Source organism: Pleurodeles waltl, chromosome 11 (genome assembly GCF_031143425.1).
Source record: "Pleurodeles waltl isolate 20211129_DDA chromosome 11, aPleWal1.hap1.20221129, whole genome shotgun sequence".
Lineage (NCBI taxonomy): Eukaryota > Metazoa > Chordata > Amphibia > Caudata > Salamandridae > Pleurodeles > Pleurodeles waltl.
In genome coordinates, this window is record NC_090450.1 from 230,207,373 (window position 1) to 230,279,461 (window position 72,089).

The 72,089-nt window shown below is 45.2% G+C and overlaps 1 long non-coding RNA gene across 1 annotated transcript; it reads right to left on the bottom strand.

Moving 5' to 3' along the window:
* Positions 1-18,209: 18,209 nt before the first annotated feature.
* On the bottom strand, positions 18,210-40,868 carry LOC138265602 (uncharacterized). Its single transcript, XR_011199388.1, has 2 exons — positions 40,420-40,868; positions 18,210-20,607 (listed from the first exon to the last, which is right to left on the bottom strand). It is a non-coding gene; the product is annotated as an uncharacterized lncRNA (long non-coding RNA).
* Between the last annotated feature and the right edge of the window lie 31,221 nt (positions 40,869-72,089).

A 72,089-nucleotide genomic window follows, 5' to 3' on the forward strand; every position in this document is an offset into this window, starting at 1 on the left:
CATGGACACTGCACATACCCATACACCCCCCTAAACCATTATCACACAAGGACCTACACAGGAATGCAAGCACTGGGGTACAGGGTCACCCACCCATTGCACACTGTGGCACACACAGATGCAATAATTATGCCTTTACACCCCTGCAGGACCCCTACCCAATGTCACCGGACAGGAGGGTCCAGACATGTCCACTCCACCCAGAGAAGAGGCCCACAGTGATGACAGCAGCTCTGTCCAACTGGATCTAGATGACCAGCCCGGCCCATCTTAGGGGCCTGTGGTCTGTCTGAACCCAGAAGTGAGTTCCAAACAAGGATGTGTTAGCTTCTTCAGCACCCAGACTACAGCAAAAGCTTCATTTTCTATTGCACTCCCCCCCGTTCCCTGGAAAGTAACCTCCTACTAATGAAGGCTTCAGGTTGATCTAAGCCTTCTTCATTTAGCTGTGAAAGCAAGGCTCCCACACCAAGCTCTGAGGCATCTGCTGCACCACAAATTTCTTGAAGACGTTAGGAGCCTTGAGCACAGGTTCTGTGCACATGGCCTCCTTTGGTATGTCAAAAGCAGCCTGGCATGGCTTTGTCCAAATCACCTGATGGGGCTGCTTCCTGGTGGCAACAATGGTGCATATCCCTTCACAAATCTCCTGTAGTACCTGGTGAGACCTAGAAAGGTTGTCACCTCTGGTTCTTGGGGGTGCCCAAGTCAGAATGGTGCCAATCCTGGCTTATAGGGGTGCCACCTACTGTTGCTCCCTCCCTGTGCCCCAACTACACCACAAACCCTTGCCCCATCTGGCACTGACTGGCCTTGATAGTGAGGTCTGTACTCAGCAAGGCCCTCAACACTTCCTAGAGGTGGGGCAAGTGGACCTCCCAGCTAGAGCTGAGGACAGCAATGTCTTCTAGGTAGGCAGCACTGAAGTTCTACAACCCAGCCATGTCCTGGTGGACCAGCCTCTGGAAGGTGGCAGGGGCATTCTTCAACTCAAGGGGCATAACATGGAACTGGTAAATCCCCTCTGGCATTGAGAACACCGACCTTTCTTTGCCCCCCTTGGTTAAGGCAATCTGCCAGTATCCAGACGTTAGATCAAAAAGGCTGAGAAACTTGGCTGCTCCAAACTGGTCAATGAGCTCCTCAGCTCGGGAGATGCGGTGAGCGTCAGTCTTGGTGATGGTATTGAGCCACAGGTAGTCAACACAGAACCTCAGTTCAGGTGTGGCACCAGGCGGAGCAGCCTTTGGGACCAGAACCACTGGGCTGGACCAACGACTTTTGGAGTACTAAATCACTCCTAACCTCAGCATCTTAGAGACTTCCTCCTTGATGGTGTTCCTCAATCTATCGGTCATCCTGTAAGACTTGTGCTTAACAGGTAGGCTGTCCCCAGTGTCAATGTCATGGGTACACCATTGGGTGACTCCAGGGATGAGCAAGAACATGGAGGAGAACTGTCCCAGTAGCTGGCGACAGTCCCTCTGCTGCTCTGAGGTCAGAGTAGAGGAGAGGTTCACACCCTCCAATGACCATCTTTGGAAGGCAGAAGGCCGGGGAGAGGTTCACTCTCCACTTCCACCCCATGATCCGTGACCAAGAGCATGGTCAACTCAGAACTCTCAAAGTGTTTCTTGAGGCGGTTCATGTGCAGGACCCTCAAAGGGTTCCTAGGAGTTTGCATGTCAACCAGTAAGGTGACATTGCTCGTGCGCTCCTACACCCCAAAAGGCCCAGACCAATGGTCTTGGAGAGCACAGGGATCTACCGGGCCATCATCCACACTTTGGTATTCTGGTCATACCATAATTTCATGTCCTCCTAGCTAGATTCCATATTCTCCTGGGTGAGCTTCCAGACGCAAACTGTCTGATTCCTGAAGGCCTGCTTTTAATGGAATACATCATGGGGGTTGGTTTCTTAGGAGCTTGCTCTTAGCCCTCCTTTACCAACTGAGAGGCCCTCTCACAGGGTACCCTTACAGAAGTTCAAAAGGGCTGAAGCCGACTCCCTTTTGCAGTACCTCCCTGTAGGCAAACAATAGGGATGGTAGCAGGACGTCCCACTTATGCCTCATGGGTTCTGAGAGACCCATAATCATGCCTTTCAGGGTACTGTTGAACTTTTCAACCAACCCATTGCTTTGGGGGTGGTTAGGTGTGGTGAACCTGTAGGTAATGCCACACGCCTTCTACATGGCTTTCATGTACAATTACATGAAATTGGTTCCCTGCCCAGATACCACCTCCTTGGGGAAATCGTCGTGGGTAAAAATCCCCATAAGTGCCCTGGCCAAGGTGGGCACAGTCACTGTCCTCAGATGGATACCTTCCGGGTGGCATGGTCGACCAAAACCAGGATGAACTTTTTGCCCATGGGTTGTCTTGGGATCCAGAGGCCCCACAATGTCAATGCCCACCTGCTCAAAAAGGGTGTTCATGACAGGAAATGGTTGAAGAGGAGTCTTGAGCCTCTTCCCAGATTTGCCACTCACCAGGCAGGTCTGACAGGTCCTGCACAATGCATCTGAGTTTTCCTTATGTGGGATCAATAAAAGTGGGTGACAAGCCTGTCAAAGGTCTTGTTCTGCCCCAAATGGTCTGCCAGTGGCACATTATGAGCCAGACCCACTGGGAAGGGTCTGAAACACTGGGATACCACCAGCACATGGGCTGCCTCAGGCTCAGCAACCTTAATCTTAAAGATAAAGGAGATCATTCTCCCAGTAAATCAGGTGACATCGAGATGTGTCATCAGCTGCCTGGGCTTCGGCCTGTTTCTAAAGTCCGTCCAGAGTGGGGCACTATTTCTGCGCTGTGCAGAACTCCTCCCTGGTGGGGCCTCCTTCCCGTTGCCAATAGGTCAGCTCGGGGAGGTCCCCTAATTTGGCCACTTCTTCCCCTGTACCTTCAGCCTCTTCCTGGACTGTGGGAATCTCAGGAGCAGGTTTCCCATGCCTCTTCCCCCTCCTCTTCCTGACCGGCACTTGGGTCTCTGTTTCAGGCTCCAGGACCTTCTGATCACCCTATCTGGGAGCCATGGACCCTGTGGTCATGCACCCCCACACTGGGAATCCTAACATCTCCATGTGTGACCTGAGCTCCACCTACTTCCAGGCGGTATGCTCCAGGTCATTCCCTAGCATACAGTCAACAGGTATGGATAGGTTTACAGCTACCCTCAAGGACCCTGAGACCCCCCACACTCAAAGGGAACCTGAGCTACCAAACATTGGCGCGCACTGTTGTCTACTGCCACTACCTGGTGGACCACATTAGGGATTACCTGCTCCTCAGACACCAGATTACAGCAGACAGTTGTCATACGTTCCTATGTGTCTCCGAGCCTCCACCTGCTTCCCATTGATGTTCACCCACTGCTTGTAATTTTTTGTGTTGTCAGGCATGGGGGTTCACTGGATCACCTCACCCAGAGAGACTAGGGAGAACTCAGCTGGCTACCCACCACTAACTGATGGCAACTCCTCCCTGAGCACTAAACTCATCAACCCTAGTGTCTGCCCATTGGTGGGGGTGTGCCCACTTGGGACACTTGGAACTCCCCCTAAAAGGCCCTTCCTGGTTACAGGTGAAACACTTGAGGGGTCCCTTCCCTGCAAGCTTTCCTGGAGGGAACCATTTTTTCTGTCCAATAGGGGGTTGTGAATCTTTACCCTGGGGAACTGGTCTGGGGCCCCCTAGAGAACTCCTTACTTTTATCCCTGTCCCCTGCTCTTCATCTGTTGGGGACCCTGCCCATCCTTTGCTGAGTTTCAAACACACAACTTCTTTTGGACCCTGGTGCTGAGCCAGCGGTCTGCCTCCTTGGTAACCTTCCTGGGGTAGGTATGCTTGCTGTCAATCGAGTGCTGGCGCAGCTCTGGAAAACAATGACTAGACAAGTGCTCCCATGCAGCCAAATTGTACAGCCTCTAGAAGTCTGTTCCATCTCTGCCCTTCACCCAACCATCCAGTGCTCTGCAAAAAGAATCAACAAACTCCACCCAAGTTTGAGACCCAAGTTTAGTACTCTCCCTAAACTTTACCCTGTAACTCTTTGGGATGGGACCATACCTCCTGGTCAGGGCGTCCTTCATGGCAGGGTATCTCATCTGATCCTCTGGATCTAATGCCAACAAGGTGTTGATCCCGTACACTGGGAAGTGCTTCCACAGGCCTGCCCCAAATCTCTCTTAGGGAGCCTGTGCATCCTCACCGCCACCCCATAACCCGTGAATAACTGCTCTATGTCATCCCTCACAGCAAAATCTTTCACCATATCCTTGGGTATATGCACCTTCCCCTCAGAACGCATGGTAGAACTACTGCCACCATTTGTGCTGGACCTGCCCTTTAGATCGAACTGTTTCAAGCTCATCTCTTGAGCTAAAAGCATTTTCTTCTCCTCTATGGTGATTTTCTCTTTCTCTATGGTGGTTTTCTCTTTCTCTGCCTCTCTTTTAAACCTGGCTAGTTCCGACTGACGCTTCATCTCATGCTTCACCTTGAGCTTCTCCAGCTACATTTATAGCCTCCTAGCCTAACACCTGTCCTCTAGCTCCTCTGGGTCAGTCCTCTTGAGGAAACACTGCTGCTTGCCCCGGAAGGTGCTTTTCTCCCAGGTAGATCCTGATTCTCCATCAAATCATCATGCAGGTTTTGTTCCTCTCCCTTCACAATAGATTTCTCCTCCCCTGTGTGCTCATTAGCCTCCTTTGCTGCCAATCAGGCCCTCAGCACCTTTTGCAGCTGTTCCTTTTTAGTGAACCCTTTAATAGGTCTTCTATGTTCCTTGCAGAACATTTTGAGCTGAGGCACCAAATATACCCCCAACCTCTCCTTTTCAAACACCAACTCCCCAGCTCAAACTGATGGCTCACCAGACTTAGACATTATTGCGAATCAAACTCAAAAGTTCCAAAAAGAGAAAAATCAAACTAGTATGTTGGAGTGTAATGGTCGGCGATATGGAAGTGATGTACACCAATCACTGTTTGTAAAGTACAAATAAAAGTCCTATCCTCACTACTGATCATCAGTGTTAGAGATTAGGTTTCTAAATGGCACTGGTTTGCACCCTGTCCAAGTAGGGACCCTCACTCTAGTCAAGGTAAGGGAGCCAGACAGCTAAGATAACTCCTGCCCACGCCCTTGATAGCATGACACGAGCAGTCTGACTTATCTCAGAGGCAATGTGTAAAGTATTTGTACACACACAGTAACACAGTGAAAAACCACAAAAGCAAAAAAATAATTTTCAAAGATAAAATCTTAGTAAAGCACTGAGAAACACAATAGCTCCAACTGAGCTATCACAACATCTTGATGGAGTGGTTCCTAACAGTTTGACGCCACTCGCAAGGGAGTGCAGGCTGGTAATAGAGTCACATGGACCCCAGATACAGTATATTGGAAAACGAGGAAACAAAGACGTTGCATGAAGTCTGTGAAGTGAGGCGTCGCTGGAGCCGGTGTAGCATTGGTTCCCTATTGCTACCAGGGAGGTGAGGCATTGGTTCCTTACAGTTGCAGAGGAGGGAATGCGGTGTCATGGCGAGGCATTGGTTCCTTATGATCCAGCGGAGTTGATGAATCCAGGAGATCAAGACACAAGGTGTCGACTTCGTGGTGTCATGATTACACCACAGGGCCACAGTGCTACATGGAGTCGGAAACTGGTGTCGCAGACATCTGTGACATGGTGCTCTGGACTCAAGCTGTGGCTTGACTTTGGCGGCACTGGGGCAGCGACAGGCCTGCTGCATCAGTCAAGGTCGTTGAACTCAGTGGGGACCACAGCTCCGGGAACAGGTAGCTGCGCAGAGTCCCACAGCAGCGCCAGTTCCAAAGTTGCTCTGGAGTCAATGTGCTTCGTTTCTTCTCAGTTGCACCAGAATCACTCCCACGGGTCCACGAACAGTGTTTGGCACCACTTGGCAATTCATGACTCTCAGCAAGAGAGCCAATGGGCTGGCAGATGAAGCCTTTAATGTCCCTGAGACTTCTTAACAGCCGGCAAGCTCAGTACAAGCCCTTGAAGGACCTTTGGAAGTAGTTTGTAGATGGCAAAGTCAAGTCCTTTCACTCCCAGGACAGAAGCAGCAACCAGCAGGCCAGCACAGCAAAGCAACAGGCATATTGGCAGTCCCTCCTACAGCATTGAGCTCTTCTTCCTGGCAGAATGTCCTCAGTATGGAAGGATTCTAACTTTGTGGAGTCAGAGGTCCAGTACTTATACCTATTTCTGACTTTAAAGAAGACAAACTTCAAAGAAAAGTCTTTATACTGCAAAAAACCTTCCTTTCCTGCCCTGACCCCAGACACAGTATAGGGTGGTTGGAGACTGCTTTGTGTAAGGAAAGGCACAGCCCTTTTCAGGTGCAAGTGTCTGCTCCTTCCACCACTCTAGTTCAGAACAACTCATCAGGATATGCAGGTCACACCTCAGCTCCCCTTGTGTGACTGTCTAGGGTGAATTCACAAACATCCCAACTGTCATCCTGACCCAGACGTGCATTCCACAGCCAAACAGAGGCACAGAATGGTTAAGAAAGAAAATGCTCACTTTCTAAGTGGCATTTTGAAACTTAAAATTTAAAAAACAACTTCACCAAAAGATCTCTTTTAATATTGTGAGTCCAGAAATCCCAAATTCCACATCTCTATCTGCTCCCAAAGGGAAATTACACTTAAAAGGTATTTCAAGGCAATACCCTATGGGGTAGATAGTCCTTGCAAAACTGCAATCCAAATTTAACAGTATTTCACTATTAGGACATTAAAACAACCAGTGCATGTCTTACATTATAAATACACTGCACCCTGTCTTTTGGGCTGCCTTAGCCCTACCTTAGGGTTGACTTATATATAGTAAAAGGGAAGGTTTGGGTCTGGAAAGTGGGTGCACTTGCCTGGTCGAAATGGCAGTTTACAACTGTACACACAGGCACTGCAATGGCAAGCCTGAGACATTTTTGCTGGGCTACTTATGTGGGTGGCACAATCAGTGCTGCAGACCTACTAGTAGTATTTGATTTACAGGCCCACGCACACTTGGTGCACTATACTAGGTACTTACTGGTAAATAAAATATGCCAATCATGGATGAATCAGTCCCCAATACCATTTATACAGAGCACTTGTCAGCAGTGGTAAAGTGCCCGGAGTCCTAAACCTAGCAACAACAAAATTCATCACAGGATCAAAAACAAGAGGTCAGAAGCCAAAAGACAGTGGAAAACATGCCAAGGGCTGACAGATCTAACAAACATCTACATTATGTCATTACCAGCAATGATCAACAAATTTCAACCCACATGCACACAACTATGCAGATGACACAAATACTCCTTAAACTGGAATGCCCTGAAGACATTTGAGACTCACAAATCTTCAGTTGCCTCAAAGCCGTTGATCAGTGGATGACATGGAGCAGATTCAAAAACAGAAATACTCACATTTGGTGACTGGCAAAATTATGACCTACTCTGCACCTGTCCTGACGATCTGGGAACACCTCCTAAAGTATCTAAGGAAGTTAGAAAACTTGGAAAACTTGGAATTACCATGGACTCCAAGTTAACAATGAAGGCTCAAGTGGACAAATTACCAAGATCAAGTTTCATCGCCATGAAAACTCAGTGACACATCTTCCCCTACCTCAGATTTCCACACAAGGAGTATCTCTATTGTACTCTCTAAACTGGATTACACCAATGGCCTCTACCATGGATCCTCTCTATCTACTATGAAAAAACTACAACACATTCTCAAGTTGGCTGCCAGACTACTCCTACATGTAAAGGCACAAGCCACATCTCCCTTGCCTTGAATGACCTACATTGCTTACCAGTTGCCAAACGATCCACCTTCAAGCTGCTTTGTATCTGCTCACAATTGGCACCCTGCCTCAAAACACCACCATACAAGAAAAAGACTATAAGTGGTAAATCTTTCTCTGTTCAAGTGGCCAAACTATGGAATTCATTACCCCCAAATATAAAATCCCCGGATTACTGTCTTATCTTCAGAAGACTATTCAAAAGTTGTCCCTTTCCTACATAACCACCATACTCAAACAGCAATGGCCTGAATATCCCTGTATATATAAATGTTTAAAATGTCTTTAAAAAATGTATATTTTACTTACAGTTAAATGTATGTATGTATTTATGGGTATCAATAGATTTATGTATGAGTATATATAGTATGTATAGTGTATTTATGTATGAATATATAAGTGTGTATATTATTCTACACTTAACATGTGCATAGGTCATTGCATAGTTTCTATATAAGTTGTATGATTAGATGCTTAAGAGTCTCTGTTTTTATTTTATCTATGGCAATAGGGAAATATTATCTTAACTATTTATCTACAAGCATTTCACTGTTGAAATATTGAGGAAAGATAAAATAATGTTATAAAAGTGCACAAATAAATTAGCTTCAAATACTGCAACTCTTAAACGTCTGTGTTATACGATACAACTCAAATCACAATGTATTATATTCCTTACACATATATTTCCTTACTATGTAATCATGTATGTATGTATCTTTTACTTTAGCCCTACTGTTAAAGAGGAAGAAAAATTACTCTCTCAAAAGCTTTACTCTGTCCCACCATCACCTTATACCTCTATCAATCTGTCCCTTATCTGCACTCTCTGACTCATCCCAAACCCATTCTACTACTATGATTTCCAAATTAATCCTTCCTAGACTCTTCCCCCCTCCACTCTTCCTGGCTCAACCCAAACCTTAGTTTACTACTATGATCTCCCAAACAACCCTACTAAATTCTCCCACATTTATTTCTCCTTTAACTCATCCAAACCCTGTTTTACTACTATGAGCTCCCCAATCCCTTTTTACAGACTTTTCCCTCCTCCATCTCTCCTTTACTCACCCCAAAACCCATCTTGCAACTATGATCTCCTAATTGACACTTCTGGTTTCTTCCCTCCTCCAAACCTCCACTATTCGATTCAATCCAACTAATAGACCCTCGTCCTCTGCTCAAATTAAATCATACCTCCCTATACTAATACTAATACTGCAGTCATATTGCCCTATACTAATCCACCACAAATCATTTTGGATTCTGGGGTAGCATGCTACTCACCGCTTTGATGCCTCAAAAGGGGCAGTTAACGCTATTTAAATACAATTACAATTACAGGGGTCTGCATTGAACAGTGTGAAAGCATTGTTATGGGCCATCCTCTGAATGTTTTTCCCCACTAAGTAGAGGTTATTTTGACTAGGACCAAGGCACAACACCTGTACAACGGTTGAGTGAGCCCATATGAGCAGGTGAAACTGGCTGCTCCTAATGTGAACTTAAGGCATTGTACAAATTTGAATGCTGCTAACTGTTGCCTTTGCCATTAAACGAAGTAAATGAAGATGATGAAATTGAGTGTGACTTTCTAGATGTCACTGAACTATGCACCAAGCTGAGACCTGATATACAAGATACCCCACTTGCTGAATAAGATTATATAATGTTAGTTGATGGCTCCTGCTTGAGAGTCCATGAAGGAAACCTGAGAGCTGCCTATGCAGTCTGTATTGTCTCAGGTGTGGTCAAAGCCTCCTATCTTCAAGGAGTATTTTCCACACAAATGGCTGAACTGATTGCCCTTACAAGAAAACAAGCATCTTGGGACAGGTTTCGATGTATCCCCCCTTCATCAGCCAGGCTAGCTTGAATCCAGTGGCATAGTGAGAAAGGGACCCATGTCTGAGCATACCCTGGTCACTTACGGCCGCTTTTGCAACACAAAAGGATGATGGACTGAATGCTGAACCTTTTCAATTACTCACCCTCAGTCACAGATCTGGGTTAAATCCATTGTTCTTTTGCTCACCATGCCACCCCAGTTTAGACACCACCATTTGCAAATAAGTCTTAACCCTACACTCCATGGGATCAGTCCAGCCTGAACTGCAAAGCCAGGTCCTCCTCGGACTGGAAACAAGCATCCTCAAATGGGTTTTCAAGTGTCACCCCTTATCAGCTAGGCTAGCTCGAATCTGGTGGCATAGCGAGCATGGGACCCATGCCAGGGTCCAGAATGATTTGCACATGACTGGGTCCAAACTGGAATGACTGGGGGTAAATGTTTAATTTGTTCTGCAGTCCGTCCATCATCTGACGTTTTTGCATGTATGCAATTACCTGCATCAGTTGCTGAGGAAATTACTTTCCATCACCTACCTTTAATATATAGAGTTACCTGTAGCGTGTTGCTGAGTTTACTCTATGGAAAGGGTAATTTTCAATACTATTATTTAAATCACGATTTGTTTTTTTTCAGAAATTCCTGTGATGAAGTTTGAATTGACAGCCTAATGCAAGGAACTTTAAATAGTAAAAAAAAATTAAGACCCACCATGACATTAGACACAGTTTATGCACACCGACATAACTTGACTTGTTCCGTGACAGGTGTAGAAAATAAATTCACAGATTTGGTAGAAGGTAGGAGGAGATCTATTAGCTAAGGTTACAAATCATTCAAAAGTACCACAGTGGTCTAGAGAAGAAAGTGAATATAAATTATAGGGAAACATGGCAGCCCTATCTCTAGATTGGCAACATAAACGGCAATTATGCATTCCATTTTCATTAGGCAATCCACAACTGAGACAAATTTTGTAGGGACATCACTATACATTTGAGGATAAAAGAAATTGGAGATTGTACTTACATGGAATGTATCCTGTTTTTACATATGTGGAAAACATACATCTTACAGGTTACCCAAGAGATGGTATGGAACATGTTACACAGGAATAGATTTTCCAAAAATGTATCATGTAGGACAGATTGAAGACTCAATTACAGACCAGCATGGGAGAACAAAAATATGAGCAAGTACTAATGAAATTGTAGGAGTCATTTTTGTTGCATTGATATTATCTATAGGAGTGATACTTAACTCATTCAAGATTAGAAAGCTTTCCACCATAGTTGATAAGTTGTTTACCAGTACAGCTGGAGGATTTACAGATATACAAATGGTTATTATTATATCAATGGTTTACAAAATAGACTTTCTTTAGATGTCCTTCTCGCAAAAGAGGGCAGAGTCTGTCGGATTTTAGGAGCTCAACAATGGTGTACCTACATCCCTGATAACAGTAAAGAGCTGAAGAAATACATTAAGAACATCACACACTTGAAAGAAGATCTGAGGGATTTAGAAGCAACGGTTGCATGAGAAGAAATAGGAAATGGACTTACAGCTATTGGAAAGTGCTTTGGAAATCTAGGAAGTGGCATAATTGGTAATATTTTGAGACCATTGCTAATAATTGCTCTATGTGAATTAGTTGTATTTGGATATTTCAAGCTATACGAGAGAGTGCAGAGAAAGAGAGGAGAAAAGCAGAGAAACAAGAAAGAATTAGAACTTGAGAATCGAAAGAACATCTATTACAGTGATGTTAAGCAGCTAGAGGAATCAAGAAGGTCTTTCCTGGATCAACCTATGAGATTTTGATTTGTCTCTCTGATAGGAGAATATCAGATTGATGTGATGGCTTGATTCGCCATCAGAGGGAGGACTGGTGCAGTGGAGAATTTGCTGTTACTCCTGATGTCACAATTATGACAAATACGTACTTATCAGGCAAAACAAACTGTGTGGTCTAATCTTTAATTAAAGTAAAGTGAAGCATTCAGATTCAGTAATAGAGTGCATTCACTGTAGTGGTAGGAGAAATACAAATATTGTGTGATTTATCCTCACTATAAGAAATTTAATCATGGAGTATTATATCTAATTATCCTCACTTAATTTGAATGCAATTGCATTTGAAACAATAACAGTTTATGTAATGGGTGCTCAAGTGCTTACAAATGTAGTTGTCAATCGTAGTTGAATACATGTATTAACAAATGTATTTCATTTATTAAATGTAACATGAAGTTTAAAATGAGATAGGGTAGCCAACATTTATATTAATGTAGGAATAAGCATGTGCACAGTATAACGTGGAATGAAATGTGCCTTTACCTCATATTAGTTTCACTAGGTCTGAAATTCCTATAAAGTGAGAAACTGTTTTCCATTTTCTGCTAATGTGTCATTTCATTGCAGGTATTTTTCCATAAAATGTTAGTTTGGAGATAGATATACTATTGTCTTACATATATAGAACCTGAGAAGATGATCTTGGAAAAGGTACATGGAGAGATCGAGAGAGAAATGATTGTTCCTATTCATACATGTTTCAAATGATTTTCAGGAGACCAAGGGCAGCAATGCTCTCAAGCTTGTTGTGGAACCTAAACTTGCTGTAACAAGAAGTTCACCGTAAAATGGGATAAAAAATGGATCATGTGATGTCCGGATTGTCGGGTGTTGCCCAGTGGATTAATCACAGTATTAACTAGGAATTTCACTGATTGATTGTAAGGCAGATTCCCTTGGACTTTGAGAGGTACAGACCTCTGACTTTCCCCTTTGCCTCATGCCTTGCTGAGTGTAGCTTAGACTTACATTTTACCCTCTAAGAAAACCCTTGATCGAGTTTCTGAAATTCTAAAACCTTCCCTTTCCCATATGCATTTCTTTCAAATTCCTTTTCCATTTTTCCTAAGTCTTTGTGTCCTATTTTTGCTCTTCACTTTCACCTACATGTTCTTTAGTTGGATTCCATTTTTCATAAGCTTAGGTTCTAGAGAACTTGCCCTAATTGTCCTTAGTTAACTTAACTAGATTCTTTGACTTGCACTAATGTATAAGAGAAATGTCCAGCATTTATTTTCAGAACACCAGATTCTGCTGTATTGTGGTTACAGAGTGTTTTGTTTGTCTTATGCTAACTCGACTAAAGTCCTTCAGAACATCTGATTACTCTATGGTAATATTGTATCTTCACAGTATTTTCTTGGGATTTGTTTACATTAACCTGTGTTCATTTGTAATAAAACCCTTTAATTTTATTTTGATCTGGTTTTTCATTGTGTGGCCATATTGTTTACATCTTAACGAATTAGAGCAAACAAAATGCGCTGTCACGTTTGATGCCTTGCGTCTACATTGTCATGAATCTGTTTCATTACAAAGAATCTCAAGGTTCAAGGAAGCAGGTAAAATGTATTTTGTTTCTGAGATTCAAAAAATTGTATTGTGAAGGCATGTGTCTCCTGCTAGGCAAGCTTTTAGGTGAGGTGGATCCCTTTACAAAGGTTTTAGAACTCACGGAATAAACCAAGAAGTCTTGGGATTCAGTATTGTGCCTTGTCTATTTATGCTCAATGAGCTTTGTGGTTTGATGTTAATGGCATTGTCCTATTTTCTTGATAAAAACAAATGTTCTAAAATTCCTCAACTTTTAAAATATAAAGATAGGACTGGATCACCAAGATTGTATGCGATGAAGAACTAATTGAGCATTAATTTCTTTTAATGATGGTTCATAATGTCTTTCCGTGCTTAGCACACAATTAACTGCTTTTAACTGTGTATTTAAAACAATGATTTTAAAGAACCAAAGCAGATTTCCAAGGTCGCCACATTTAAGTGATGCTTTTTTAGCCCACAACACTACACATTCTATTTATGGCCGATTTGCAGCATTTGAGAGGGCTCAAATTCACTGGTAGTTTTTTTAAAGAGTTTCATTCTCTATCAGCATTACATTTCCTCCTCTGTGGTAGACATGCTTGTTCTTGGACACCTGTGGATTTAAAGGTGCATATTAGGATTAAATAGCATCCTAAAAAGGTTTCAAGACCTTCAGTGCATTAGACAAGCACCAGGATGTGTGTTTTACATTAAGAATCATTCTGCATCTACAGCAAAGGGGTATCTGTCTGTCTTCTAATTAAGCATGCTAATAGTAACATTATCCCAATCCAATTGTGTATGTATTTAGGTAGGACAATCACAATGGGCTCGATTCACAAAGATAAACTTAGACCTTTAGTCTAAACTTGCACCAAACATCTCAGTTTTCGACTTTGGGAATCCACAGAGGGCACTTATGAGTATTATCTTTAGGTCCGCTCTTGGGGCAGAGATCCTTCCCCGAGTGTGGACCTAAAGTCGTAAACCTAAATGTTTGGTCCAAATTTAGACCAAATGTCTAAGTTTACATTTGAACATCGGGCCCAATGTGTGTATGAGGACATCATATTCCCATAGAAATGTCCAAAGACATTTTAGATGAAGTAATACACATCTGTACAAATCTCCTTAGCTTTGCAGCCACTTTTGTGGCGATTGGGTATTTAGTTTTGTTTTATAGGTGAAATAAATGTGTTGCTTGCCAATTAAATCCAATTTCACCAGCTATGAGAAAACAAGTCAAAATTTAAGTTTGCCTTCTGGGAAAGGCATAAGCAAACATTCATCTCTGCTGCTCCCATTTTGTGCCCAGCTGCACTGAAAATAACGAATAGAGCATTGCCATGCATGGCTGAAGGCTCCAACAAAGAGTTAAGGACAGAACTGCCTTACAAGCCGAGATGGAAATTAGACTTTTTAAACCTCAAGGAACACTGAGAGCTGTGCAGCAAAAAGCCAGAGAAGTAACTCATGCTTACTTAATTTATGTGGGATGTGGCAATGGTTGTTACCATGAAATTTTCCACGAATGAGTAATTACCACAACAATGCCTGCACAGCTTACAGATGCCGCCCCATTCCAGCCAAAAGAAGATCTGAGGTTCTGTCGAGTCAATTAGTTTTGTGATGTCACGAAAGCCACAAAGACGTGTTTACAACTCTGCATGGTAGGCGACTTCTCCTTTCAAATTAACGGCGTCTTACTCACCTTACTCGAGATGTTATTTGATTGATTTCTTAACATCTCATTCGAGTCCTCTGTGTTTATCGATTGTTTAAATGCGTTTATTGAACTATACAAAATTCTAAAAAGAAAGTCAGTGATGCGCAGGATAGAACATTCTCTTGAGGAGTGAGTTTTTCCTTTGAGATCTGCGTTTTTGAGTATTTCTGTGCCACATTTGTTGATTTAATCTTCCTTTTGAAGTCATGTTTGTTTTCTTCCTTTGGGAAAACAATACTGAAGTGTTATTTGCATGTGCATATTAAAAGTTGATTTGAGTGGAAAAATCACTGAAAATATACAAGACAATCATTTTATCCATTCATGGTTAAATAGTAGACTCCCCCCCTGAAAAACAGTGGAAAAGACTTTCTATTCAATTTTCCCCGCACAATGACTGAATAAATCCTTTACATTGCCAACAAATAAACGGCCTTTCTTTATGCTAATGTAGGAAAGGAAACGCTGAGTATGCCGCAGGTCTTGTTCATAAAATAATACGACCCATGCATTTATTTATAGAATCTAAACTAGCCATAATGTAGTTCTATCTGTACCTCATAGATGCAGGGAAATATAATTCAGGTTTTTTGTAATAATTTATAATTGTGTGCGTTCACCTACGAAAAAGCTGCAAAACCGCAAACTGAACAGCACCGATTTTCGTTTGAGATGACACAGGAGTTATAAAAACACAAAAACAGATAACATAGATAAGTGAGAAGAATTTACAGTACAGGTACATGCTTATGAAGAAAGTTACCCTGCTGCCTACAACACCCTCTCTGACCAATTAATGTACTATTTTTTCAATTATCTTTGGTACTTACGTTACTATTAGTATGTATATGTGCCCATGACCCAGGCTTTTGAACAGCATCACACACTTTTCCCATTGTGTACCATTAAGAACCAGATCCATCTTCTGCTTGAAGGACAGACATGAGAACCAAAACGTGTGGAGAAATTACAGGCTACCTAAGCAGTACCTAATTTGTGCTTGTGGTTGGGGTCATCCTCACCCATTTTTGCGAACAGGACCTTAATTTTCATCATCAGACTTTGACCAGGAGCAAGAGAGAGAAATGAAGAAAAGGGAGCAGAAACGACGAAGACAGACAATCAATGCATAGGGAGAAAGCAGGAATGAAAAAGATCCAGCAAGAGTGAAATAAAGAGACAGGGAGTGTTAAGAAGGTGAAGAAAGAGGCATAAGGTGGAATCAAGGAAAGCAGCCTTCATATTGAACAACCATGAAATTGAGCAACACCACCAGGAGACTCCCCAAAAATAATTTGGGCCCCTGTACTTGTTTATGCATCAATTAATTTATTTATTTACAAAGTAAGCAATGCCCGAGACCCAAAACAACTGAGGAAAAAGTGCTGGACGAAATCTATCTAAACTGTTCTAAGAGTGATACCCAACTATACCTCAGTGCTTGTTGCAATGGGTTGGCGTCTCACTAAAATTCAATTACTCAAGTAATGTTGAGGATAAGTTCCATTACAATCAATGTACACATTTTTCTAGTGCTGTAAAGAATTTGAAAATCAGCGTCTTGTAATAAAAACATGAAAGAATATTTACTGCTGATGGCTCAAAATCACAATGTCGGATTGTTGTGGTGGATACGAAAAAAAGGATATGATGGGAGGAACACTGGAAATATTGACTGATCTCTGAACAGTTTATATATTGACTGCATGTTTGAATCGTGCTCGGCCATTACTTGCTGATTGTTATCTGTGAATCCAGATGAGAATATTGTTGTGGCCCTTTCAGAGAACACAGGCAAAGAGAGGCAAGGGGAAAACACCCTAGCCCCAAACCTGTGTCTCATCTCCTAAATATTCCCTAGTCTGGCCTATTGTAAAGATCCTTGGAATGTCTGAGAGAGGCTTTCAGTTCAGATCAACTGTCTAACCTCTCTCTGACTCTCCACTGTAGGTGCTGTTTGGACTCTTTAAGATACAAAATGGAATCCCTCGGGTCCATAGCCACATACCACCCCCTCCTCCCCTCGCGGCTCTGCTATTAATGTATACAATTTCATAAATACAGCATCCATGCCCCACAAGCCTGAGCAAAGGACCTGGTTTAGGGTGCTAGCAGACAAATTTTAAAACATAGACGAGGGTGGGAGGAATCTCTCCCTAGCATGCAACAGGCAAAAAGGCCTGCCCTTCCACTTATGTTTACTTCACACCACCACTGTCAGTGCTCATCCACCCAGTTAGATGAAAGGAGTCACTCTCATAAACAAGCACTGGCAAAGCCAATACGTTTCACCACTGGGACCTATTGACTTTACCAATGGTGCTTAGCAATGCTGTACAGAACCCCCAGGGATGTGTATCAAGCTTAAAGAAAAATGAAAAAAGCCCGTAATCGTGTTGCCTAGGTTATTCTGTAAACATATGCATTGCCTATAAACATGCCTACAAAGTGGCATAGGTGTTTTTTTCTTTTGATTTACCTATCCAAGTTGGAACAAAAAAACAAAAGTGTGATTTTTTTTATTAAAGGGGTGGAAAAGCAACATGGGAGCAGGCAAAACTGGGAGCAGAAGCAACCTGGTGGGGGAATCAGCACTGGAGGGTGGTAGCAATATCATGAAGGATTTGTAAAGCAACAAGGAGGACGCGACTGGTGGGGCAGATAGAAGCAAAGAAGTGTCAGAGAGACCAACATGGAGCGTGGTGGAAGAAAAGCAAATGCGCAAAAAAGAGAGTGAGGTGAAGCTTGTGTGAGAAAAGCCTCACGGGCAAGGTGGCAGCATAGTGGGAGAAGCACATGCAGGTGAGTACATCACAGAAGGGGCAGGAAGAAGTATACAGGTGAGAAAGAGCAAAACAGAGCATGGAGAAGGGCAGAGAAGCACACTAGATAGACATCTTTAAAAAACATGCGCTCTCGAATGGTCAAGAAAAAAGAAAAAAAGTAGTTCCCTCAAAAAGGAGAAGTGGATGGGCACAAGTAAACTGGAAATGCTTCAGGGGAGGGGCAAACACAAGACGGACAATGCAAGCCATTGAATAAGAAGTAGGCAAAAAGAGTAAAAGTAAAACCAACCCATGATAAGAAATGGATGGGCTGCATGCCCACTTTTTTTTTTAGTAATCCCACAATATGTATTTTGCAACCAAACAGCTGAGCTGTCCGGTAGGCTCTAACTAAAAAGGAGGGAGCATCTGGTGTGCCCCTCCGACTACAGTTATTTTGAGCAAAAAGAGATTGCCCGGTTCTACTAAGAGTAAGAGGAACTGGATCTTTCAAGCTTAGTTAAAGGGAACATAAAAAGGCTTTAAACATTTTCTCTTTAGAGCAACATCAGCTAGTTTTGTAACCATTGCACATCGTGTTATAACTGTTCATCTGTAGAAAAGGCAAGGAGGCTTATTCGTGAGTCAATCAATTTGGTTTATTATATTGAATAACATACATTTTTCTAAATGGCCCAATGATAGGTAAGTACATAAATACGCTATAATCATGTAGAATGAAACAAACTAACATATAAAAAAGTAAAAAGTGTAGAGGAGCAACACATTCAACATGTCGGGTTGCTGTGATCTCAAGAAGTTTCCAGGTACAAACTTCAAGCTCACATGCAACCTAACAAACACTGTTCAAACTTCATTATCCTCCAGCAACTTTTTCTGTGACAGGAATTCACCCTTGCAACCCCAAATGGATGCTGACTCTAAGTGGCACCATCTTCTGCCATCCTCAGCAAATAATCAAGTTTTAGTGATTCAAGGCAGTTATAACAAACTTTCTACCCTATGGTGTTGGTCTCTAAAAGCTAGTGTAAGTGTGTCAGTGGTATGTTGAATAGAGTAGCTAAGCTTTCACTGTGTCTGCCTTTGCATTACAGGGGGCATTGATATAGCAGGGTAGGTTTCAATTTCAAACACATTCAATCTTGCTCCTTATGTGAGGTCTAATTTCATATTCAAAATATACGGTCTTTTAAGGAGTTTATCAGGAGAGCCCGTTTTCATTTTGAAGGAATTGCTTTTGCATGTCGGCCAAATGCCACTACGCAGAAACGATACTGATAAGTATACTGCAGGAGAGACATATTTGGGTCAATCTGAAAGGAAACGACTCTCCTTCTGACTAGGAGTTTTGTGTGTGTCAGAAGCAGGTGCCCAGGTTCAAGCATCGTTCTACAGTGAAATGAAGAGACCAGGTAAAAGAAATGCAGACAGGTAACATTAGCGAGAAAACTAGAATGTTGAGAGCCTCATTTAAGACAATGGAGTGGCTCTAGGCCTTTAATGGCTGATATAAGCCTTCTCCTCCGACATTCCATTGTTTGTCTTTCTGTTTCTCTGTTTTTAATTTAAAACATTCTACCCTTAGCGGGTGGGATGGTCTAATAGCCTTATAGCCCTTCTTCCTCAGGGTGTGCCTGTTGTTAAAGTACTTCACCCTTGTTATAGGCCCTTGCCCGTGGCTCAGGACTATAACTCTGTTTCAGGGTCTTTAGCAACCAGTGTAGCCCTTGGCTGCAGGCTATAAGACTATATTAAATTTCTATGTGACATTATCATGTGCTAAAATTTGCTACCCACATTATGCATCGCCAGCTGAAGGCAAGGATGCAGAACAAGAGGAAGGACTACTGAGTTATTTAAATGACCTCTAGAAAGACAATTATTGGTATTAGGACAAGCTTTTGTCATTCATTAGGGGGTTTAGTATAGCCATCTGAGACTTAAGTTAAAATAAACTTTCAGCAAATGCTTAACTCATTTGCCAGTGTCAGATGACATTTAGTGCAGATCGACTTCCTAATGAATACTTGGAGGGGAGCTAAGCAGCTGCTGGATAATTCATAGTTGTAGTGCCCTCTTCCAGTGCCTGCTGATTGGTCAGCACACTGTTAACATTCAAAACAAGTCCTATCTTCAGTAAGGTGTTGAAAGGGGGAAGTGAGTCAAGAATAGATGGAATATAATAAAGGAGCCTGGGAAATTAGAAACTGCCGAAAAAGACAAAGTAATCACAACACTTGTCGCTGGATCATACACTGCATGATTTGAGCAAATTGGACAGGAAAGAGATCAGCATCAGTAACTTGTAAAGAACAAAGTGCAAAAGTGCTTATGTCGGACACAATTCCCATGTACTTCCAAGCTATAAGAAAACATGCAAAACCTAGTTGGAGTTTCCACTCTTACAAAGGAATTAGTGGTAATGTATGTCTTAATAATGCACTAGCTACCTCTCAATTACGAACAAAAGGCTGATGTAAAGTGAAGGTTCGACACATGACAGCACAGGGAAGCTTATAACGTATGGAGCTCCCGGTTCATGCATTCTAAGGATGATAACAGGGTCCTGTTCCATTGTGCAACTCAGAAAATGTAGCTCTTTTCTAACCCATAGGGCAATAAGGAAAAAGTAAGCAAAGAATGATCATTTGTATTTAATCCAGTATCAGAAGGGTGTGTCCGGTAACAGATGTCAGCCCTCTACTATGGATGTCACCCAGTAACCACTCACTACTGGGGTTCTTCATAAATGCAGCACAATCTCAGCTTCTGGAAACGAACGTTTTCATAGCAGGTATTTTCTGAGTAAATGTCAGTAAAGAAGATGTGGTCTTGGGAACTGAGGTGCCAACCTTTGCACTGGGGAGTCAGCTTTGAATCCCAGCCTCGGCTCTACATCCTGTGATTCTGGGCAAATCATATACTTTACAGATGGTGCTTCTTTAGAAAGGATACTCTTTATATATATATGTATGCAATCATTCATCTTAAATGCTATTGGACGTTAGCTCCTGGAAGGAAAGATGAAATTGCACAATATTAGTATATAAACTATATATTGAAGTCCAATATTCACGCAGTGAAAGTAGAGTTGTCTATTGCAAAATACTATGACAATGATCCTTTACTGCAATACAGGGCAAAACAGTATACAAAATGCATCAGAGTGGGGGTTGGGGTAGGGGTAGGGGTGAGGGGTGAGGGGAATGAGGAATGGAGGGGGTAGGGAGGGATAAAGCGCACACTGCATGTGATACTGAAAGGAACCACAAATGTGAAAAGCCCTAACATCAGGGAACAAGGAATTCAGTTGCATCACTGGAAGGAACAGAACTCAGAAATATCTAATAAGAGAGGGCAGTAGTGTGCAAGGTGGGGGGAGAGTATGGGTGGAGGAGTGAGGGGGGTAGGATAGAGAAAAGGGACAAAATTGTCCCGGGCTAGTGACAAGGGGAGTTCAACAGGGCAGGAGAGGGGGGAGTGTGGGTGAGCAGACGAGAATGGAGACGGAAGTGGAGCGGCCCCAGAGTATGACAAGGCATCCGGGTGGGTCCGAAGGGGAGGAGGGAGCGGGGAGGGAAGGGGAGAGGAAGAAATGAGAAGCAAATGGGAGAAAAAGGAATAAAGAGAAAGGAAAGGGAAGGGGAGGGAAGGGAAGGGGAAAAAGAGGGGAGAACAACAAGGGTCCTGCAGTGGAGGAGGTAGAGAATACGAGAGGTGGAAGGGGAAGTAAAAGGGAAGGAAAGATTACAGGGAGAGAGTAGAGGCAAGAAGGCAGGGGATGGGTCAAGGGTGTGGGGAGGGAGAAGAGGGGAGAAAGGGGAGGTGGGTTGCCAGGGTTCCACCAACGTTGCTCGCCGGTTCAGTGATATGAGCTGCCAGATATGCTAGGAGTCGTCCCAAAGTACAGATGCCCTTGTCTGCAGGAATGCTGCCGACAGACCTTGCAAATGGTAAATGACACATTCATGGGCTTTTGTCTTGACCATTGCCACCGTCCATTCGTGGAATTTGGGGAATCACCAATGGCAAAGAATGCAGATTTTCACAGTCGCAAAGGCTGTGTGCAAGAGGAGGCGTTGTGGGCGGGATAGATCCAGGGAGTCCCCCACGTCACGTAGGAGAGTTAGAGAGTGGGAAAGGGGCATCCTAAGTGTCCCGATGGCCCTCACAGCAGACCCGACCACTGTCCAGAAGGGCTGGATGGAGGGGCATTGACAGAGGATGTGTGTAAGATCACAACGGGTAGCTGTGCATTGCTAGCAATTTGCATGGAACAGTAAGCCCATCCTGTGCAATTTCGCTGGGGACCAGTGCCATTCATGGAGTGTCTTGAAGAGGCAGAACTTCAGACGGGCTTCCCGCATGCCCCTGTCCAGGGCCTCCATGATATCTGTCCAGTCTTCCTCTTCAACTTCTCCCAGGCGGGATTGCCACTTAATACGTAGCTTGTCGAGGAAAGGCTGTGAGAAAAGATGGCTTGTAATGCCTTCGTAGAGACCCAACATCAAACCCCTGAAGTTACCGCAGGTTCTAAGATAGGGCATCACGGGTGAGATCTGAAGGTTCCATGGTCGGGCTGCCATACTACATTACAGGCTACGCTTCAGCTATAGGTGCTGTCACGCCTGGAGGAGCAGGAGGACAAATTCCTCTTGCAGGCACATTAATGTTTTAAGGTCACCATCATCCAGGACCTGGTCTAGGCTGTGGATACCCACCACATGCCATTGTGCCCAGTTGAGGGTCTCCATGCCAATGTGCAGGCAGTCGTTGCCGCTAAAGGGGCCCGCTTGTGAAGACAGGGATGCACACTGAGAACGTAATGCGCCCTGAGCCAGGCTTTGTGCATGGCCTAGAGCATCTGGTTGGTGGGGGCTAGAGGGGGCTCGAAGGGGTTACCCTTGTACAGAGGGTTGAGGCCACACTGGCTAGATAGAGTAACAGTCGTTCAGTAATGACCCATTGTGACTGTCCGGTGTCTCAGGGTGAATGAACACCAATTGCGAGAGGTGGAGTGCCAAGGCATAGTGTTCTACCAATGGGAGCCCCTAGTCCCCACAAGAACGGTGCACCATGAGTTTAGCAGATGTCAGACGGGGGCCGGAGGAGACCCGCACAAAGGCTCAGATCCCTGCATCTATAAGTTGGAGGGTTGTCAGGGGCACCAGGAGGGGAGGCATGTCCAACACATATGTAAACCGTGGCCTTCTTACCATCCTCACCACCTCATCCTACCCAACATGGATAGACCCATATGCGACCGGTTCTCAAAGTTCAGTTTCATGCGAGTGATAAGGGGGCATAAATTGTCTGCCGCCATTCGATCTAGGCCCCGATTGACAAAGATCCCCAGATACTTGAGGTGTGGCAGCGTCCATCGAAAGGGGTAGCCATGGATAGCCACTCTCATGGCGATGGTTGACAGGGGCAAGGCCTCGCTCTTGCCCCAATTCACCCAGTAACGAGACAGGGTCGCAAAATCGTCGATGACCTCCAGTAAGGCAAGAAGGGAGTGGCTCAAAGTAAGCAAGATATCGTCCGCATACAAATAGAGTTCGGAGAGATTGGCGGATGGTGGCTAAAAGGGGTTCCATCGCCAATAAGAACAAAAGTGGCTAGAGTGGGCAGCCATGCTGGGTTCTCCTCCATATCAGGAAAGGGTCAGACAAGAAGCCCCAGCAATTGACCTGGCCCGTGGGGCAATCATAGAACCAGCGAACCTTGGCGATGATTTGGTCTCACAATCTGAACCTCTGCAAGGCTGCAAATAGGTACCCCCATTCTATGCAATCAAATGCCTTTTTGGCGTCAGGGGATAAGGCCAATGCCTTGTCCTGCAAGTCCCTGGACCCCCAGAGGGCGTGGGACAGAGTGCAGAGATGGTTTCTGGAGGAGCATCCTGATACGAATCCCACCTGGGTGTAGTGAATCGGACAGTATTACCTTGTGGAGATAGGCCACTAGGACACTGGTGAGGATTTTTACATCCCTGTTTAGAAGAGATAAGGGTCTGTAGATGCCACACAAGAGGGGATCCCTCCCTGATTTAGGGAGGATCGCTATCACTGCTCTGTTGGAGATAGAGCCCAGGGGGCCCTCCTGGCCAGCCTCCTGAACGGTAGCTTGTATGGAGTCAACAACCTCCTCCCTGGCCCACTTATAAAATTTCACAGAGAAACCGTTTTCCCCGGGGGCTTTAGGATATGGGAGCTTAGAGATAGCCTGTGCCTTCTCGGCCTTACTGATCCCACCATCCAATAGGATGAGGCCCTCGTCTGACAGACGGGCAGCCATAAACCCTCCAGAAAAGCCTCCACCTGATCGGCACTGGCCACTGACACCGGGGTGCATAGCTTTCGGTTAAATGGCGCAAACTCATTACCAAAGTCCTGTTGGCAGGTTTGGACCTCACCACTCAAGGAATAAATGGTGGGGATAGCCTGCATTGCCTCCAGCTGGTGTAGTTGAGCCACCAAGAGCCATCCCGCCTTCTACCTATTCGTAGTGGCAGCTCTTCAGCCGCTGCAGCGCGTGTTCAGCCTTGGACGTGTACAGTTTGTTGAGAGCCACATGGGCTTGTTCCAAACAGTGTTGCATGGGAAGCAAGGGCCAGGCCTGTCAGGCTTTGGTTTAGGCTTACTGTCCAGACCAGAGGGAGATGGAGTGCGACCTCGGTTCATGCAGGTCCGGCTCTGGCCCAGATAGAGGCGACACTTTCCGGTAGCCACGGTGCTGTTGACAGTGGACACCAATACAGTCCGTGCCTTCCAGAAGGAGTCCCTGAGGAAAAACCCCAAAGGGAAAAAAAACTCCAGATGGGAACTCCCTGGAAGAAGGAAGACACAAGAAAAATCAAAGTCTTGAACCAGGACTAATGCAAGAAAAAAACAGGAAAAAACAAGAGAAGAAAAACTGGAAATCTGAGAGAAAATCAGGAGGAGCGTAATCACCACAGAGCAGTGTTGCAATGCAAGGAGAAAGGAAATCAAGGCCCTTATATACCCCTAAACAGGAAGTAAGAAACAGGAAAAGGAAAGGCTGCCATCTTGAATTGAGAAAAGAGTAATAGAACAGATAGGAAAAAACGCCACAGGAAGAAAGGAACAGATGCATGCAGGGATCCAGAGGAGAGAAAAGTATGATGGTATAGCCAAAGATGGATTCCCCCCAGGAAGAGAAGGAGAAAAGAAGAAAGAAGAACCAAGAAGACGGCAGGTAAGTCTGTACGCTGCGCAAAATGCTCGGCGAGGACAATCTGCAGCCAAAAAAAGGAGTGTGCCGGGTCCCCCAGAACGGAAATCGGACCGCAGCTCCCCCCACAACCCGATCCGACCGCACCGCCAGGAGACGTGACAAGGCCACGTATAGGCGGGTAAGGGATGCAATGTTGTCCTCCAATTCTTTCGGCGCGACCTGCATCATTTTCCCCAGATGGTTGCTTTCATGGCTGCCCATAATACCCTGTGGGATGCAACCGAGCCCTTGTTGTCTCTTAAATATGTAGAGACGTGTGCCCTCAGTTGGGATTTACCCTGGGGGTGTGATAGCATTGAATGGCCAGGCCGAAAATCCCAAGCTTGAGGCACCACTCTTTGGGAGACGAGGAAGTAATCCAGCTGTAATTGGGTGCGATGTACCGACAAGAGAAAGGTATACTCTCTGTCTGCTGGGTGGGCGAGCCTCAGTGATTCACCAGTCCATGGTCTGAGAACAAGTTGCCCATTAGGGCTCTATTTGAGTTGCTGCTGTCAAGCACCATGTCTCGGGCAAGATTCAAGTCGCCCGATCAGGTACCAGGAGGCCCCAATCTCTAAGAGGAGGTGGTTGAGTTGGAATACTAAAGAACATTTAGACCCTGTAGGTGCATAGATAGACTCCACGAAGGGTGATCTATCCCTAACTCACAGTTTCACAAAACATACCTGCCGTCCGGGTCAGACCATGTTTTGACAACAGTGATGGGTAATGTTTTACCAAGCAGGATTGCTACATCACAACTTCTCTCCGTCCCACCACCCGCCGCTGCCGGTTCAGGGCAGCTGCTGTGGAGCACCCTCCCCACCCAGTCCAGACACAGTTTACCAGACTCAAAGCCATTAAGGTGGGTCTCCTGCTATAGGGCCACATCCGGTCATTTGATTGTATGTAGGAGAGCACCTTTTGTGTTTTACGTAATATGTCAGCCTGTTGACGTTCCAGGAGAGAATGTGGAGAGGGTGGGGGCAGGAGAGGCTGAGCCAGCCATTGCTGTGGTGTGGATGTGTGGAGGAAAGGAGAGTAAGCGAACAGGAAAGAGAGAGGAAGCACCAAGCAGAGAGGTAGGGGAAGAAATGTAGAGGGGCAAGTTAGGCATCAGGGAAGGGGATCCTTCGGACCCCATCCGGTGGGGCTGTGGCATGGGCGAAGAGAAAAGCAAAAATAAAATAGAGGGAAATAAGTGAAAATAGTTGTCAAGAAGGGGACGCAGAGGGCCAATAAGGGTAGCTAAATACCCTGCTCTAAGCTGGAACAATGCCCCAAGGACCTAGGCCTGTAGACTGCGGGTCCAAGCTTGTGGAGCCAGCGTGCCGGGCGAGTCCCCCTTGGGAGGCAGGGCATGCTGATAGGATGACATAGGGATGAGGACACGGGGGTCCGGCGGGGCCGGGGGAATGATCAGAGAAACCCTTGAGAGTCCCTCGGGGTCATGCAGGTCCAGGAAGTCTGGGCACTACTCTCAGTTCTCTTCAAGACAGTGATGCACATATTGTGATATGATTCAGAGGGCAATAGGGGAAGCTGAGGGAATAAAAATAGAAATAGAGATGGAGACAAGGCAAATTCCAGAGCAACCGGGGCTATTCGGGCCTCACTGAGGGGCTATCCTAAGGCTCAGGGACTCCTCCGGGGGTAAGGGTGCCAAGTCAAGCAGCAGTGTGCAGGCCCTGCATCTCAAACAAACTGAACAAGTTTAACAATATGCACTGTTGAATGACTGAAACAGCCGCATGGCACATAGAGTAGCAAAGTTCAACAATACATTGCAAACATTAATAAGTACGCCAACTTACCGGAGGGGTTGTGAGAGAAGGGGAGCAAAGGGGACATAGAAGGCCAGGAACAAAGTGATACAGCATTCAACAAAGCATAGCACAACCACCAAAAGTGGAGCGATCCAAAGCAATGTTCAGCATAGAATGACCGTAAAATATACAAGCATGCAGCTGGATACTCAGCTGTCCGACAGGGAATGGGCATAGTTGTCATGTTGCCACACCAAGGCACAGGCATAGACAGGATGCAGTAGAGTCAACGATCTCAGCATGTAGTAGGGGTGGGCTTCAGAGCGGATCGTGATTTGTACCTGTCCAGTGTGATCCCTGTCACCGTGAAATTGTCCTCCTCTCATGGATTCTTTATTTCTGTGGTGTGTCCTGCCGTCATTGTGCTATCACCCGTCCAAGGGGGTGGAGGGAGGTAGGGTTGCTGTGGGGTTACAATCCAGTGGGGGGATGACGTTGATGATCTGGGCCAGGAGTACATCCAGAAAGAGGCGCAGGTCATTTGGGTTAAATAAGTCCTTTGATTCGCTGTCCTTGGTTATTTACATCCAAGCTGGTTCAAATAGACAGTTTTTTATATTCATTTGATGGAGCCGAGGCCGAAGGGACAAGAAAGATTTGCGACGATCGTTGGTCTTTCGCGAATCTCGTTCTCTTCGTATCTGTAGGGGCGATGAGTGAGGGCTGCAGTGAGGAGCTGGTGGAGCTGCTCGTGGTGCAGGAAATGGATGATGATGGGCAGGGTCGTGACAGACTGTCCTGGTGCATCAGACCATGGGGTGCGCTCGCGGGAGATCCAGAGGGGGATCAAAGGTGAGGCCGGTGAGGGTGGGGAGGGTTACCCTGAGGCAGCCTTTGACGTCTGGCCACTCCATGCATTCCAGGAAGCTGAAAAAGTGGACATTGTCTCTTCAGCTCCTGTCTTCTAGGTCAATGACTTTGCTGCTGAGGAATATGAGTTCCTAGTCCCGCTCCGGTATGGTGTTGAGACAGTCTTCCACCCTCTGTGACGTGATGTTTCAGACCTGCCACACGGTTCTGGAATTCCGCAATGTCCAATTGGATGGATTTGGTCTCGGCCATCAGCGAGGAGTTGTTGGAGTCCATCCCTTCCAGTCGGCGACCTACTGCCATTACTTCCTGGAGGATATGCTCCATTGTAGTATCCTGTGCTGAACCAGCGCGGACCTCATGCTGGCCCGTTACTGGCATTCCCCACGCAGTGGCCATGGTGTGAGGCTGGTGGACAGCTGCTGAGAACAGATGTTGACTTGTGGGTTAGCCAGTGGATTTACCATTGGGGTTGCCAGGAGGCACCTCCATTCTGGACGCCCAGGGCCAAAGCTGTGCACAGTTTCACTCAAAGTCCTTTGTCTGTACACGAGACTGGAGGGCAAATATCTGGAGGCTTCGACAGGCACTCCGCAATGCACGCTAGCGAGAGGAGCAAGGTGGGTGGAGCTGCACAGTGTGGTGAGCTGCAGTTTGTCCCAATCCTTCACTGCACACCAGGCTGCCTTCAGGTCTGGGGTTGTCGTGAGAGGGCGGTCACCACTCTGTCTTCAGACAGTCGAGGAGTTCAAGAACTCCGCAAAGCGCCGCCGATGCACATCAGCCAGCACATGTCTCAGGAGGGGGAGGGGCCCGCTGACATTGGAGCTATCCCCAGCCCAGGGCAGAGTCTCCGCTAAGGGCCACGGGCATGACCGGGTCACTTACCATCAGTCTCACCGGTCACCCCGGCCCGTTCACTCAGGCACTCAGTTTTTGCAAGTTCCGGTAACCTCCGCCCTCAGGGTATAGGGGATGTCAGCATAGAGACTGGGTTACGGTCCATCACCAGACAGGCCCCTGCAGGTAACCTTGGTTCTGTTGCAAAGCCACACAGGGCAGGGCAAACACTGTGGGTGGAAGTCGGGTCCCCGCACTCCCGCTTGGCTGTTAGTGGCCTCGGGGCCATTGGTCTCTATCAGGGGAGGAGCCACAAGGGGTGTGGGCCCAGAGGCAGGTATGAAGCGGGCCCAAGGGCTGATGCTGTGTCACATTCATAGATCACAGTAGGGCAGAAGGGGGGTCAGCCCAGCCAACGTGAACTCCCACCTGCATGGCCTGCGTCCACTCCAGTTAGCTCCTGAGGGATCCCCTGAGGGTGTTGAAGGCCCTCCTCAGGCCACACCGGAAAGGGCAAACACCGGAGATGGGAGTTGGGCTACTGTCGTCCCTTCTTGGTTGCCGATGTCCCTGGCCCCCAAAGCTCCAGGCGAGTCTCTGGAAGGTGTGGGAAGTCCGAGGGTACAAGGTGGGGGGTGCTTGGAAACGCCGTCAGGCTCCCTGCGGCATCTGCCCCGACTAGTAATGGGGCCAGGCCAGGTGGCAATCAGTGTCCACAGGCAGAGGAGCGGAAGGCCGCCGGCGGGCTTGGTTGCTGCTCCGCCCAGCTACCCAGGCCCAGTGCAATCAGCGGCGGTGATTCGGACAGGCCGCTGTTGAGGGAGCCGTCCTCCAGCAGTCAGTTCAAAGCCCCAGTCCGGGGGGTGTCTCCTGGGCACGACCGCCAGTCCACACTGATTATAAGGGGTCGCTGCCTCTGTCACAGGCCCACCCATGAGTGGAGCTCCAAATTTAAGCGGAAATCATTACTCGTGGCCAGACCACGTCCCCTCCACAGGCTTTTTTAAATGACCAGCATTCCAGAGTTTAGAGAAGGAAACCATCATTTTTTTCTTTTAACCCCCAAAATATATTTTTTGCAAATTACTTTCACCCACCCCCAGCAATGGCGACCAGACTTTCACTGTATCTTCCTGGCTACTCAAATAGCAACACTGTCATTCGGCCACTTTTGGACTTAAGCCAACATTGTATTTGCATCCTGTACACATACACCACACACATTTAGCTAACATAGGTCACACTTGCCTAGGTAAATTGTATGTCTATTACGTTTATGACTAAAATAGCACTAATTCCTTTCCAGTTTGGGTGTAACATATGCATGGAGACATTTTCAGACAGGATTACAAATCATTTTTACTAGCTTAAGACTGTGACAAGTTAGGGAAGACAGCTTTAACATTATATTCAGCCAGGTGAAGTGCATTGTAAATCTGACTCTTTGTGAACTAATACCAGTGTTTCTTCTGTTTTGTAGTAAATCTAACTACTCTTTATTTTTTACAAACCTATCCTGTGCCTAACAACATGGATTCAAGTAGGCTTTGCACATCACTACTGAAGCCCCTAGAAGTCTTAATTTCGAGCTTCCTTTTTTGATGTACTTACTTGAAGTAGCTTCTGCTGTTAAGGAGGAGAGTACGTTGCCAGAGTCTTATAAGGCTCAGGCTCGGAGTAGAGTTTTGATGACAAAATACACCCACTAGAATGATGGTGGACTAATGTAGTGCAGGTATACACATGTACTATGTGAATTAAGGGCTCCCTTACTAGATGAGCACATCAAGGTCATGCTTTATATGCACCTTTCTTGTCAAACGACTCTGTGGATATCCATTATATTTTCAATGAGCAACAACTGTCTCTTTTGGCAATCATGAAAATATTCATTAGCGAATACTCAGGCCTATTCGTGATGGACGCTATCCATTCAGAAGACATTTTATTCTGCAGTGACTGAGATACTTCCTCACTGCTTGAACTGTAACTCTTACCATAAAAAATCATTCTTCCTCTTTAATATCGGTTCTTTGGCATATTTATTGTAATTGTCTTTTGCCAAATGATCAATTAGAAAAACCTCTATCTATGTTTGGTATTATATCGCCCATTGGGTTATGATGGGGCTTTGCAACTAAGCTTGGTCATTTCCTGCATTCAAAGTCTTTATTTACAAGTCATATTTTAATTCTTTGCCTCTTTCAGTTATGCGGGAAGGAGTGTGCTGCCTCTGTCACTCAGGATATATTGCACAGCTTAGAAAATCATGCTATGTACAGTATGTAAAGTCCCCTCTAGAGCAGGTCAGTCATACAATTGACTGCATCTTTGCATTTAGTGAATTGATATCCTCTGTACTGGCAGTTTCCTATTGTATTACTTGCAGAATTACTAAGGGAAAGTCGTCTAAACCTACAAACACAAAATATCTGTTGAGTGAGTAGTCAAAGATTTACCATATACTCCTTAACTTCATCTACATACTGCAACTACTGGGAGCAGATGCATCTTATCACTTGATACTGAATATAAATGGCTCACAGCAGCAAAAGGCTCACTGATTCTTATGAAGTATAAGATCAAATATAACAGCTACAACTATTCGGTGGTTTTATCTGTACTTTAGTTCACAAAACAAAAACAAATGGCCTATTACAAATGGTGTACTGTAGGAAACTGGCCCTCGTTGCAGTTACCCCCCCCCCCAACTTTTTGCCTGATATTGATGCTGACTTGACTGAGAGTGTGCTGGGATCCTGCTAACCAGGCCCCAGTACCAGTGTTCTTTCCCGAAAACTATACCATTGTTTCCACAAATGGCACACCTCTGGCACACAGATGAGTCCCTTGTAAAAGGTACCAGTGGTACCAAGGGTCCTGTGGCCAGGGAGGGTCCCTTAGGGCTGCAGCATGTGTTGTGCCACCTTAGGGGATTCCTCACCAAACACATGCACACTGCAGATTGTGTGTATTGGTGAGGAGCAAAAGGCCAAGTCGACATGGCATCCGTCTTAGGGTGCCATGCCCACAAAACACTGCCTGTGGTGTAGGTAAGTCACCCCTCTAGCAGACCTTGCAGCCCTAAGGCAGGGTACACTATACCACAGTTGCAGGCATAGCTGCATGAGCAATATGTCCCTATAGTGCCTAAGTCAATTCTTAGACAGTGTAAGTTCGGTGTGGCCATGTTAAGTACATGGGCTGGGAGTTTGTCACTACAAACTCCACAGCTCCATGATGGCTTCACTGAAGGCTGGGAAGTTTGATATCAAACTTCTCAGCACAATAAACTCACACTGATGCCAATATTAGATTTATTTTAAAAAGCACACAGAGGGCATCTTAGAGATGGCCCGTGTATTTTATCCAATCCTCTATTGTAGGACTAACTGGTCTGTGTCAGACAAGTTTCTGACCCCATGGGGTGAGGGCCTTTGTTCTCTCTGAGGCTAGAAACAAAGCCTGCTCTGGGTGGAGGTACTTCATACCTCCCCCCTGCAGGAACTGTAACACTTGGCGGTGAGCCTCAAAGGCTAAGGCTTCCTGTTACAGTGCACCAGGGCACTCCAGAAAGTAGAGATGCCCGGTCCCGGACAAAGCCCCACTTTTGGCAGCAAGTCCGGTGGGAAAATTAGGTAAAACAGGGAGGAGTGACCACTTCAGCTGGGACCACCCCTAAGGAGTCCAGAGCTGAAATGACCCCCTCTCTGCAGAATCCCCCATCTTGGTTTGGAGCACAGGGACCAATAGGGTTATGAATGTACCTCCCTCCCCAAAGGGAGTGGGCTCAGGAATGGTGTAGCAACCCTCAGGGACAGTAGCCATTGGCTACTGGCCTCTGACTCCTTTAAAGCCCCTAAATCTAAGATTTAAGTGCCCCCCTGAACCTAGCTCTCCAGATTCCTGGTGACCTCAACAAGAAGAAGGAAGAAGAAAGAAGAAGGACTGCTAAGCTGAACCCCGAGCAGTGAAGACCCCAGGCGACAACTGCCTTGGCCCCAGTCCTACTCCAAACAGATGACACATACACAAGGACCAGTGACCTCTCTAAACCCCCAGAGGACAACCTTCCCACCAGAGGACCACGAACTCCAGAGGACAGTCGCCCTGTCCAGAAGAAACACTCCAAAAGGACTCCAGAACTGCTCCGGATCCCTGAGTCCTGCCCACTTTGCACCAGACGCCCACGGCCTGTGTCCAGGTGGCCCACCAGTCCAGAGCAGGTCTCCAGGCGATTCTGACCTTGTGTCTACCCTGGGTTGGCCTCTCATGTCCAACACGACAACGCCTGCAGCCTAAATCCGGAGGACCCCCCGACCACAAGAGAACCAGACGAAGATTCAAACCGCTAAAGGTACCCCTGCACCCGCTGCCCCCTGGCCTTGGGGAATCCAACCACTGATCCAGCAACATTCAGCAGGCAGCCCTCCTCTTTGCTCAGCTCCCTGGACCCAGCCTGCGGCATCTATGTTATCCCCAGGATTCCCTTTTTTAAAAGCATTGGGAGCCCAACACTATGGGGGTCATTACGACCCTGGCGGATGGCGCAGAAGCAGCGGTAAGACCGCCAACAGGCTGGCGGTCAAATTTTTGCAATTATGACCATGGCGGTTACCGCCATGGTCATGCGCCGCTTCTCCGTTCCTCCCGCCATGGCGGAGACGAACGCTGGGTTGGAGACCTGGGTAGCCCGGCGGTCGTCACTATATCACCGGCGGCATTTGGACCCAGCTGACTGCCATGGATTTCAAGCGGTTTGGAACCGCCATGAAATCCATGGCGGTAAGCACTATCAGTGCTAGGGAATTCCTTCCCTGGCACTGATAGGGGTCTCCCCCACCCCGACTCCCTCCCCTACACCCCCCACCACCCCTGCCACCCCCCAAAGGTGGCAGGACCCCCCTCCCCACCCCGACCCCCAACATCACATCACTCATTCACACACGACATGCACGCAGGCACCACCAACACACATACACGCACACACACCGACATTTATGCCAACATCCACACACAGTCAGACACGCACACCCACATTCAAACATACACGCACACAACCATACAGACATACCTACAGACATACACACACTCATTCCCAAACTCACAACACCCCTGCAAGCATGCAGGCACTCACACACCCCCCACTACATGCACACCCCCAGGCACGCACACAACACACAACGCCCCCCCACCCCCTCCCCTAACGGACGATCGACTTACCTGGTCCGTCGATCCTCCGGGAGGGGACGGGATCCATGGGGGCTTCTCTGCCAACACCACACCGTCAACAGAACACTGCCACGCCGAATCACAGGACGTGATTCGGTGGGCGGTTTTCTGTTGACGTGGCGGTGGAGGTGGAGCAACCTCCACTTCCCCGCCGACCGCCAGTATGGCGGTTGGTGTCTCTCCGTCCGAAAAAGGACAGAGAGCTGCCAACAGTCATAATACGCCGAGCGGAAAACCGCCACCACTGGCGGTCTTCAGCATGACGGTCCCTCGGCGGACTTGACAAAAGACCGCTGAGGTCAAAATGACCCCCTATGTTTGCACTCTGCACGGGCCCCCCCGTGCAGCTGAGGATGTGTTTGGTGCTGCCCTGTGGCCTCCCCGGTGCTCATCTAAACCCCGAGGTCTGCCCTCCGAAGTTGCGGGTACTTACCAGCTACGAGATCTGTTTCTGAGTTCCCCCAGTCTCCATAGGATCCCTTTCTAAATCTAGAAATAAGAACAAAAACATACTGAGAAAGTATTGCTAGTAATTTAAGAGACCACATGGGGATTACTCTTCCAATTGTATTTGGTGATAACAAATAAAAGCAAATACTGATTGTGCTTTGAGAATTTTACTTCTGCTATCATCATTGATCCTTCCCCAAAACTCTGTGATTAATTTCAGTCATTCTTTCTAATCCATCATTTCTCAGATGAAGAACGATATTACAACCACTTCAAAGCTAACCCCCTACAACACCATCTGCATACATTTGCAGAATTTGTAATAAAGAGCATTTATTGAGTCTGATAGTTACTATACAATCAGGATCACTAGTAGATCCTTGCTGAGTAATCCCATGTAGAAGGCTGGCCTGGTTTGAAAGTGGGTACCAAAGGTACTTACACCTTATACTAGGTCCAGTTATCCCTTATTAGTGATATGTGGTCAGTGTCTAGCAGCTTGGCTGTCTAGAGGTAGCTGTAGCTGCGCAGCCAAGGCTCAACTAGGAGACATGCAAAGCTCTTGCAGTACCACTGTAGTCACACTGTACTCACACTCAAGAAAGAAAATACTCAGTGTTGCAAAAAAGGTACTTTATTTTGGTGGCACAAATGCCACAAGTGCCTTAGGGACTATACTCCCTTAGGAGGTAAGTAATATACACCATATATACACTAGAATCCTAAAACAGGCAAGTAAACAGTTAGAAAAGAGTGCAAATAGTGAAAATCACAATGGGTTGCAATGGGCCTAGGGGGAACAAAAACCATATACTAAAATAGTGGAATGCGAACGTCAGTTTCCAACCTAGGCAAGTGTAGTGTGTAGAGGGGTGCTGGGAGTGTAAGAAAACACCAAAGGTAAGTAATAGACCCCACCCCAGAGCCCAGGACAACAGGAGTAAATCACAGTAAGTTTCCTGAAACACACAAGAAGTTGTGATAGAACATTATAAAAGAACCAGAAGAGACTGTAAGACACCAATGATGGATTCCTGGACCTGAAGACCTGTGGAAGAAGGGGACCAAGTAAAAGAAGCACTGAACAGTCCAGCGAGAACAGGAGCCCCTTCTAACCCGGATGAAGGTGCAAAAGAAGCACCACCCTTGAGAAGACAATGTCAGTTATGCACCCAAGAAGACAGATGTGGGTTCCTGGTTGGTGCAGAAGATGTCCCACGCCGGATGGATGATTGCAGTCTGGTTTGCGTCGCTGGATTCTGCCAACAAGCCTTGGCACATGCAAAGCTTGCGGTTAGTGGAAAATGGCTCTGCCCGGGACCAGGAGGGACCTGGTGGCCTCTACCGAGGAGGGTGCTCTCAGTAACTCAGAGAGCCCTCAGAAGACCAGGCAGCGTGCACAGGAGTCCCACAGCACGGTGACAATGAAGGTGCAAATGGAGGCCCATGTGCATGACACAAAGGGATCCCATGCCGCAGGAGAACCACTCAGGAAGCTGTGCATAGCAGGATGAAGTGCTGGGGGCCTAAGCTGTGCTATGAACGAAGAACTTCTTGGGAGGTCGCACACAAGCCTTGGCAACTGCAAGTCAGGCGGTGCATGGGGGTATTGTCTTGCGTGAAGAGGCAAGCTCTTACCTCAACCAAAGTTGGGCAGCTGGACCTTGGGACTGTTGGGGTCACTTTAGTCCACCACCTGTGTTGCTGGATCCACGCTCATCACCTGGAGAGGAGACCCACAACACTGGTCGTTGCTGCAGAGAGGTGCTTTCTGAAGAAGGGAAGTGACTCCGTCACTCCACGAGAGATGCCTTCGGGTCTTCTGGTGCAGGCTGAAGCCAGGCAGTCCTCGGAGGATGCACATCCTGGAAACTGTTGCAGTTCCTTGCAGGAGCTGAAGTTATGATGTTGCAGAAGTCGACTTTGCTTTTTTGTTGCAGTTTGTAGAGTTCCTGGAGGGTTCAGCTGCGGTTCCATTGGTAGAAGATGAAGGAAAGGATGCAGAGGATTCCTGCTGGAGTCTTGCAATCAGAATCTGAAGAAACTCCCAGAGCAGAGACCATAAATAGCCCTCAAGGGGGGATTAGTCACCTAACCAGGTAAGCCCTATCAGGGGAGGGCTCTGACATCACCTGCTGGCACTGGTCACTCAGATGCTCCCAGAGTGCCTCACCACCTTGGAATCCAAGATGGCAAAACCCAGGGACACTCTGGAGGAGCTCTGGGCGCCACCCCTGGGGTGATGATGGACAGGGGAATGTTCACTCACCTTTCCTTTGTCTAGTTTCGCACCAGAGCCGGTGTAGGCTGGATTATGCAAGGAGGGCACCATCTGTGTCCTTCAAAGCATTCCCAGAGGCTCCGGGAGGCTACTCCTCCCATGCCTATAACACCTATTTCCAAAGCGAGAGGGTGTAACACCCCTCTCCCAAAGGAAATCCTTTGTTCTGCCTTCCAGGGCTTGAGCTGCTCAAGCAATAGGAGGGCAGAAACCTGTCTGTGAGGTGGCAGCAGCTGGGGCTGCCTGGAAAATTTCAGAAGGCTGGTATCACAGTACTGAGGGTCCACTGTGGAGCCCCCAGAGTGCATGGAGGGATTGTACAAGCAATAATTGAATCAGTATTGGGGTACAATTCCCAGTTGTTAGACACCTTACATGGCCATATGCAGGGTTACCATTGTGACGCTGGATATAGGTATTGACCTATGTCCAGTGCACGCATAAAATGGCATCCCCGCACTCATGAAGTCTGGGAAAATGGTCCTGGATGACATGGGGATACCTCTGCTTGTGCAGGGGTGCCCTCACACACAGGTACTTTGCACCCAGCCTTCAGGGTTGGAAGGCCTGACATATAGGTGACTTATAAGTGACCTGGTGCAGTGTAAATGGCTGTGAAATGGTGCATGCATATTCGGTGATGCAGACCCTGGGCCTCATTACCACCTTGGCGGAGGGGATTACTCTGTCCCAAATGTGACGGATATCCCACCCGCTGTATTACAAGTTCCATTATATCCTATGGAACTTGTAAAATGGCGGACGGGATATCCGTCACATTTGGGACAGACTAATCTGGCCCCATCTCTTGTAAAGAAGATATTCCCACCTAAAAGCAAAACTCACTGCATTATTGCCACATAAATATGTTAATGCTTACTCATATGTAGATGGTGTTGTTAATAAAAAAAAAAATATTACTGGCAAAAAGTGCACAAAAGAAAATAAATATTTAAACATAACAAGAAAAAAATTATAGTCCGTTCAAGTCAGTTTCTTGATCATAGTTCAAGTAGGATGTTCTTTCTTTTTTTAATAGTTTTCTTGCATTGCATGCATTTTTGCACTGAGCTAAAAGAGGCAATATTTAAACAGCAAGACATTTCCAGGCTTGTCTATGTATACATTCTGTTGGTATTACATTTTGAGATAAAGGCTTTGAAAATGTGACAAACATTTGTTTGCATGAGACCTACAGAGACAAGAGCACAGTTTTGAAGCACAGGAAAACTTTTGTCAGCTTAGAGTGTCCTATTCACAAAGGTAAGTTTGCATGTCTAGGCCACTTCAAGTGCAGCTCTACACCTACACCTAAGTGTAAATTTCCTCATAAATGAAATTCACCAGTTCTATCTATGGGCTTAGACCTAGATGTAGATTCATGAGCCTCCACATCCCAAAATTATGGGATGATGATTCCTACAGCTGAATTTATGACCGAAAAGTTACTATTAGTAACTTTTGTCTTTATGTCAGTGTGCTTTAATTTAAAGATAAATATTACCTATTTTTAATTATTAAAACACATTTCCCTAATTCCTACATAGGACCATCAGAGTAACAAATGACAACAACATCCACTAAAGCTAAATGTATTACTTTATCACAACATAGTTTTAACTTACTTTTGAAATAATTGTAATTAAATTCAGCCTAATTAAATTAAATGTTCATTTTTCCTCCCCACCCTTTACAGTATGATTTCAGTTGAATCATTGTTAGAGGCAAGCTATCAATCATTTATTTAGGTTTTAACCTTCACTTAAAAAATAGCATTTAAAATATGTTCCATCACAATATTATTATAAAAACAAAATGAACAATTATTTATCCAGAAATGAAAATGAATTTAAATAAAGTATTCGTTAAAATATTATTTCATTTACTTTATACATTTCCCTCTTTCTTTGCAATGTTCCCTTGTCTGTATTGATTTCTGTGGGAGTGAGCTTCATATCAGCGGTGAACCATGGCTGATAGATGACGTACTCCAAGGTTGGGCTGCAGTACATTTGAGCTTGTGTTGCCATTGGTACTAGCGTAGTAGATTTGATGTGTATTTTGTGTTTTTCAATTGTATTACCCTTGGGTGGTTTTGTGTTTCATAGTAGAATGTCATTCCTAAAACCCATCTACAATTTTGTAAATATTATTCCCCATTTTTCAACCACTCTGCCTTTTCTCCCCTCATGTACTACTAAATACGATAACTACTTGAGTGGAGATCTTCTCTAGCAGGTGGAGAACTCCACAAAGAAAAAATAAGAAAGGTGGAGATCACCAGCTGGAAGTTTGTGAATTGAATTTTGGAGTTTGTTAAGAGAACTACTGTACATACTCAAAAATAGCTTTCATGAATATGCACCACTGTTTAAATGTATTGTTAAAAGACAAGCATTTAGTTGTTTTTTCCTCTCTTATATGTGTATGTAGAAAAACAATGGTGGGATAAAGGGTTTGATGGGAGATAAACATTTATTTTTAGGGCATGTGCAGGGTGTTTCACTCTTCATTCCATGTCATTTTATGTATTGTGGTTGCCTTTGGCTTGTTAACAATGCTAGGCTTGCACAAAGGTGCCTGGGCATCTTCCAGAAGTTGAAAATATCCAATTTGTGTGAGTGGATAGACACAAATTAGATGTTCCTTCATGTATTTGAACGTGTTTGGTTCATACACCCAACACCACTATCCTATTCTTTTTTTTTTATCTACCTATCATCTTACTTTCAATAATGGTAATAGTGGCTTGTGTTTTTATGTACCGCTACATATCACATTTCCTTCATCTGTAAAAGCTGTAAGTGCAAGACCTCAACCAATAAATGCAGTGCTGTTCGTACATCCTGGAGTACCGAACATTCGCTAATATATGTTCATCCTAAGGACTACAGTAATGTTTCTCCATTTTAAAGGTTATGAAATTCAAGTAGTCGGATACGTTGCACTGTTTTGTAAGTTGTTCCTCCTTTCAGCTTAATTTTATTAGCATGAAGAACTTTTATTTGAGTATTGTTTCGTCACATACCGGTGGCATTTGTAAGTGTTGATAAGTTTGCCTCACAATGATATGAAGCAGTATCTTCAGATGTGTGCATTTTTTGTGTCCAAGTGGTGAACTCGGTGAGCTATACTGAGGGTGAAGACCAAGTATGCAGGAGCCCTGAAAAGGCAGTAAATATTGCCTGAGGCAACAGCACGACTTTTGCTTGCCTTTTCCTTTGCAAATACGGGGCTTTTTAATGCTATAGTGATATGTGTTTGTATCAGTTTTAATTTTCCTAACAAATTCATAAAGCTGTGTCAGTCATGGAAACAGCATTTGTGCATGCCTGTGCTTGCATGTGTTAGCACATTAGAGACCACGCTGCTTATTCCTACAATATACATGCACATGTATGCATGCAAAACGTGTAAACTTATACTACCAGGGTGGATGTAAGATCTTAAATTTAATATGCATAAACATGCTTGTATTTAGGTAGAAAATAAAATTGGGAGGAGATTGGGCCTCTTAGCTGCAGCTGCCGACCTTGGAAAAGGGGGAACCAGGCCCGCATCCTGGCTCAAATCCTGGCTCAATCCCAGCTACGGCGCAACATCCCGTGATTCGGATCAAATCACTTGAACTTCCTGTGCTCAAAACGAAAAAAGTGTAATGTAGTCTGCTTCTGTTGCAAAGAGCTTTATTGTCTCCGAGACAGATTCATGTTATTAAAAGACCTGCTACCTACCTATAGCTAAAATGTGCTATTAAAACATTTCTCAATAGAAAGTTTAGTAACGATGCATTCCCAAAACATGATTTGTTGCCGTCTTTTTTAAAACACAATAATATACGTTTATCTTAACTACAGTTGTAGATTGCTTTTTTCTGTTATTGCATGTTGCGTTCTCTGAGCGGCATTTTCCTGTCAAAATGAACACATTTGAAAAGAAGTGCCTGCTACCTTCAAACAATTAGTCATGCGACACGACACAATAGAGGTAGACAATTGACGAATAGCATAAAACCTTCCAAAGACCTGCCAAATAGGCCATAATTACGGCCCAACCCACTAGTCTTTTTGTTAAAAATAATCTAGATTTCTTTTCTGAAACCTTTAGGTAAAATGTAGTTTTTTTTTATTGTTGTTTTAATGTACCTTGTCCTTTGTCCCTCTTTTCATAAAACGCATTCTTCTTCAAATTCATATTTTTCCACAGGTCGCGCCGTGTTCCACTTGTTCTTCTTGTTGCGGTCTTCGATGAACTCCTGATACGGGTCTTTCTTCGACACCTGCTTCTTGGACCGGACGTAGCCGAAGAAAACAGTCAAGGCCAGGAAGGAGTAAAATAACATAACGAAGAGAATGAAGAAATAGGCGTTGTCGTAGGGCTTAATGGGGCCCTCACTATCCTCGGTGAGGTTCTGTCCGAGGGACTTCTCGTCCAGGGATTTCTCCAGAAGTTGAAGAACGCATTTCGAGATGAGAGAGGCCAGGGCGGTCTGGTTCATGTTGCGGTGATTTTGAGCAGTTTGGATCTGGCCGGAAAGAGAGAGTGCTGCTGTACATGTCGCTATCTCATTGCCTCTTTTGGTAAGGAATCCTGCTCGCCACCTCCTGGGAATCTTTGCGCTGATAAGAGGCAACGTGCGAGATAAGGCGTCCTTCTGGCTGTCCATCTCTCAGAAAGTGTGCAGCAGTAAATGGTTAGAAACACAGAGATGCTCTTCTAGTTTTTTAATGTAAAGATTTGACCTTCTTTTTTTAATACATTGTAAACTTAATAGCTATTTCCTTCAATATATCACTTCACACTATGACGCTGCAATGAACAAGGATTTCACACAGGCAAGGCAAGCATGAAGTCGGGCTCATGAGCACACTTACTGTCTCCCCTTTGTAGAGAAATGTATGGCTGGGGAAGACCTGTTGACGACCCCCCCACCCCACACCGGCTTTGGCTGCGGTCAACTTGCCAATAGTAGTGGGAATTCCCTCAAAGAGCAAGACCACCTAGTCAGGCACACTCTCTGCCAGAGACACAAAACGATCCAGGACTGTTACCACCCAGCCTTACACTTGTAGAGTTCCATGCACAGCCAATACTGCACCACCTTCAGCAGGTAGTGCAGGTCCAGCCAGAAGTCGGATAAGAAGCTCCTCTGCACTATGTGCAGGGTCAGAAGCACACCTGTACAGGCACAGAGTCCAGCTGGCAGCATGGGTCCTACTGCGCATAGTACGGGCCCACTGTACTATGGCATCCTTCTGACTTTGGTGATAGAGCTCCCAGTGTCCTAAAAAATAGCACAGTAGGTATAACTCATGCAATGACTTTATGTACTGTTAGGCTCTTGCCGAAACTCAACCAAGCCAAATTTGCAGGAAAAAAACCCACTTTTGCAAAGAGTTAGTAAATACATGTTTGCCAATATTCTGATGCCTTTTAAACCCCAGATTTACCATTACTTGTGTGTTAGAAATTGGGTTGTTGGTTGACTGGTGTGTAAACCTTAGTCGAGCAGCAACCATAGTCCTAGTTCGGGTAAGTAACTAAATCAACCTCTGCTCACCCTCGGATAGCTTGGAACAGAGCAGTCAGGCTTAATTCAGAGGCAATGTGTAAAGTATTTTTACAATACTTTAAACAGTAAAACAGTAAAAACACCACATCATAAAATTACACATCAGGTTAGAAAAATGGATGCCATTTTAATGAATAAAACAAGGTAAAAATGACAGAAATCCAATAAGTAGACATGGAGTTATGAATTTTTAAAGAATAAATTGCAGTATAGCACCTAATCCCGGCTATATGGGCTTGCGCGACAGGGTGAAAGACAAAAGTTCAAGCCAGCTGCATTGGCGTGCGGGCTGGATACATTCCTATAATAGTCGCGCTGAAGTTTTACCTTCTAACGAATTGTGGCAAGAGTCCCGTTCACAGGGAAGAAAGTTTATTGGGGAGCAAGGAGGGTGCTCCTTCTGATGGTCATAGGGGTGTGAAGAGCCAACCGGGCGTCACGTATGGGTGGGCTGGAGCCTCACGGTCGTGAGCGGCGGTACGTGCTGTGCAAAGAGACAAACTTACAGCTGCTCACACTGGATTGAGAGACCAGGTTCTGGAACAAACGGGCCTGTTCTTGTTTGCAAAAAGCCCAAAAACTTGGCTTAAAGAGCTGATAAACCGAGGACCTGCGAGATGCCTCTTGAGGGGTCTTAAGCTCATTGAAGATGGGTCCAGGAGCTGTGGGGAGCCTGTTATATCCATAATACTCATATCAGGAGACCAGCAGACTAGATCTTTGAGTCACTCTGGGAACCTGAGTTCAAGATGGAGGTGCAGGTCCAGTTCTTCTTCCACAGGCAAAAAGGCAACTGGCACAGGTCAGTGGAGTACGTCAGCAGTTCCTTGTAGAGAAGCAGTCCAGCAGAGTGGCAGTCCTTGTAGCAGTACACACAGTCCTTCTTCCTGCCAGAGTATCCACAGGTCCAGAAGTGTACTGAGTTGGTGGTGACAGAGGTCCAGTATTTATACCCAGTTTGGCCTTTGAAGTGGGGGAGACTTCAAAGATAGGCCTTTGAAGTGCACAGAGGTCCTGTTCTTCCATCCAGGGCTCAAGACGCACTAAGGGGGTTATGCAGCCCTTTGTGTGGGGACAGGACACAGCATATTCAAATGTAAATGAGGCTGGGCCCAACTCCTCACTCTCATCCTGCCGAGGATGGCCCATTATGGCCTGTTGTCACACCTAACCTCCCATTGTGTGTGGCTGTCTAGAGGGAATGCACAAAGCCCAGCTATCACCCACCCCAGATAAGTGATCAGAGACAGGTAGCAGGCACCAAATAATTGGGAAAATATCAACTTTCTAAAAGTGGAATTTTCAGAATTGCAATTTAAAGTCCAACTTCACCATAAGTTGTGATTTTAAAGTGTGATGCCACAGACACCAAACTCAAGAAACCTATTTCTTCCAGATTGTGAATTACAAATGTAAGATGTAATAAGGGAATCCCAATAATATCCTTTGGCAGAGATAGGCTTTTATTTAGTGAAAAGTGACTTTAAGAGTTTTCCACTACCAGGACATATTTTAGCCTTAAAACTACATGTCCTGCCTTTTAAATACATTGCACTGTGCCCTCTGGATTGTTGAGGGCATACCTTAGGGGTGACATATGAATAAAAAGGGAAGGTTTGAGCCTGGAAATAGGGCTATTATGCCAGGCTGACACAGAAAGATAAAACCGAACAGGTAGTTCTGCAATGGCAGGCCTGAGCCATGGTTAAACAGACCCCCATGATATTGTGGCATGGATTCACAAATTTAGCATCACAAATATGAGAATTTTGCAGCACAAATATGGGTCTTTTGTGGCAATTTGTGTTCCTTTATTTTGCAATTCTTTAAGCACCAAACCCAGCGATCTTATTTTTATGTTTATTTACATTTGAGACAATTTGTTTTTGGTCAAAGGTCTACACATATGACATATACCTGTTAAGGAATGATAACCATGCAACCTGTATGTTTGTCTCCTTAGGTTTTAATCTTGGCCATGTATATGCATTTCTCCTGAGCAGCCCAAATCCAGCCTGATATTGTGCTGCTGATTATAATATAAAAACAATAATGCCCAGATTGATTGTTATAAGAGGGACCGAAGTCTGGCTGACAAAATAATTTTGTAGATGCTGCTGCTCCTCTCACCATCTGCAGAAATGGTCACGCAGCCTTTATACAAAGCTGCAAGCTGTGAAAGGACAGGAATTTGGTCAGCCATCCCATGCCAAAAGAGATCACTGTCAATCATCACTGAAACTGATGTCTGTACTGCTTCTGGGCCTACATTTTCAAAGTAGAGGTGAAGCTCCTGATCAGACACCTTGCACAAGCCAGGAATGGCTGAATATACATTCTTGTCCTTGGATAGGATGCAGAGTCATACAGGATTGAAAAGATGTACTTGTTTCAGGAGTCCAGTGGTTGGGGCTCAACCATGTACTTTCCCACATTTCAAAGGGATATTCAAAAGCTTCATTAGGGTGAGCAGTTTTTTTTTCTGTGTCAGAGTCAATTTAGCCCCTGTAAAAGTCTCTAGGAATGGTAGCAGTAACTCCAGAGCGAGCACTGAATTGTTTGTTAGGTTCATGTGGAGGTCCTCTAGATAATCATATACCTTCATTGTCAGTGGTGTTTGACTCTGGAATAACTCTATAAGACCTCATATGTTCTGATATTTTTCTCCCGCAATGTCCAATTGAACTTTAATACAGTTTTTCTGGTCACTGTTCAGAATCCTCTGTAGATTTTCAAAGGAATCTGGGGGAGACTTGAAGAGTTGCATCTCAGACTTCACAAACCTAGCATAGGCATCACAGTGCTTACAGTGGTATAGGACAGCAACAACCCAAGAATTCCAACAGGTATTGCAAGGGTCATGTGCCATCTATGGTTTCATCCCCTGGTTCTCAGCAAGGTGTTGCAGGTACCTCCGCTTTCTGCTACCGGCCATCTAAAAGATTTGTGAGAAGTACAGAAGGAAGGTATTTAGTTCCACAAAAGGCTTCCAGAAAGACTCGCCAACAAAGTTCATTATGTGTGCCAAACAGGTGATATGTATGGATTTTTTATGACGATTTCTCAACACAGTGTTGTATGCTTTGAGCATGTATGCCGCATTGTCTGTATTAAAAGGAATGGAATAACGCCCTGAAAGGCTATGTTGTACTCTGTAGCACCCTCACACCAGCTTGCGCTACAGTTCCTTGGTTGCACTGTGAGAGGAACACTGTATCTGCTAGGTGGGTGTGGATTTGACGGCCACCCTGTGAAGAGACCATTCCAAATAAAACATTGAATACACATCGTCCTTCGACATCAGGTGTTTCGGCAAATATAACACTGATCTTTTAATATTGCAATTATTTTTTCAGATCATCCTTGGCTCCTGCATATCTCTCTGGTAGATGACGTTCTTGAAGCTGGTGACTTCCAGGTATTGCTCCAACATTCTGTACTAGCTTGTGGAGAAAAGTGCGCAAAACAGGGTAGTCAGTTTTGCTCAATGCAATGTTCAGACATTGACCCATTCACTTATTATTTGCTGGTTTGAGGCACTGACAGCTGTAGTCTTTGTGAAAAGTGAGTTCACAGTCATCTGACGGTCACGTTTCGGTGATGAGTGAAGGTCAGTAGCATCTGATCAGTGCTTCAAGTGTTTTTGGGACCGCACATGCATATCCACTGTGTGTTTTTGGATGTGGTTGACCACCACATTGTACACACTGCAAAACAGCACTCCACCATCAGCATGCATCATGCCGCTGTACACTCTGGCCCGGTCTGCTGCCGTTATCTGGGTAGCCAGATGTGAATGATGCTTCACGTCCTTTAAAGGCTACATAAACTAATCTATCCCGCCATTGGTGTGGTGGCTCATCGCTCTCTAGGAATCTAAAAGACCTAGATATATGTAGTTAAGCAGTGATAAAAAAATGCACTAAACTCTGTTGCACTTGCAAATAAAGGGAAACCATACAAAGTTGGGTAACAAAGCCACACTGGAAATGGAGTCGAGCAAACACAGTGTTAAAACAGCATGGGCAGTTGCAAAAGAAAGAAAATGTGCATTGTTTTTAAGTGAAGTTGCAACATGGAGTTTAAATACGTACAGGAAGGCAACTACAAAATTAAAATTAAATGACAGGAGACTGAAATGGAACCACAATGGAAAACTTCACATTTTTTCAAATGAGATTGGATGGATGCTGACAAAGGACAAAAAAAGGCAAGATGAGGCACCTGCAAAAATGGGAAACCTAAAATTTACATGCATACTTTGAAAATAGGAAATCATAAGCATGGTTTTTAGCACCTGGGAAGGTGGTGGAGGAAGAACAGGAACAGCCAGCAGTGCATAAAGGATGTGTAAGGAAAGTCCAAAAGTTGTTCCAAACCGCCTCAACAGTCCCACTCTCAGTACCTGGAAGAATCGCCCTCCTGAAGATGGTGGTGCTCCCGCGTTTACTATATTACTTCTCCAAGTTACCCTACTATGTTCCGGACAGTTTTTTTTGAGAGCTGGATTCCAGAATACAGGAGTTTATTTGGAACAAGGGCCGATGCAGAGTGGCGTTGGAGAAACTCTACTCACCTTTGAATCGAGGCGGCCTATCGGTGCCAACTATGAAACAATACTACCTGGCCTCCTAGCTTCAATGGGTGGCAAAATGGCTGTCTGGCCTTCAGCTATTTGACACGGCAGCCAGATCACCACCCTTGATGCTCCCTGAGCTTCTGTTGTGCATGGCTCCTCGTTGCTACCACAGGTGTCTGCGCCTCACACGTACGACTATCCCTTATGCTCCAGCACTGGCACAACTGGGCACACAACGTGGTTCACGGCTCACAACCACTGCTGAACTGGAGCCCTGGCACGCAGCTGATATACACACGCTGGGTGATCTCTATAGCGAGAGCAAACTTACTCCATTTGACGTACTGACAGCGGAGACAGGCCTACCAGCAGGGTATTTTCTGCTGTACATCTCCCTGATAGCGACACTGTCATGTCGCTGAGGTGATATGGCAACTGAGCCCCAACACACTTGCTAGTACAGTACATGCAGGTTATAGGACAGGGAAAACACCTGATACGGTGGTTCACTGACGCACTCAGAATGCACACAATACACACCTGCACTATGCTGCGCACCAGCTGGAAAGGGGACTTAGCTGGGCCCTGCACTGATAAAATATGGGATGCAGCACTATCCAGCCACACTAACGTCCCCCTGCAACTCCAGATTCCACCTCATCCAGTTTTATATTTTCCACAAAACCTACCTCACACCGGCCAACATCAACAGGTACTTCTGCTGTGTAGATGCTGCTTGCCCCGTTGTAAGTTGATAGGGGCAGATCTCCTCTAATACTGTTGTCTTGTTCCTCTTTAAACACGTATTGGCAAGGTGTGATGACATGCCTATCAGCATGCATGTCACGGTCATGGTTGTCTGCCTGGGAACCTTGTATACTGGGTCTCTTCCCAAGAGTTAAAAGGCACAGCGCTTCAACAAGATTTCTAGACCTTGGCCTCTTGACGGTCAAGCACTTAATCACTAGGAGATGGAAGACCACTGAATCCCCATCCATAAAGGCATGGGAGAGTTCTTTCCTGGTATTAGCGGAGGCTGAGGGAGTAGCACTAAGTTGGGAGGACACCTTGGTCTTGCGTGAATATCCCCTGTCTTCCAGTTGGGATGCGATGCTGACTCAACTACTGGAACCGGAGCATGGTGCGGACATGGAGGATGCAGACGCTCACACTACAGAGTTGGCGATGAAATAGGAAGCCCATGACTAGGTTTGCAGGCTGAGCCCTTATTGATGTGATTACCTGCATATGTTGCCTTTGATCGAGGCGAGTTCCCTACGAGTTACATTGACCACGGTCCCTGGGACCTAATGGGGTGGCATACACTCAGACATGGTGGGGGTCCCTCTTGGGTTGTGGGGTGGGGGGCATTTCAACCGGACTTTGAGTTTGTTAACTCTTTTAATAATCTCACATTTTTATATAATGTCAATGCTGAAGCTTCACATTTACAAGCTGTTATCTGTATATACCGGTTATTGTATAGGTACCCCATGGAGACTTGTAACCTGTGGGAAGATACTTGCTGATTGGAGGATACTGAAATTAACCCTAATCCAAGCCTCTTTATATTTGTTGTTGCATGTAAACTCTAACTGAGATTTGCTAATGTTTGCTGATATAACACACTTGCGTTGTGAATATTCCTTTGACAGTTCTCCTGCACTGTATCCAAATGCTTAGACAATGTATCAGCACTATGTACCTGTTGTCAGGGCCCAATTCCTCGGGATCTTGCACGTTGCTAATCAAGGGCCCACCTCCAGGCACCACCAACTCAGATGCCTTTATGGCACTGAGGATTTGAGTGGCCAGGCCGGGGGAAAGGAAAGCAGGAAAGGAACAGCCAGGAGGGAGATCTGGAAAGGAAAAGGTTATATGCTAAAAACAACAGCAATATATAATGTGCCAACTCACGTTATGACAAAAAGGAAATCATAATGTAGGACTCATATAATTGCAGCGAAAGTCTCAATCAACTTTTACCTCAGGTGCTTGTGCTCAAAATCAAATCCGCCAAGTTTCACTAGTGTCACAAGCCTTAATAAGAGCATATGCCAGAAGCTCAAGAAATAACCAAAACGAATCGTTAGTGGAGACAAGTTTCACCAGCATCACAAGTCTCAAGAAGCATATGACAGAAGCTCAAGGAATAATCAGCACAAGTCTTTTGTAGGAGCCCTTGCACACTGGAAAACCAAAAGCACACACTCAAACAGCAAAGGTCCCTTAAAACACTTGTATCAAATGTCACACTCGAAAATTGCTTGGAACATCGGCTCTCCAAAGAGAGAATCAGTGCTGGGTTCAGGAAATAACTAAAACGGTGATACATTGTAATCAATAAACATCACAAGTAATATTCACATCTTAACGAACACATGTCTAGAAAATGAAGGATTTAGCACTCAGAGTCCTCGACAAAATCACAAACTGCAGCTGTTGCTAAGGAACGCTCAAGAGACAGAGAGGAAACAAAGTAGCAGCTCCGAATGTGGAGTTCAGGAGCCGGGAGGGGAATCCTCCCTTTGGAAAGGTCTTACCATGCGCGAGTCCGGCCACTCGCTAGGAAGGCTTCCGGCCCAATCAGGAGGGAAGGTAATGAGGAGTCAAGCAACCTTCTGGGGAGGCTCAGAATAGAAAGCACTGGAGGCAAGGTGTGGCTGGTATTTATGAACCGGCCACACCCCAAGATGGCTGCCACCCAGGGAATCTGGGAATTGTAGTTGCAAGTGCTGGCTGTCGATAAAGGCACCGCAGCCACCAGCGACCGCTCCTCCCAGGCAGATGAGTTTTACCACAGGGGGAGCCTGGCCTGCAGTGGTGGAGGGAAAATGATGAGGATCCTTTCGAGGCGTGGCAAGCGCGCAAGGCAACCGGGATAACGTGCGAAGGGGTGCGTTTGAGACCGCGCGTCTCCGGAGGTCTGACACCTGTACTGTAATTTCAAATGTTGGAACCACATGGAAAGAAATTCAAAACAATTAAATAAAGATTCAAGCAAAAAAAAAGAAATGTACTCTGTAGAGAAAAGTAAGATTCCACAATTGTTCTTATTTTGCTGAATTGTTGTCAACAACATTTTGACCATTATAGGAGTTAACAGATCATAAACAGGACTAACATTGATGGTAATTCTTTACCCATGTGGGTTTCCCCAAGGAGGTTGTATCTGACGGGGTATCTACTTCATGTTTAACTACATAAAGGCCAGGAAGGAGTGTGGGGTAACCTACAAGTTGTCTACTCCTTACCACAACCAAAACAATGGGTTGGTTGAGAGGTTCAACTGAACAATTAATGGCATGATTAAGGGTCTCCCAGAACCCCTAAAGCATAAGTGGGAAGTCCTCCTGCCATGCCGTTTGTTTGAATACAGGGAGGTACCACAGAAGGGGGTTGGCTTCATCCCCTTTGAACTTCTGTATGGACACCCTGTGAGAGGGCCTCTCAGTTTGGTAAAGGAGGACTGGGTACAAGCTCCTGAAAGAGCCACCCAGGATGAGTTGAACTACATGCTGACCCTTCACAACTAAACACTTACAGAAGCTTGCCAAGGACAATCTAGAAACTAGCCGGAAGGGTATGAAACACTGGTTTGACCAAAATGCCACTGTGACTGAGTTTCAACCTGGCGAAAGTGTGGGGGATAGAGCCAGTGGAGCCCTGAGCTCTGCAAGACTGCTGGTGTTGGCCCTATGAGATAAAGGAGAGCAAGTGTGAGGTCACCTACCTGGTGGACCTCAAGACTCCTGGGAACCCTTTAAGGGTCCTGCATGTTAATCTCTTCAAGTCCCACTTTGAGAGGTCTGAGATTACCATGTTCTTGGTCACTGATGATGGGGTGGAAGAGGAGAATTAACCTCTACCCAACCTCCTATCTTCCAGGAAGCAGGATGGGTCAGTAGAGGGTAGCAGCCTCTTCCCTACAATGATCCTAGGCCAACAGAGCCACTGCGGCCAGTTGCTGGGGCAGTTTGCCTCTATGTTCTTCCTTACTTCAGGACTCACTACGTGGGTGTACCCATGGGATTGACACTGGAGACAGCCCATCTGTAAAGAGCAAAATGTACAGGTTGTCTGACAAGGTGAGAGCCAGCATTAAGGAGGAGGTTTTCAAAATACCTGGATTAGGGTTAATTGAGCCCTCTAGCAGCCCTTAAATCCAATGCAGTAGTGTTGGTCCCTAAGGCTGTCCCTCTAGGTGCCACACCTGAAATCAGATTCTACGTGGACTACTGTGGGCTCAATGCGGCCCCCAAGACAGATGCACACCCCATCTCCTGAGCTGATGAGCTCATAGATCGGCCTGAAGCTGCCAAGTTCCTCAGTATGTTTAACCTAACACCTGAGTACTGGCAGATTTCCTTGACTTAGGGAGCAAAAGAGAGGCCTGCATTCTCTGCATCAGAAGGACACTTCCAGTTCTGGGTCATCCCCTTTGGGTTTAAGAATACCCCTGTAACCTTCCAAAGGTTAGTCCACCAGGTCCTGGCTGGGTTGGAGAACTTCAGTGTTTGCCAATCTAGACAACAATGCAGTCTTCAGTTCTAACTGGGAGGACCACCTGTGCCACCTGAGGAAAGTGCTCCAGGCTTTGCAGAGGGCAGGACTGACTATCAAGGCCAGTTAGTACCAGATAGGGCAGGGTTATGTGGTCTACTTGGGTCACCAAGTGGGAGGTTGCAAAGTGCAGCCCCTCAAGGCCAAGATTGAGACAATTCTGGCTTGGGTACTTCCAAAGATCCAGACAGAAGTGTGCCTTCTTAGGCCTTACTGGTTACTACAGGAGATTTGTCAAGGGGTATGAAACCATTGTGGCCCCCTTGATAGACCTGACTTCCAAGAAGCAGCCACATCAGATGATTTGAATGGAGGCATCTCAGAAAGCTTTTGACACCCTGAAGAAGGCCATGTGCATGACACCGGTGCTCAAGGCTTCTGACTTCTCCCAAGAATTTATTGTACAAACAGATGCCTCAGAGCATGGTGTAGTAGCTGTGCTCTCACAAGAAAATGAAGAGGGCCTGGTTCAACCATCCCCTTTATCAGTATGTGGGTACTTCCCAGGGAACAGAGGTGGAGACCAATAGAAAGGGAAGCCTTTGCTGTGGTCTAGAAGCTAGGGACATACCTTTTTTCACTCACTTCTGGGCTCAGGCAGACCACAGGTCCCCTACATGGTTAATGGAGATGAGAGGGGTGAGAATCCCAAACTGTTGAGGTGGTCCATCTCCCTACGGGGAATGGGCTTTACGGTGGAACACTGTCGTGGAACAAAACACACGATTGCTGATGGTCTCTCCAGGATTTTTCACACTAGTGAAGAGAACTCCTGAGGGGTTGGGTAGTGCTCCCCATTTTAAGCTGGCAAGGGGACATATGTTAAACCTGGCATCCTTGGCATGGTTTCCACCAGACATTTTGCCTTTGGACCTCCTGGTTTGCTGACTTAGTTTTTGCTTCCTTTAGGATTCTAGGCACTTTGCCACTGCTAACCAGTGCTAAAGTTCATGTGCTCTTTTCCTAAAACATGGTAACATTGGCCTATCCACAACTGGCACAGTTAATGTACTTGTAAGTCCCTAATAAAGTACTAAAGGTGCCCAGGGCCCGTAAATTAAATGTTACTAGTGGCCTGCAGCATTGATTGTGCCACCCAGTTTGGTAGCCCTTTAAACATGTCTCATGCCTGCCATTGCAGAGCCTGTGTGTGCAGTTGTAAACTGCATGTCGACTTGGCAAGTTCAATCAGTTGCAGGCCCAAACCTCCCTTTTTAACACATATAATTCTCCCCCAAGATAGGCCCTGGACAGCCCCAAGGGTAGGGTGCAGTGTCTTTAAAAAGTTGGACTTGGATTTTCACGTTTTACATGTCCAGGTGGTGAAAAACGATTAAATTTGTTTTTCACTACTGTATATTGCCCAAGCTTTAACATTGGGATTGGCTTATTACATTTTATAAGCTATAGTTTCAAATTGGGACCAGATAGATATTTCATTTTTGGTTCTCTGGCTGACAATTTAAAATCACAACTTATGGTAAAATTGGATTTTAAATTGCAAGTCTCAAAATGCCACTTTTAGAAAGTTGGCATTTTCTTACTTTAAGAATTCTGTGCCTCTGCCAGAATCTGAATACACATCGGGGTGAGTGACAGCTGGGCTCTTGTGCATTCACTGTAGACAGTGACACATAAAGAGAGCTTAGCCCTGATGGGCCATCCACATCCTGATGGGCCATTAACACCTTGATGGGTTATCCTGGGCAGGATGGGAGGGAGAAGCTGACACACCTGAGTGGGCTGGGTCCTGAGCCCTCACAAAGGGCTACATAACCCCCTGTACTGTGTCTAGTTCCAGGGTAGGAAGGGCAGGGACATTGTACACTTCAAAGGCCTCTCTTTGAAGTCTCCTCTGCTTCAAAAGCACAACTGAGTATAAGTATTGGACATCAGACACTGCCAAATCAGTACACTTTTGAACCTGCCAGGAAGAAAAACTGCTGTGCTGAAGGGACTGTCACTCAACTGGAACTCTTTTGGACTTTGCTGGACTTGCTTTGCTGTGGCTTCCCTGCTGCCCTCCTTGCCTAGAAGTGAGAAGGACTGGACATGCATCTCTACATCTCCAGAACCAAAGTGACTCTAAGGCCTTGCTGGCTTGCCTCCTGTTCTGAAGTCTCAGGGACACCAAAGACTTCACTCACCTCTGCTACAGCTGCTGGACTTTGCTAACTGTGAGACCTGTCCTTCCAAGTAGTGCCAATCAAATCCTGGGCCCTTAGAAGTGGGTTTCCCTGTGCTGATCCAGCAGAATCCATGCATCGCCATCACTGTACAATCACAACAGCCGCATATTGCCTCAATGCCAACGCATTGCCACTGCTTCTGAGGAAGAGGACATCACATTACCAATTGCGCAGCTGAGGATCGATGCGTCGCCATCAGCCCGATGCTTCGCCTTTGCATTGCCAGCTGCGTGCCTCAATGATGACACATCACCTTCATCATAAAGGGTACGCCACACCACTGCTTTAGGATCGATGACTGTTTGGCTCGACAGCGATGCATATCTGACTGCACGAGTCAGAACCAACGCCTTGCCTTTGAATTGTCTCCTCTGCTCCTCGCATCAGATCCTCAGTGTTGAGGCAATTCTCCATACAAGGTTCTCTTCAGAGGGAACAGGTTGGTCCATTTAGCAAGCCCATGTTCCCTTGCGGTCGGCCTGAACTTTTGACTTTACCTAGGTCTAGCAAGACCAGATAGCACGGTTGGTGCTTTAAGCTTCTCAGCACTACAGTTTCAGATAGTCTTTAAAAAATCATATCTCAACTTCTACTTATTGGATTTCTGTTGTTTTGTCTTGTTTTAATTGTAAAAATATAATCACTTTTCCTAAGTTGGTGTGGAGTCTTTTTGTATTGTTTTCCCTGTCTAACTATTTTAAGTGTTACACAAATACTTTACACATTGCCTCCTAAATTAAGCCTGCCTGCTCTATACCAAGCTACCAGAGGTTGAACACAGGTCAATTAATGTGTGTAACTGACTTACCTTGAGTAGGGTTGTAGATCCTGCTTAAACAGGGTGCATACGTCTACCATCCAGAAACCCATTTTCTAACACCTATCTATCTATGATTTTATATATATATATCTATATATGTTTATATATTTATGTATATATATATATGTTTATTTATATATATATATATATATTTATATGTACAGAGAGAGAGAGAGAGAGAGAGAGAGATGTTTTATGTATAGATATATATAAATTTGCCCCTTACTAATTTTGCACCCCATTGATGAATGTCTGCGAAACTTTGCAGACCTGCTGCGCCTGTTTCATCTTCAGAATACTGAAAGTTTTGTGGCTTTTGGTTACGGGGGTGCAAAGAAAAAAGAGGGGTCCCCAAATAGGCTTGAAATTCAATGCACTTTACACATACTTTTGTATTTTGTGTAGCATAAAAAGGGGCAGTAGTATTTTGCAGAAAATTTGTAGCATTATATATGAGGATGCGCAGATGATTCCTTTGGTTACTGCAGGTAAATTGAGTAAGAATTGCTTAAGTTATAAGGGTTTTCATCTTAGTGATATATTGTAGCTTAATACTAATAAAAGTAGCTTGGAAGCCCAAAAAATAAACGTACAACGTGGCAATTGCAACAAGATGCATTTACCACATTGCCTTTACCACGAATATGCGTTTAACACACATGGCTTTACCACACATCCCTTTACCACGAATATACCTATACCACGCATGCCCTTACAACAAATTTCATTGTAAAGGCATGAAAGGTAAAGTGTATATATATATATATATATATATATATATATATATACATATACATATATATATAGTGTTTAGTGTGGGTAACGGTTATTGGTGGTAAAGGCATTTTTAAGTTTCAGAGTGGGTATGGGATTTGGGGTGGTAAGAGCATTTTTGGGTTTTAGAGTGGGCTTGTTAGGTGGTAAGGGATTTTAGGTTTTAGATTGGGTATGGCTTTTTGGGTGGTAAGGGCATTTTTAGGTTTCAGGGTGGGTATGTGTTTTGGGGTGGTAAGAGAATTTTTATGTCTTAGGGTGGGTATGGGTTTTTGGGTGGTAAGGACATTTTTAGATTCTAGGATGGGTATGGGTTTTGGGATGGTAAGGGCATTTTTAGGTTTTAAGATGGGTATGTGTTTTGGGATGGTAAGGACATTTTTAGGGAGGGAGGGTATGGGTTTTTGGGATGGTAAGAGCATTTTTAGGTTCTATGGTGGGTATGGGTTTTTGGGTGGTAAGGGCATTTGTACGTTTTAGGTTTAGTATGGGTTTTTGGGTGGAATAGGCGTTTTAGGGAGGGTATGGGATTTGGGGTGGTAAGGACATTTTTAGGTTTTAGGGTGGGTATGGGATCTGAGATGGTAACAGGTGTTTAGGTTTCAGAGTGGGTATGGGGTTTAGGTTGGTCAGGTAATTTTTAGGGTTTAGGGTAGGCAGGGTTTTTAGGCCGAAATGGGTGTTTGTTTATGTATATATATATATACACACACACACACACATATATATATATATATATATATATATATATATATATATATATATATATATATATAGCTTCTTCCAAAACTATGAGATTCCACTCATCATACAGCCGCACCACAATATAATTGCACAGATGCCATCGCATAAGAGAGACGATATTTGTATTCTTCAATGTTCATATTTTTCATAATAAAGTGCAAGTACGGTGCTGCTCCCAAACAAACTAGAGTGTCAATGCGTTGCCGCTGACGCCTTCTACTATAAATATGATGTATGCTGTACTTACCTCTACTTTTTACCATGGATATGCCTTTACTACTTATGCCTTTACTGCAAAATTTTCGTGGTAAAGACAAGCGTGGTAAAAGCTGCATGGTAAAAACATTTAGGGGGTCATTCTAACCTTGGCGGGCGGCTACCGCCGCCCACCAGGCGGGAACTGCCAAGCGGCCGCCATGTGGCCACAATAACGCGGCCCCCATTCCAACATTTCCGCTGGGCCGGCAGGCGCTAACCATGTTAGCGCCCGCCGGCCCAGCGGGAATGAGGCCGCAACACAGGAGCCGGCTCCTAATGGAGCCGGCGGTGTTGCGGCCGTGCGACGGGTGCAGTTGCACCCGTCGCGCTTTTCACTGTCTGCCATGCAGACAGCGAAAAAGCAGGCCGGGGCCCTGTTAGGGGGCCCCTGCACTGCCCATGCCAGTGGCATGGGCAGTGCAGGGGCCCCCAAGGGCCCCAGGACACCCCTTACCGCCAGCCTCTTCCTGGCGGTGTAAACCGCCAGAAACAGGCTGGCGGTAAGGGGGTCATAATCCCCAGGGCAGCGCTGCCCTGGCGGATTATCACCGCCGGGGGAAAATCGGCGGGACACCGCCGGCCCCGGCGGTGCGACCGCGGCTTTACCGCCGCGGTCAGAATGGGAAATGAAGCACCGCCAGCCTGTTGGCAGTGCTTCCGTCATTCTTGCCCTGGCGGTCCAAGACCGCCAGGGTCAGAATGACCCCCTTAGTGGTAAGTGCATGCGTGGTAATGACCATGCGTTGTACTTACCGCATTGTAAAGGCATGCGTGGTAAGTGCATGCGTTGTTCCATCGTACATCCAAAATAAACTAGACTGCATATGTAAAGTTTCAGATTTACTACATGATCAACTGAAAGACCCATTTATTGTCACATGCTAATGGAAACCTGCAAATAAATACATAACAAATATAATATATCTAAATCTACATAAGTCTTCTTTGCAGGCTCTCTGGCTCACAAAATAAAAGTGAAAAAAAGCTTAGCAAAAAGCAACTTTCTTATGCATCCCTGTGCAACAAAATGAAAAAAGTCCTAGCAGTGAGCCACAAAAACTACTATTTGTGGGACATGATAATTGACCATTAGGAACAATATAATAATCTCAATGTTCATAAAAAGAAAGAATGATTACCTTTCATTCACTTTGGTCTTGATATGTAGCGCAATTGTACTAAAAGTACACATTTATGATCAGATTAAATTTGATTACTACTCTGTAGTCATAGTTACTATTTTCAAAGATAAGAATTCCTCGGAAATTAGTTCCCTCATAATTTTCCACCCATTTGGCAACTCACCAAAAAACTTCCCAGGCATATAGCATTTTCTACATTTTGAGATGATGTACATTTTTGTGGTGGATCCTTAAGGGAGTGCACAGATAAAAGTGGGTCCCAAAATGCATTTTTCCACCCATGCATTTTCCATAGTCCATTGTATTTGACATAGTTAAAATGGCTGAATGGATTCACATCAAACTTGGCAGATGTATTTATTATGGTGCAGAGATGATGCTTTTTGTGTACTGCAGTTAAGTAGCATACATTTTTTAAAGTTATAAGGCCTTTAAAATTACCGAAACCTGTCACAGAAGAACATTCACAGAATTTCACAAAATTTTGTGAAACTACTGCGGTACATGTCCATTAACTTATTTCAAAATAAAATTTAAAAAATATTATTTTTTTCCTATGTGTTGCCACTCAAATAAAGTAGTAATAGGAAGGGACCTACTACTTACCTATATATAAGGCCTAAACACTGAACACAGCCAAAGTGTAGTAAAACCAATATGGCTGCTTTTTCATTCTCTAAAAACAGCCATTAGCCAATTATATACTGGTTTGTCATCACCATGTACCACAGTATTAGGGGTGTGTGATAAAATCCGCTTCACTGGTGGAGTTGGCGGAGTTTTGGCCACTCTGTGGTACGCTCGTAAAGCAGAATTCAGGCCAAATTCACCGACCACTGCATGGCAGAGTTTTTTGTGGTAAGCAGCTTGCCAAAAGTAAGTTGGAGAGTGAGAATAGGCATCTCCTGGTGTGATTTTCAGTACTAGGAGGGAACTCAGCAAGATTTTCCCAGCGCAAGCGGTCAATAGCGCCACAACCATTCACAGTAAAAAAGCTGACTCGAGCAGAGCAGCAGCACCTTCTGCCACACCTTGTGGTGTCATTTGCAATGATGTTTCAGCGCAGAACATGCACTAAAAATCAGCGCAAGCATCGCAACATGCCAACTTCACCCGTTTGCGGAACTCTGCGGAACCCTGGCTTAATTTTCATGTAACTCCATGGAATTCCACCCAACCCTACAAGATATACTGCCAAGTCATCATAGTATACCATGGCCCAAAATATAACTAAAGCCTAGCTGCACTGCTAGCTGCTTGACCGTGTGTTAGATGGTAAATATGGAGAAACACAAGGCAGTGCATTTCGCTGTCCTGTATTACACTGCACAACATAATATACATTGCTGCTAAATTTCACATGCATCCGTATGCCACGCCACTGTACCCACTCCAGTGTACGCTATTCTACTTTATGCCACTCCAGCCTGCGCTATTACACTGCACACAATGCCATTGTATGCCACTCCAGTCTATGTCACTCAACTGTACGCCACTCCACTGAACGCTACTCCACTATACACTATTCCACTCTACGTCATTTTACTTTATGCCACTCCACTCTACTCTATTCCATTGTATACCACTCCACTCTACAACACTCCACTGTACACTATTCCACTGTAAGCCACTCCACTATACGCTACTCCACCTTACCCCACTCCATTGTATGGCAATCCATTCTACGCCAATTCATTCTTCGCTATTCCATCGGACCCCACTCCGGTGTATACCACTCCACTGTATACTATTACACTCTATCCATCACTCCATTGTCCATGCCCGTATACTCTATTGTATAACACTCTAATCCACTGTACAACAGTTTCCAACACTACATGACACAGCGCTCCACTCTACTGTATGAGACACCACTCCAATTTATAACAGTTTCCTCAAATCTATGGTAGGCCACTTCAATGTATGCCACACTACTCTATGCTAATCCACTGTACCCTACTCCACTCTACACCTCTCCACTATACACCACTCCTCTCTACTCTATTCCACTCTATGCAACTCCACTCTTCTACAATCCACTATACAGTATTCCACTGTGCACTATTCTAATGTCTGACACTCTACTTTACAGTAATCCACTACAGTGTTCACCACTCCACTCTATGCTGCTCTGTTGTATGACACTCTCCTCCACTCTATATAAAACCACCTGATAAAGCTCTACCACACTTCATGGCACTCTATGACATTCTACTCCATTCTATCCGTGCACACTCCTCTGTCCAACTCTAGTCTCCACTCTATACCCGTACACTCCAATGTACAACACTCTATTCCACTATACAACACTTTTCTATACAATACAGCACTCCACTCTAGTGTACAAGATCCCATTCCAATTTCTAACAGTTTACTACCTATGCTACACCAGTTCACTATGCTCCATGCCACTTTACTCAACAACACATCAATACATTCTATTGACTACTCTATGACACACCAATACATTCTATTATACTTTACTCCATGGTATGTTATTCCACACAACTCAGCTCTACTCCACTGTACAAGACTTTACCTCATTCTACGCTACTATACAAGAATCCACTTTATGTAGCTGTTTCACACACTACTGTACTCTATGCAACTTCACTCTACAACACTCTACTACACTGTATGCCACTCGCAGACACTTTACTCAGGTCTATACCCCTTTATTCCACTGTACAACACTGTTCTATACTGTATGATACTGTACAACATGCTACCCCACTCTACTTCACAATACTCTAGTTCACTACAGAACAGTGTACACAAATCCTTGCATGCCACTGCACCCCACTTTACTCCATGCTGACACAATACTCCACTGTACGCCATACTCCACTACTCAACTGTACATCACTCCACTCTACACAACTAAATGCCATTGTACTCTATAACACTATAGCACTGTATGACAATCCACGCTACCACACTCTAAAGCACTGTACTGTACACCACTCCACTCTACAAAAATCAACTAACCAGTATGCCACTTTACCCTACTGTAGTCTACATCACTTTCCAACACCCCACTACACTCTACTGTACAACACAGTACTCCAATTTATGATACTTTACTTGAATGTGGTGTTACGCCACTTCACTCTAGTGCACTCTATGGCACTCTACTCCACTCTACACTACCCCACTCCAGTGTACTTCCCTCCACTATACTACACTCTACTACACTTTATCCCACTCTATGACACTTTACTATACTCCGCTCTACGCTGCTCCACATCCTGACACTGTACTCCGCTCTGTGCAAGCCACTCTACAACACTGTACTACACCCTGTGCCACTCTATCACTCTCTATGACACTCTATGCATATCCACTCCACACTACTGTACTACACTGTATGACACTTGACAACATGCCACTCAACTTGTCTTTATGAACGCCACTCCCTTATATGACACAGCATTCCACTCTAAGAGACTCTCCTCCACTATACTCTACTCCACTCTATGACAACCTATAACACCATACTGTTTGACATGCCATTCCACTGTACAACTTTCTGCTCCAGTCCAAAATACATGACTCCACTATATGAGACACCACGCCACTACATTATATAATGCTTTAGTATGCTGTACGATACACTACTACACTCTACTCTTCTCAACTCCACTCAATTCCAATCTACAATAATCCAGTCTATGACAATAGCCTTACAACAATAGCCTTTAAGCACTCTCTTCCACTGTACTGTATGACACCCCACATAACAACTCTCCACTTGGACACTACGATATGAAACACATTTTTATTAAAAATTCAAAAAACATTAAAATTCAATCTAAAAACAAAGGTTGGAGCTTAGTTTTTGTAAGAAAACATATTTTCTCTGTACAAACTAAGTTTAAACTACACAAACTTTAAAAATTCTAAAGCAATGGTTAAAACTTTTATTTACAATTTATCTACCACCTTCAAATTATTATAAGTAGCAGACCTCATTACACACTCTTTTCAGCTTGCTAACCAGACAACACTAACTATAACTTGCAACTATGCACTGTGTTGTGACAAATAATGTAATTTCAGAAGTTATAAGTGTTGTTACAGCTGCTATGATTTACATACTGTAAGTGATGTAGCAATAAAGGGTATTAACAGTACATGGAAAAGACATGTGTTATAGTTAACTTTAACTTTAGAATTTTTAAAGTTTGTGTAGTTTAAACTTGCTTTGTATTCAGAAAATATGTTTTCCTACCTATAACTAGGCTTTAACAGTTTGTTAAAGCCTAGTTAACACACACCCCCATATATATATATATATATATATATATATATATATATATATATATATATATATATAGGTGTGTGTGTGTGTGTGTGTATATTCTGTGGGTAATGGAACTCAGGCGGGAGGAGTCCTGTTTGATTATAACATTGGACACAGAAGCCCCATGCATCACAATAGTGCAGAACTTCATGTGCAATTATGATTTCGCTCCATTGTATGATTATGACATGATTGTTTTGATTCATACTGTAAACCATATATTGAGATTGGTAATTCTTTGTCAAATCATTAGTTGGAAGACATTCTCATTTACATGCAATTGTTCTATAATCCACAGATGCCCACTGGGTAAATCATGTTTTGAGACTGGAAATCCTGTGATTAATTATTGGTTGAAAAGACTCATCTAAATGCAATGTCCCAACGATTTATATGAACTCCTTGTGGCCACGATAACTATGCAGAACTTTAGGTGCATTTATTAACTTGGTTTAGAGGTTGGAAGAGAGGGTTGCTTGCCCAAATCTGTTATGTTGGTACTGGTGGCTTTTATCTGCTTTATTACATTATCATGACAACATGTTTTTGACTCACTTTGTAAATTATGTTTTGAGATTTGATTCCTTTGATGAAAATCATCAGTTAATAGATACATCTATACAAATGCAATATTTCAGGTAGCTACAGATCCAGGGGAGACGTGTAATATGTATGATCAATGAAGGTTTTGTTCTTAGTGATAGAAATATAGGGCATGTGGTCATAGTTTCCCTGTAAGCCACAACCCTAAATTTAGCGGCCTCTTAATGGACTTATTCACCCTGGGCTGGTATGGCTTTGAACAAGGTGATGTGATGTATATAGTTAAATATGACTGAATTGTGGTTGTTTATTTGGTCAATGAATTCAGCATTCATCATTATACTGTGAATTTGATGAATTTGGGATTTGATGTTTTACAAGTTGCATACTTCTTATTTTGATCACATGTCTGATTAGATATGTCCCCATTTTGTCATTAGGTTCTGTAGGGAGTGGGTACAACCTACCTGAGTTATGGTGAAAATGCACTGCCTTACTCATTTTTCAAAGCATAGGGTATTATCTATAAGATGTTGAGGCTGATGTGCACTGATCGCTTTTATAGTTTCATTTATACTGATTTAGGCTATATGGCATAATGTATGCTATACTGAGTCTGAGGTGCACTGACCGCATATACAGGTAGGAATGAACTAACATAACACACCTTTAAGTTTAGCGCCAATCATGCTCCCGTCGAGGACCTTTTGGATATATTGTAACTGTTACTATCAGGAAAGCACATGTGAATCATTATAGGTCTTTTTGTATAAGATGATTTTGAATATCAATTATCAACGCTGAAAGTGTAATTAAAATTTGCCTTCATAGCTCTTCTCTCATTGTGTGGAAATACTGAAGAGGATAGAATGAATTTAATGGAGTACATCAGAGCCACCACACCAAGTCATTTTGAGCATACGGTCTAGTGTCATGGAGAGCATAACAATGGCTAAAGAACTAGTGTCATGGATAGCATGGCAATGGATAAAGGACTATGGTGGTCATTACAACCTCGGCAGTCTTTTAAGAAGACCGCCGAGGGACCGCCGTGCGGAAGACCGCCAGTAGTGGCGGTTTGCCGCTCGGCGTATTATGACCGTTGGCTGCTCTCTGTCGTTTTTCCGACGGAGAGCCGCCAACAGCCATACTTGCGGGCGGCGGGGAAGTGGAGGTTGCTCCACCTCCACTGCCTCGCCAACAGAACACCGCCGAGCTAATCACGTCCTGTGTTTCTGCACAGCGGTGTTCTGTTGGCGGTTTGGTGTTGGCGGAGCCGCCCCCATGGCTCCCGTCCCCTCCCGGAGGATCGACGGAACAGGTAAGTCGATCATCCGTTAGGGGAGGGGGGTGGGGGGGTGTTGTGTGTTGCGTGGGTGCATGGGGGTGTGCGTCTGTGTATGTAGGGGGGGTGTGAGTGCGTGTATGCTTGCGGGGGTGTTGCGTGTTTCGGAAATGTGTGCGTGAATGTGGGTGTCTGACTGTGTGTGTGGATGTTGGCATGTATGTCGGTGTGTGTGCGTTTATGTGTGTTGGTGGTGCCTGCGTGCGTGTCGGGTGTGTATGTGTAAGGTAATGTCGGGGGTCGGGTGGGGAGGGGGGCCCTGCCACCTTTGGGGGGTGGCAGGGGTGGTGGGGGGTTGTAGGGGAGGGAGTCGGGGTGGGGATGGGGGTTGGGGGTTGGGGGAGACCCCTATCAGTGCTAGGGAAGGAATTCCCTGGCACTGATAGTGCTTACCGCCATTTCATGGCGGTTCCTACCGCTGGAAATCCACGGCGGTAAGCCGGGTCACAATACCGGCGGCGGTATTGTCACACCCACCGGGCTGGAGACCCAGGTCTCCAGCCCTGCAGTCATCTCCGCCCTGGCGGGCGGAACGGGGAAGCGGCGGATGACCATGGCGGTAACCGCCATGGTCATAATTCTAAAAAAAAGACCGCCAGCCTGTTGGCGGTCTTACCGCCACTTTAACACCGTCCGCCAGGGTTGTAATGACCCCCTATATATTCTAGCCATGCGCTCCACGTTAGTTTAATTGGCACAGTAGAAGGCATCGACCCGACACGTGCCGGCCAGAACATCTTGACTTGTAAACCCTGAACTTTTTACATTTGCACCTTGTGTTTGGTAATTTTGTATTTGGTTGGGGAGACCCTGGTGGGGTATTGTATACCACAGAATAAAAGCACCTGCAGTGGGGTCTTGTGGTACTTTGTGTCGCCGCATTATGCGTACGTGAAGTGTGGATGTATGGTTTATATATATAATAGGTTATATAGGATATAGAAATAACCTACTGGTGTAGGTAGTTATAGTTAGGACCTAGGGCCAGATGTAGCAAAGTATTTGCACGTCGCAAACGGCGAAAATCGCCGTTTGCGAGGTGCAAATGCCTCTTTGCTATGCAGAAATGCATATTGCGAGTCGGTACCGACTCGCAATATGCATTTCCGACTCGCAAATAGGAAGGGGTGTTCCCTTCCTATTTGCGAGTCTGAGTGGTATGTAATACCATTTGCGACCGCGTACGCGGTCGCAAAATGGCATCGCAGTTACCATCCACTTCAAGTGGATGGTAACCCACTCGCAAATTGGAAGGGGTCCCCATGGGACCCCTTCCAGTTTGTGACTGGACCCACAAATATTTTTTCAGGGCAGGGAGTGGTCCAAGGGACCACTCCCTGCCCTGAAAAAATACCGAAACTAAAGGTTTCGTTTTTTTTTTAAGTGCAGCTCGTTTTCCTGTAAGGAAAACGCGCTACACTTAAAAAAAAAAAACTGCTTTATTTAAAAGCAGTCACGAACATGGAGGTCTGCTGACGACAGCAGGCCTCCATGTTTGCGAGTGCCTATACTCGCTATGGGGCCGCAATTTGCGACCCACCTCATGAATATTCATGAGGTGGGTCATTGCGACCCCATAGCGAGTTGCAGTCGGTGTCTGAGACACCGTACTGCATACCAATTTGCGAGGTGCAAAGTGCGAGTCGCATGGACTCGCACTTTGCACCTCGCAAATTTTAAATTTGCTACATCTGGCCCTTAGTTTCCATAGGAAGAGCAATTTTTGTTAATAACTTTGGTACCGCTTGACGAAACTTCACAAATTTTTCAAAACTTATCCTTAAGTGTGTTCAGCTGCTGTATAACTTGCACTCTTGTCATGCACTGCTAATTACCCCAGATATTATAGCACTTATGACAGCTGAATTTCTCTGGTTTTGTGTAAGTAAATTCAGAACCTAACTTAACCTTTAACCTTTGTTTTTTTCAGAGAATATATATATATATATATATACACACACACACACACACACACACACACATATATATATATTTATATATATATAGGTCATGGGATTTTTGAGTTTAGCTAGTACATTGCATTCTCTAAAAAAAAATGCTGAAAAACTACGCATTGGTTTGTGGTATGGTAATCGACAATAAAAGTCACTGTTTGAGGAGTGTGCTTTTCCCTACTGTGGACGGGTGTGTGGACTGGAAGAGGATATATACTTATACATATATACATACATATTCAATTCAATCTGAAGTAATTTTGAATTTATTCATAAAAGTGGGCTTTATTTATTTTTTATTTGCATTTATTATTATTTGTGTAGGGAAAATGTAATTAGTTTAGCTGGTGCTTTAAAAGTAAAACAAATGAGGTACTTTCCTATAGTCAAACTCCATAGTCACCAGCATGCTGCACATCTTAAATACGCAAACTCTGAGGGGCATATTTATGGGGATTTGAGTCAGAATACCTCAGCAAGTCACCTTGCTGCGCTGCCCTGCATCAAAGTAAAAGGGCAGGAATGCTCTGTATCCGTAGCATACAGCGCATTACTGTTCTTTCCCCCTGTGATGGCGTATAATGTGCTGCCTAGCGCCAACGCAGGCCCCCTTGTGCCATGGTGCAAGGGTGTCTGTGCTCTATGCAGTATTTTTTGGGGCAGGAAGGGCCACCCTCATACAGAAAAACAATCCTGGGAGTCTATGTGTGCTGCACAATGCAGCACACATAGAGAGAGGCAAAAAAGGAGAACTAAAGATGTTTCCCCTTGTTGCACCTTCCCTGAGGAAGTGTAAGGTTTTGACGCATCTCCAAGTCTACAAGATCTTATAAATCTGGGGATGCATCAAACTCAATGGGTGTTGCGTCAGAACACCCTCCGCAATGCCTATGGAATGCATCCATTGCACCGAGTAAGGCAATTGCTTTGCCTTGCTCCATATCTATGAGCCCATTCAAAGCCATGCAATGTGGTTTTGTGTGACCTCATAGGCATGAGTTCAAGGTTTGCGTCACTGTTGCACATAAATAGTGATGGAATGGCAGCTCAAGGGGCTTATAAATGTGCCCCTGAGTTTCTGTTTCTCTACTTGGTGCTAGTGTTGAAAAACGGGTTTCGATAATCGCTAAAAAACATCAAACAATTAAGCTCACATATCTCCAGGCTTAATAGACTTCATTACACATCCTCTCATTTAAATTATAGTTATGATTTTTTTCTAATTTATTACTCAAAATGGGATAGCAATATATAGCTGGTTCAATAGATGTCCTTCGCTTTACACTTTAATTGGCCATAAAGATGGGTCACAGGCAACATAATTCTTCCTAAAAATAGGATCAGTGAGCTATAGACAAAAATTAAAAATGTGCATGTTTGTTGTAATGGTAATGTAGTGGGTCTTTAAGGAATATTAGAATGTTTGCTGAGAGTAGAATGTATGATGTAGGAATGCAGATGAGAATCTTTGAAAATCAGTGTGGCACTGAAAAGACGCTGTATGGTGTGAGGGCTACTAAGATTCATCTGCTTACAGATATGTGAGGAGTCATCATTACAGGGTTGGCGACGAGCGAAAACAGCTATTTGAAGCCCCTACACTACTACGCTACAGAAGAAGAAATAAAACGGACGCGACAGTGAAGAAACATTACAAGAGGATATACCCAAGTGGTAAGGAAAACCCTGAGGATATTATTCCTGGCCTCATAGAAGCCCAGGTACCGATCGGATTTATTTATTAGTGGTTACACATTAAAATAGACTTTTGACTACAGCAACAGTCGGGCTTGCCAGTGCAAATGCAGTTGGAATCACGCACAGGGTGGGACGAGTACTACACAACGTGTGGAGTTGCATTTAACTAGAGTCACGTCAGGATTTCAGCGTCATGTATGTGATCTCGCATGCGTGCCGGCCACCAGTTTGGTTTTCAATAAGTTATTTGGATTCCAGGCAACAGCAGCAATACAATCACGGTGACCGTAGTAATAACATAGCGGTTATCATGAGTATCGGAACATTAAATTACTGCAGCGTTTTCAGAAAGTGTACCTGTTAGAAATGGGGTCTCTAGTTGGCAGTCGGTTTGCACCCTGTCCAAGTAGGGACCCTCACTCTAGTCCAGATAAGGGAAATACCTGCTCAGATAACCCCTGATCACCCCTTGGTAGCTTGGCATGAGCAGTCAGGCTTATCTCAGAAGCAATGTGTAAAGCATTTGCACATAACACACAGTAATAAGTGAAAACACTACAAAAGGACACCACACCAGTTTTAGAAAAATAGCCAATATTTATCTATATAAAACAAGGCCAAATACGATAAAAATCCAACATACATTAAGAAAAATATGAAGTCTGCAAGATTTACTCAAAACTATAGTTCCTTGAAGTCGATAGCTCCAACTGGAGCTATCACAGCATCGTGATCAACAAAACCAAAAGTTCAGGCCGGCCGCGGCGTTGCGGGCCAGCTACGGTGTCAGAAAGACCCGCAAACAGTACCTTGGATTTGCAGGGCGTTGTGAACCTCGCGGTGAGCTCCAGAGAGCGGCGTCGCTGGCGTCGGTTCCGGAGTTGGTACAGGAGTCGTCAGGCCCTTGAAGTCACGCACCTCGGGGATCGAACTCAGGGCTGATAAAAACAGATGCGCTGGCGTGGATGGCGTCGGGGCTACGCTGCGAAGCGGGACGATGCGACGTGCGGTGCCCACAGGTCACGGTGCAGGTAGCGGCTCGGTGACGGCATCCAGTGTCGTCAGTGAGACCAGGGCTGCGGTGTGAAGCGGGGCGGTGCAATGTGCGGTGTCCACAGGTCACGGTGCAGGCAGCGGCATCGTCACTGCGGAAGCGCTGTCATTGGTAGTCCCAAGCCAGCGGTGCGGGACGGGACGGTGCTTCGTGACCCTCACGAGCAGTGTCCACAGGCCACGGTGCAGGCAAGGATGTCTGGTGACGAGACTGGAGCCGATGGTGCTGGGGTTGGTGGACCGGGGCTGCGGCGCAGGATGGGATGATGCTTCGCGCTCCTCATGACCGGTGTCCACAGGCCACGGTGCAGGCAGCGGCGCCAGTGTCAGCAGGAGCGGCGGCATCGGGGATGCCCAGGCTGCAGTGTAAGCAGGCGATGCCGGAGTGCAGGGCCCACAGGTCGCGGTGTGAGCAGCGACTCAGTGAAGTCGTCCGATGACGGCATTGGGGAGACCAGGGTCACAGTGCGAAGCAGGGCAATGCGACTCCATGTGGCGTCGGCAGGTCACGGTGCAGGCCAGCGGCGTCGTTAGCGGCGTCGCAGTGGTTTCTCCTCTTGAACAGCACAAAACACACAGTTCCCAGTGCTTCAGGTCGAGAAAACTGAAGTCTTTGGTGTCCCTGAGACTTCCAACAGGAGGCAAGCTCTACTCCAAGCCCTTGGAGAATTTTCTCAAGCAGGACACACAGCAAAGTTCACCTTTTGCACTCTTTTCAGGCAGAAGCAGCAACTGCAGGCCAGTCCAGCAAAGCAGCACAGCAAAGGGACAGTACTCCTCCTTCAGCTCTTCAGCTCTTCTCCTGGGCAGAGGTTCCTCTTGATTCCAGAAAGATTCTACCAGTCTGGGGTTTTGAGACTTCTTCTTATACCCAGTTCTGCCTTTGAAGTTGGCAAACTTCAAAGCAAAGTCTCAAGTGTTTGCAACATCCTTCCTTGTCCAGGCCAGGCCCCAGACACTCACCAGGGGGTCAGAGACGGCATTGTGTGAGGGCAGGCACAGTCCTATCAGGTGTGAGTGACCACTCCTCCCCTCACCTCCAGCACAGATGGCTAATCAAGATATGCAGGCTACACCCCAGCCCCCTTTGTGTCACTGTCTAGAGGAGAGGTGTGAACAGCCCAACTGTCAAACTGATCCAGAAGGGGAATCCACAAACAGGCAGAGTCACAGAATGGATTAAGCAAGAAAATGCCTACTTTCTAAAAGTGGCATTTTCAAACTAACAATCTAAAAACCAACTTCACTAAAAGATGTATTTTTAAATTGTAAGCTCAGAGACCCTAAACTCCACATTTGTATCTGCCCTGAAAGAGAATCTGCGCTTTATGAATATTTAAAGGCAGCCCCCATGGTAACCTATGAGAGAGATAGGCCTTGCACAGTGAAAAACAAATTTGGCAGTATTTCACTGTTAGGAGATATAAAACACACTAGTATATGTCCTACCTTAAATATACACTGCACCCTGCCCCTGGGGCTACCTAGGGCCTAACTTAGGGGTGCCTTACATGTAGTAAAAGGGAAGGTTGGAGCCTGGCAAGTCAGTACACTTGCCAGGCCGAATTGACAGTTTAAAACTGCACACACAGACACTGCAATGGCAGGTCAGAGTCATGTTTACAGGGCTACTAATGTGGGTGGCACAACCAGTGAAGCAGGCCCACTAGTAGCATTTGATTCACAGGCCCTGGGCACCTCTAGGGCACGGTACTAGGGACTTATTAGTAAATCAAATATGCCAATTATGGATACACCAATCCACAGTACAATTTATAGGGGGAGCACTTGCACCTTAGCACTGATATGCAGTGGTAAAGTGCGCAGAGACAATAAACCTGCAAAAACAGAGTCCAAAACCAGGAGGTCAGAAGGCAAAAAGACAGGGGAGACACGCCAAAGAGCTGCCAGGTCTAACAGTACCATTTACACAACTGTAAGTAAAAAAGTAGAATTATTTAGGAATATATTGTGGTACAAGGATTGTTGTGTGCATTTAAAGGTAATTATTAACCACATTTCTTCAAAATGAATACTATACATGTGTCAGCGAAACAGCCGTTTCTTCTTGCTAAAAGTGAACCATCAATGAGGTGGCAAGAATGGAAGGAATATTTTTGTTATTACCTTGAGACATTTTAAGAAGAGGAATTTTCAGCAGAGAAGAAAAATGAAATATTATTACACTGTATTGGTCCAGGTGGTTTGAAAATTTACAATGAATTGGACAAAAAAAATTAGACTGGGAGAAGAGGATGGTGATGTTATTACTCAAGATTTAGAGGACCTAGATTCTCACTTTTCTCCAATTGTATGTGTTGCTGTGGATCGATATACATTTTTAAAGAGAAAACAAGGTAAAACGGAAAGTGTTGAAGAATACATGGCTGCACTCAAGGACTTGGCAAAGACTTGCAGATTTGGAATATTACAAGAGGAGCTGAATCGTGACCAAATAATTATGCATGCAAGTAACCCAAATATCCAAGATAAGTTATGGGTAAATGGTGAAGCGCCATTAAAAGACGTCATAGAGTTAGTGAAGAAAGCAGAGCTTACGGGACGGTGTGCTAAGGCTGTGGAAGGAGAGTTACAAAAGTTTAAACAATTGGACATTATTAAAAAAGTAAAATTAAAGAATAGTACGGATAATCTGAAAAGCAGAGACAGTGGTTGTAGGAAAGTACCATCTTGCCTGGCATGTTACCCCCATTTTTCACTGTATATATGTTGTTTTAGTTGTATGTGTCACTGGGATCCTGGTAACCCAGGGCCCCAGTGCTCATAAGTGTGCCTGAATGTGTTACCTGTGTAGTGACTAACTGTCTCACTGAGGCTCTGCTAATCAGAACCTCAGTGGTTATGCTCTCTCATTTCTTTCCAAATTGTCACTAACAGGCTAGTGACCATTTTTACCAATTTACATTGGCTTACTGGAACACCCTCATAATTCCCTAGTATGGTACTGAGGTACCCAGGGTATTGGGGTTCCAGGAGATCCCTATGGGCTGCAGCATTTCTTTTGCCCCCCATAGGGAGCTCTGACAACTCTTACACAGGCCTGCCACTGCAGCCTGAGTGAAATAACGTCCACGTTATTTCACAGCCATTTTACACTGCACTTAAGTAACTTATAAGTCACCTATATGTCTAACCTTTACCTGGTAAAGGTTAGGTGCAAAGTTACTTAGTGTGAGGGCACCCTGGCACTAGCCAAGGTGCCCCCACATTGTTCAGAGCCAATTCCCTGAACTTTGTGAGTGCGGGGACACCATTACACGCGTGCACTACATATAGGTCACTACCTATATGTAGCTTCACAATGGTAACTCCGAATATGGCCATGTAACATGTCTATGATCATGGAATTGCCCCCTCTATACCATCCTGGCATAGTTGGCACAATCCCATGATCCCAGTGGTCTGTAGCACAGACCCTGGTACTGCCAAACTGCCCTTCCTGGGGTTTCACTGCAGCTGCTGCTGCTGCCAACCCCTCAGACAGGCATCTGCCCTCCTGGGGTCCAGCCAGGCCTGGCCCAGGATGGCAGAACAAAGAACTTCCTCTGAGAGAGGGTGTTACACCCTCTCCCTTTGGAAAATGGTGTGAAGGCAGGGGAGGAGTAGCCTCCCCCAGCCTCTGGAAATGCTTTGTTGGGCACAGATGTGCCCAATTCTGCATAAGCCAGTCTACACCGGTTCAGGGGACCTCTGGCGCGAAACTGGACAAAGGAAAGGGGAGTGACCACTCCCCTGACCTGCACCTCCCCTGGGAGGTGTCCAGAGCTCCTCCAGTGTGCTCCAGACCTCTGCCATCTTGGAAACAGAGGTGCTGCTGGCACACTGGACTGCTCTGAGTGGCCAGTGCCACCAGGTGAAGTCAGAGACTCCTTCTGATAGGCTCCTTCAGGTGTTAGTAGCCTATCCTCTCTCCTAAGTAACCAAACCCTCTTTTCTGGCTATTTAGGGTCTCTGTCTCTGGGGAAACTTTAGATAACGAATGCAAGAGCTCATCCGAGTTCCTCTGCATCTCTCTCTTCACCTTCTGCCAAGGAATCGACTGCTGACCGCGCTGGAAGCCTGCAAACCTGCAACATAGTAGCAAAGACGACTACTGCAACTCTGTAACGCTGATCCTGCCGCCTTCTCGACTGTTTTCCTGCTTGTGCATGCTGTGGGGGTAGTCTGCCTCCTCTCTGCACCAGAAGCTCCGAAGAAATCTCCCGTGGGTCGACGGAATCTTCCCCCTGCAACCGCAGGCACCAAAAAGCTGCATT